Source organism: Aplidium turbinatum, chromosome 10 (assembly GCF_918807975.1).
Source record: "Aplidium turbinatum chromosome 10, kaAplTurb1.1, whole genome shotgun sequence".
Taxonomy (NCBI): Eukaryota; Metazoa; Chordata; class Ascidiacea; order Aplousobranchia; family Polyclinidae; genus Aplidium; species Aplidium turbinatum.
In genome coordinates this window covers 9,284,156-9,345,103 of record NC_137481.1, presented here as the reverse complement: position 1 = coordinate 9,345,103, position 60,948 = coordinate 9,284,156, and the positions used below count along the sequence as shown (strand labels likewise).

Below are 60,948 nucleotides of genomic sequence, written 5' to 3'. Positions count from 1 at the left end.
CACGGCGGTTACCTTAGTGGTTTGATTCTGGATCAAGAGGTTGAAGATTCGATCCCCACAAGAAAAAAAAATTATCGTTATCGGACAGTATCGGCGATAATTTATCGTTTATTGTTATCGCTTAACTTTTTTTTGATTTATCGTTTATCGTTATCGCTATAGGCATTTTTCGTTTATCGTTATCGCTTAACTGAAAAATGAGTTATCGCGCCCAACACTGAGCATAGCTACGGTACATCGTGTTTTGTCGCTTCAACCTTTTATCCTATGTTTAGCTTATAGGCATATTAAAGGAAAATTTCAAACTGGAATTAAGCATTAAAATGAGTAAACTGAACATTCAAGAATACATTTCAAAAACAATTACCCAAAAAAATTTGTTTTCAATGGCGCTGGCAAGGCCCAAAGTCCAGTGTTTCATTTATTTTCATTTTTTTCAAAATGACCAAAACGTGCAAACACAGCTCAAGAATACGTCATAAAGTCCAGCAATAACAAAAGCCACGTTACCAATCTGATGTTTTGAGCAAACTGTCTGCTGTTTTGATGTTAAAATGTGCTGTTTTGATGTAAATACATACATAGCCTACAGTCAAATCGCCCGCAGTAACAATTATTGCGTAATCGGTTGATTGCTAGACTTTATGACGTAGACTTTATGACGTTCTTTACAGTCGCACGCTTCGTTGCTCAGGCCAATCTCGTTTTGAAAGCTCTGACAAAAGCACGCGCACAATGGTGGTCAGACCGCAATGGGGCAAAATTTTATTGAAAATCGTTTTATGGTAGCATGTTAAACACAAAGAACGTGGAAAATCGCCAAGTCAGGTTTTTCCTTTAATACCCCTTTAATTGTTTTTCGTTGTGATGGTCAGACATAAAAACAAATCAAACTGAGCCTGAGAGTAAGTTATAGCCTAAGTTATCATTACTTTTTGTTTGTTTTTGCTTTACCTTTGATGGTAGCAAGTAAAAGTTGCTGTTTTTGTATAAGAGTTTTATTTTATTGTTTTTTTCTCTCTAGTTTTGTAGGAAATAATGATTTTTCAACATTTGCATAAAATCACAGGATTTACTTAGGTATTGCGACAGCGACAGTAAACTATTCTTTTTAAATTTTTATTGAACATCAGCCTATCTGACCGACATACTTTTTGCTGCGTTTTACTGTATGTGTTGTGAAATTTTGTTTTTAACAATAGATAATCATAGTTTTTTTATGATACTATTAGTGTTTTTTATTGTGCTTTTGTTTGTACATATTTTTCAAAACAAAGATATGGAAGTTTTTCTCTTTCTGTGCTAAACTTGGTTAAACCCCTTCGATTCAAACAGGAAGAATATCTGTAATTTCCAAAAGATTATCTGGCAACTTTGGTATCTTACTAATGGGTAAATAATGCTAGCTAGGAACCGGCCAGGCCGCCAGACCATACGAAAAGGAAATTTTAATTTTCAGTTTTAAAAACGTAGGGCCGTAGGCTATACTTTTTTCTTACAGCTCATGCTTCTCGTTCTTCCTTAATAATTGTACAATGGTTTACCTTTTCGAAACCCACACTTTTTTTCCTTACAACTCATGCTTTATTTTCATCCTTGTCGATTCCATGGTCAGGTTCTAGTGGTAACCTCACTAATGGGTCATGATGGATGGCCTAGACACCGTGCACAAGCATTCAGAACTGAAGGCTGCAGTTGATTACAGATGGACATGTACTTGTGTGCTACATTCGTTTAAAATATTTTTCAAATGATTTTGTTCATTTGTTTTTTTTATCATGAAAAGCTTTGGTATAAGAAAAAAAGTTGCAACTTATGAAGGAAAATGTAAACACAATTCAATAGTTTAAATATTAAATGGAATGCAATATTTTTCATTGGTAGGTATTACCGTACTTTATCAACTATCAATATGCTAATATTCAGAATGCAAAATGAAGAACAATTGAACACTAAAACACTACAAGAAATATTTTAGGCAAATGTAAAACCCATGTACACTTTTGTCTGCTAATCTACTTCAGTTCTGAAGGCTTGTGCATGTCTAGTTCTGAAGGCTTGTCTAGACCACCCATTTTCGTAGGCCATGGCCTAGCCTACCATTGCAAAAAAAAGATCTACAATTACCCAGGCCTAATTTTTTACATAAAATACAAATATGATGCCTGCAGCATTTTTGGAGACTGTTGGCCAAATCTCCATCTTAGAAAAATTGCAGTAGCCTATAAATATAGTAGGAAAGGATAACAAACTTTTGGGGGGTTATGGAAAAATCAAACAATACAGGTTCAACTCTCAGGGTGTGCATTGTAACCAGGGCCGGATTTAGCTGATGGGGGGCCCGGGGCACTTTTAGATCGGGGGGCCCCCATGCAAAAACCATTTCTACGTTTACAGTAGCGTCAGTCAAGTACTGCACAGCATTTTGCAGAAACTTTAAAGGCCAAAAGGAAAAAAAATAACACAAAATCACATTTTAACCACATAGGGGGGCCCTTCAAAAGTCGGGTCCCGGGGCAACTGCCCCCTCTAAATCCGGGTCTGATTGTAACAAGGTATTTCAAAGATAGCTCTTCATTCAGCAGCACATAATGAACTGATTAATTAACAGGCAACAACAAGGAATAAGTTTACTCTTTCAATCTCAGTACTTAAGCTTGCATCAGTGATTCAAATCCTTTAAAAAAATGCAAAGCTTCTAAAAATGCTTTCTCAGTCCCATGATAAAGATTTTCACAAACCAAGCCTTACCACAGTTAAAACATTTTTTAGTCTTTGCTAGTCTTTTTGGCAACCAACTACATATCTGTAGATAACATTGTACACTTGTTTGTCTGTATCATAACTTTACCTAGCATTTTTTATAACCTTACTTTTAAGTCAATATATTATGTCAGGTTTTAGACTTAGAGTAATTGGATGACTCACTTGGAAGAAGTACAATTACAATTATCTGAAGTGGAAGTTTTGGAAAGTATTTACCCAAACAAAGATGAGGTTGTCATTGATAATCATGATGATTTTATGTTGATGAAGCAGTTTGTGGAAACTGATGGTGCTTCTTTTCCCCCCACTAAAAAGTTGAATATTTTAATTAACTTAAAAATAAAAAACAATGAAAATAGAGTTTTGAAGATAAAGGCTACTCTACCAATAGATTATCCCTTGGCTTCTTTACCTCAAGTATTTTTAAGGTGAATCTTTTTATTACTTTATTATATACAGTTGAACATAAAACACTCGCCAGGCTTTAATGTGTGTTGCTGGAGAGTGGAGACATTTTCTTTGAAGCTGCATTTGATCTTGGAATGCAAATTACTTGGCATTTAGCAAGGTTTTCAAATAGGTTACCATGCCGATATGACACTGCTTTACAACCTTTGTGTTTGTCCTGTTATGACACTGTACAACCCGTTAAGGCTATGTGACAAAGCACTTACATGATGCTGAAAAGGTTATCTAACTAAGACTTGACAGTTAATGACATTCCAAAATTGGAGCAGCTGAATGAATGATCAATATACCGGTATTCCTTTTGCTGCTTCCAGCTGTTTTTATAATGTGTGTTGTCATAATCGAAAAAAAAAGAAAGATAGTTATTGCCTTTAAATAGATTACTGTATAACGTATTGCATAAAATGATGCTGTGGTGGCGCCAATTTTTAGCAATACCATGTTAAAAGATTATTAGTCTGGGAGCCTACGACAGAAGATTTCACCCCATAAGGTACAAAAGGTTTGACCCCTTGAAGTTACTGGGGTCAACCATGTCACTCACAAAAAGTATGGAAGATTGACCGCACCGGGTGGATCTGGACCCTAGAGCCCCCTAAAAAGCCCAAAAAGGGGGTTAATTTCACCCCATAAGGTACATGGACCAAACTTGGTGAAAACGAAGTTCTATGTCAGGACATCACAAAAATATCAAATCTAACAATATTTTCGAGTGGAAAGGTGATGTAAGACTCCCCCCAAAGTGACCCCCCAGGGGGTTAATTTCACCCCATAAGGTACATGGACCAAAGTTGGTCAAAACGAAGTCTTATGTCAGGACATCACAAAAATATCAAATCTAACAATATTTTCGGGTGGAAAGGTGATGTAAGATGCCTTCAAAGTGACTTCCCTTAATGTGACCCCCTCGGAAGGTTTATTCCACCCCATAAGGTACATGGACCAAACTTGGTCAAAATGAAGTCTTATGTCAGGACATCACAAAAATATCAAATCTAACAATATTTTCGGGTGGAAAGGTGGTGTAAGATGACTTCAAAGTGACTTTCCTTAATGTGACCCCCTCGGAAGGTGTATTTCACCCCATAAAGTACATGGACCAAACTTGGTCAAAACGAAGTCTTATGTCAGGACATCACAAAAATATCAAATCTAACAATATTTTCGGGTGGAAAGGTGATGTAAGATGTCATCAAAGTGACCCCCAGAGGGTTTATTTCACCATAGAGTACATGGACCAAACGTGGTCAAAACGAAGTCTTCTAGGGCACCACAAAATATCAAATCTAACAATACTCTCAGTTGGAAAGGTGATAAAAGACCTACCCAAAAGTGAATCTCCTCCTATAGTTTAATTTACTTCATCCCTTTCTCGAACCAACCTTGGTGTAACGAAAGTGCTATGCCAGGACAGTACGAATGGATTAAATTTAAAAATATTTTTATATAGGTTTTGATGAAATACATTCACAAGCTGTCCCATGATGCATGAAATGGAACTATAGCCTACTTTACAAAAAGTTTTTGTATAAATCATATTAAGTCAATCGAAAAAAGGCAACAGGACATGACAATACATGGCTTTGTAACACCAAAAACAGAAAGTACACAAGAAGCATATAGGCTACAGTAGCCAGAAAATTGATCCAAGATCTTGATACCACCACTAAATGTGGACTTAATCGAACAACTGACTATCCAAATCAAAACGTTTCGAAATGAATCATTTGGAACGTTAATTTAGGCAGTAATGAACATTTTCCAGCTGCTACAATAAATAACCTAATAAACCCAATGCAGTAAATTTTTATTTAATGCCATTTGCTTCATGTCTCCAATCAGTTATCGTAACTGTTCATTCATAAACAGAGATTGTTCGTGTAAATGTAAACGGTCGTTTCTTTATTCTTCATTGTCACTGCTGTCGCTTTCACTTTCTTCATCTTATTCTTCAGATTCATACAATTCTCCTGTTATATACAGAGATAAAGCAAGCTGTCTGCGATGTACCAGCCCCAAGCAATGTGGTTATCCGCACGTCTGACACTGACTGTCTTGTAATTGGCTTAGGTTGCTATGGAACTTTTGATCCTTCATTAAAGATATGGATAGAAGCTGGCTTGCAAAGCAATAACACGCAGCGGTACATCAACATCAACCAGCTGCATAGGCCTACCGCACTTGGAGTGACGATTTGCAAGTGTTTACCTGCATATCATGCCTTTACAGATTCTGATTACACCTCGTCATTTAGCAGGAAAGGGAAAGTGCGGCCGCTGAAATTACTCCAAGGAAACCACGAAGCGCAGGCAGCTTTTAGCCAACTCGGACACGACAAAGAAATTAGTGAAGACACTATCATCGCCATAGAGAACTTTGTGTGTAACATGTACAAAAACAAGAAAATTAATTATGTCAACGAAGTCCGTTTACAAATGTTTTTAGACGGCTACAAACCCAAAAAAGAAAATGAAAGGATATCATGCATACCAGAAGCTACTGTAGATAGTAGTACTCTACCACTTTGTTTACGAGTACTTCTCCAGAAGACAAGGCGCACACATCTCATCACAAGATGGTGGTTATCTTCAACTAGAAGTGAACAAGCAGCAACGTTGCTGCTAGAGTATGGCTGGAAAGAAGAAGGAGGTTCTTATAAAGTGGTGTGGTTTGAAGGTAAAGGTATAAAGCATCTTTAGATGTCTCTGCGTGGAATCTGATCTCATCCAGGAAAGTCAAGAAGAAGGTAAACAGCATTGGATGTCGCTTGGGTTACCCTTTATAAATATAAAACTTTCTCTTGGTCTATCAGTCGTTTACTTTCTTACTGTAAACATTAGCCAATAACTGGCTGTAAAGTTTCGTTTTAGGAACCTATAACCAATAGTTTCTGCAATCTTGAGAAAAATGCCTGGGTGCACTAAATAACAAATAAATGTTGAACTTTTTCCAGTTAATAGTAAGTTGCAATGTTGCATTATTCGAAGAAAAATAGACGTCTGTAAAAGATAATAAAATTACTATTGTATGTTACGCATATCTGTAGTGCATAATAGCAATTGTTTCGTACAGTCTTTATTTCTCTGTATATAACAGGAGAATTGTATGAATCTGAAGAATAAGACGAAGAAAGTAAAAGCGACACCAGTGATTGATTGATTGATTGAATCTTTATCCTCGGACTGGTAAAGCTTCTTGCAGAGCTTAATCCTGGCAGTTTCGCATACTTGTAGAGGCTTTGAATCACTGGTGCAGGCCCGGTCACCGAGATTGACAGAGTGAAGTTTCCGATTGTTGAAGGCTTGTTGTCGGGGAATTATTCCATCCATTAGATGCCGCTGAATGGAGAGCAGCCCTTAACGTGCGTTGCTCAAGCGCACACCCCGAGAGTCGAACCAGCGCCGCTATTGATCTTGAAGCTTCTTCGTTCCAGAAGTGACGCGCTAACCAATTGAGTTACCGTTTACATTTACACAAACAATCTCTGTTTATGAATGAACAGTTACAATAACTGATTGGAGACATGAAGCAAATGGCATTAAACAAAAATTTACTACATTGGGTTTATTGGGTTATTTATTGTAGCAGCTGGAAAATGTTCATTACTGCCTAAATTAACGTTCCAAATGATTCATTTCGAAACGTTTTGATTTGGATAGTCAGTTGTTCGATTAAGTCCACATTTAGTGGTGGTATCAAGATCTTGGATCAATTTTCTGGCTACTGTAGCCTATATGCTTCTTACGTACTTTCTGTTTTTGGTGTTACAAAGCCATGTATTGTCATGTCCTGTTGCCTTTTTTCGATTGACTTAATATGATTTATACAAAAACTTTTTGTAAAGTAGGCTATAGTTCCATTTCATGCATCATGGGACAGCTTGTGAATGTATTTCATCAAAACCTATATAAAAATATTTTTAAATTTAATCCATTCGTACTGTCCTGGCATAGCACTTTCGTTACACCAAGGTTGGTTCGAGAAAGGGATGAAGTAAATTAAACTATAGGAGGAGATTCACTTTTGGGTAGGTCTTTTATCACCTTTCCAACTGAGAGTATTGTTAGATTTGATATTTTGTGGTGCCCTAGAAGACTTCGTTTTGACCACGTTTGGTCCATGTACTCTATGGTGAAATAAACCCTCTGGGGGTCACTTTGATGACATCTTACATCACCTTTCCACCCGAAAATATTGTTAGATTTGATATTTTTGTGATGTCCTGACATAAGACTTCGTTTTGACCAAGTTTGGTCCATGTACTTTACGGGGTGAAATACACCTTCCGAGGGGGTCACATTAAGGAAAGTCACTTTGAAGTCATCTTACACCACCTTTCCACCCGAAAATATTGTTAGATTTGATATTTTTGTGATGTCCTGACATAAGACTTCATTTTGACCAAGTTTGGTCCATGTACCTTATGGGGTGGAATAAACCTTCCGAGGGGGTCACATTAAGGGAAGTCACTTTGAAGGCATCTTACATCACCTTTCCACCCGAAAATATTGTTAGATTTGATATTTTTGTGATGTCCTGACATAAGACTTCATTTTGACCAAGTTTGGTCCATGTACCTTATGGGGTGGAATAAACCTTCCGAGGGGGTCACATTAAGGGAAGTCACTTTGAAGGCATCTTACATCACCTTTCCACCCGAAAATATTGTTAGATTTGATATTTTTGTGATGTCCTGACATAAGACTTCGTTTTGACCAACTTTGGTCCATGTACCTTATGGGGTGAAATTAACCCCCTGGGAGGTCACTTTGGGGGGAGTCTTACATCACCTTTCCACTCGAAAATATTGTTAGATTTGATATTTTTGTGATGTCCTGACATAGAACTTCGTTTTCACCAAGTTTGGTCCATGTACCTTATGGGGTGAAATTAACCCCCTTTTTGGGCTTTTTAGGGGGCTCTAGGGTCCAGATCCACCCGGTGCGGTCAATCTTCCATACTTTTTGTGAGTGACATGGTTGACCCCAGTAACTTCAAGGGCTCAAACCTTTTGTACCTTATGGGGTGAAATCTTCTGTCGTAGGCTCTCGGTCTATATGTCCATGCATTGTAAAGAAATAGGCTACCCTTTTCAGATGTGACTGTATGACCCGAAGTACGCAACAACAATTTAATGAAGATCTACAAACACACATAAATTCAATTGAATTGGGAGAAACTTGTTTATACCAGGTGATGCTTCCCTATCCTGTTTTGTTGCATTTGTTTTAAGTGTTGAGTTTTGTGGATGGTTAGAATAAAACCAACTAAATTAATGATGGCAACCTTTTATACTGAGATTTGAAAGGCAATGATTGGCATATAGTTTAAAAATGCAAGTCCATCACCCAATATCTCAAGATAAGGTGTTGACTTCGGCTACTTTCCTGTTTTTGTCCTATATTTATACTTTATAATTTATATTGCTACTTAGCGTTTTGCATGAAATGATAAAATTATGTTTTTTATTCATGTTGTTCTCAACCTCATCACCGTTACATTTTTTTGGAGTTTGAATTTGTTAAACAGATTCTTCAATGGGCTGCACACCAATCGGAGCAATATATCAATTCTTCAGATCCCTACACTGACATGGAAACTGCCCAGGAACCAACTATGTCACATTCATTCATACGACTTTGGATATACAGCCATCATATTTATAACAAAGAAAAACGGAAATCGATATTGGAGTGGGCTAAAGAGCTTGGATTAACAGGGTTTTGTATGCCTGGTAAACCCGGAATTGTATGTGTAGAAGGAATTCAAGAAAATTGTGAAGAATACTGGCAAAGGTATACCTAATTTTTATACAGTAGTAAAAGATTAATTAAACCTGGCTAATGTTCTAAAGGTAAACTGATTTATTGCTGCATCTTGCGACTTGATCTGTGACATATCATTATTTTAGATTACGGCGACAAACTTGGAAAAGACTTAGTATTGTGCATCGAGAGGAAATTGGCTCAAGCGAAGAAGAATTCAAAAAAAGCAAAAAATTTCCAGACATCGTTGCAGAGAAAGATTTTGGTGTTCATGGCGGAAGAGATTATCATATGGACTTGGGAAAATTCTTCAAATTTTTAAAGGATCATTCTTGTCAGGATATGTTTCAATTGCTGTTTGGTGTAGAAGGAAAAATTTCAGACAAAACTTGATAAAGTACATAAGTTTTACTACAAAAATTTATTTTGAAAAATGATAAGTTACGCTTCCCAAATGTATGTAAATTGCAAACCATGAAGACGGGCACAACCAACGCCGCAACTCCTTCAAACGGTGCAATACATAATAGAGCATAGATAAAGTGTCGATGGTGAATCGTGGAGTGTTTTGCCATCCAATTTTATGTCGCGGTGCAATGTAATATATAGTATGCTTTTTTATCACTAGATTGCTATTAAGTTCAAATAAAACAATTTATAGAAGCGTAAAAACAAAACAGTTTAAAATAACAGCAACAGAGATATGATTTGCGTTATGGACCACGTTTGATGTTGATTAGTTTTTGCTTTTCGTCTTGGCATGTACTCCAAGAGGGAATGATTAACAGAATAGATACAGTACCTAGTATAATGGGGGGGGGGGGGGGGGGGTCAGCTTGCTAAGTACAACAATAACAGCTTTGTAAGTTGATTAGTATTTGAGCAATATTATAAAACAAGTTATTTGAAGGTTCAATCAAACATTCACAAGCTCGCCACTATAGCTCCGCCAGAAGTCATTCGAGTATTTCAAATTTTTTAACAAGCTGCTGCTTATAACTACATACAATATTAGCATAGGTTAACTAATTCATCAGCATTTTCTGATTTGTTACAAATAAGCAGCATTCGCATGACAGTTTAAACTAGTACACAAATCAGTCTATGTTGTCCGAATCTGTGCGTACTGGCTCATTTATGATTTCATCATCGCTATCGGGTATTTCCCCAGTGACGCGACTGCGATGTAAAAGTGCTCGCTTGAAGGCGGCTTCAACGTTTTTGCGCAAGGCAGGGCGTCGACCTTCAGATAACTTGGCTTGGTCGGATGTCGTGTCTAAGCCAAGTGGTTCAAGCTTATTTCGTGGAAGCCATTGCCTGAAAAGATAACGGTTCTCTTTATTAACGAATGGTGATATGCAGACTGAATGCATTGTGATACAAAACGAATTTTTGCTTCGTAAAATTTTATTTTTTGTCATTAATCTGTTTAGGACACGTAAAAAGTATGTCGACATTCATGGTCATCAGATTGAAATAAAGAATTCCAAAAATAATTAACTTGTTCAAATGAGTGTAAGTGATGACCAACGTAATATTGATAAACATAATTGAAACGGACTTTAACAAAAAAATGTTTTGTTCTTCATACTGTAGTAGCCTACATCGTTTCGCGCGTTCATTTTGACGCTTATGCTTGGTGTTTACTTAAACCTTGAAAAAGTAATACATTTAGCCGCAGCTCTCACCAAGTTCGTTTCGTGTCGAAAAACAACACGAGATATATTCTATGATTTCCATTTTCCACTCTTTTGTCTCCAATCTGTAGAACATCCATTGGGGGAACAGGGATGGGAACTCCATTGTGGCAAAACCCGGAACGCGGCATTTTAGGATCTATCAGCTGCAAGATCAAACATAACTTTAAAAAAATATTGTTGATTTAATGATTAATTGAATTACATCTCATGTCGACTGTAACGCCCATTCGATCCTTCCAACTCTACGATTCAACATCTACAGATGTTGAATCAATGTAAAAGTGACGAATTTTGTTGTCTGGGTTGTAGCAGCGTTCAAACTTACCAAAGCAGGGTACGGTGGGTAACCTCGATATTTCGCCCAGACAAGGTCTAAAGGTTTCACGCTTGGCAGCTCATCGTCTTCCAACTCGTCTTCTGTTGTTGACACATAACTTTGTTTTCGGAATAACTCTTTCTGAGTAGCTGTTGAGACGAAAGCAATTGATTAGAATCCGTATATATTTTCCACAGCAAATCACAAATTGACTTCATCCTAGGCCAATGATTTGGTAAACCTGAAACTCTGCCTTGGCGAGTTGTTGAATGGCACATAGAACCATTTTCTGTCTTTGCATATTTTAGTCCAAGCAGACGCGAAATTTCGTTTAAACTATACTGCTTACGTTATGCAGTGTTGATATAGGGTATGTTTTTGTTGCACGAATCGGCCATTATAAACACGCAGAGATGAAAAAGTAATCCACCTGCAATATCACCCAGAATAAGACAAGGTTGATCGTCGTTGGATGTTTCGCTGGTTGCCCCGTCGGACTGGTACGGATTCTTATCCATGTATCCCGCGCTGTAACTGTGCCGGCGCCTTTTCTTCTGACTTCTCTTTTTACGATAATGCCTATTATAAAGAATGTGAATGCATTACACATTGGGCACTAACGTCAATGGTCACGGATCTCATCTGTGTCATATATGAACTGAAAATAAAATGTTCAAGCCTCATCCACATTTCTACAGCATTCAAAGTGTACTGGCGTCTGCCCAAAAACAATTTTTTGCATCTCTTAAAATGCGATCATTATTATTGCTATGTTAACACAGTAGGCATTCACTCCGCTGCTTAAGTTTATCCACCTCTATTTGGGACATTTTGAACACTTCATTTTGTTGTTAAAAGTATAGGCTATGTAGTCCAGGCGTGGACAGCATTGTCCTTTTTTAAATGTTTGGCTTGACTACCAACCTAGTAGCGCTTTCTCTAGAAGACGCCGAGTCCGAATCGCTGCTACTGTGCCTGCCAACAGTGTCATCTCGGTAACTTCGAAAGCTCTCGTGACGTTTAAGTGTTTTCCTTCCCTTAAATATACTATCATCTGAAAAAAACGTGGAAAATAGTTACCAAATAGCAGAAAGCGTATCGGCGGTGACTTGGTCTGACCACATGGTTCAAGAAAGAAAATGGTTGTCAAACTGTAATCACGAAGGAAGGATTTTCGTAAAAGTTAAAATTTGACCAACCATGGCCATCTGGAGATGCGGCCTGATTTGTCACATTTTGATTACAGCTACTGCTAGTGCTAGACTGACATTTTTTGAGATGTTTTTACTTTTTGCAGTTGCCTAATGACAAAAAACTTTTTTGTTGCCTTGGGGAAGCAGTAGCAAATGAGAAAAAGTAAGTTGAAAAACGCAAAATCAGACTGTTATTGAAAATTAACAGTCTGACTAAAATCTACAAAATCAATTTTTCTTTGTTTTTCAACATGTGAGGATGTTAAAACCTATTGCGTCATCTGGAAAAAAGAATAAAGAAAGCGTAAAAATCTAATTTTTAGAAAAATTTATTTAAACGTTCTCCCAAAGTTAGAAAAACCTGGAAATTTCTGCAAAATGTGACAAATTAGGCCGTATCTTTAGGTGGCAATGAACCAACATAGCAATCCAGAGAACTAACAACGCAGCAATCACAAAGCCGTTTAAATCTGACCTTCGGATTCATTGAAGCCGTTTACGAGATCTTCTGATTTCTTGTTATCTTCTGCCAGATCAGACGTCATTCCATTTATATCAATCTCGGATCCGCTTTGTCTGCTTGGGGAACAAGAGGGTTTAATGCTGCAGGTGGTTGGAGTTGAGTTCGAGGAATTTGCCTTAAAATTGTCGTTTATTTCAGGCGGCGTGTCGGTACCGGATAAGTTTGAGTTGGGGGCCAGGTCACGTGGTTTCTTCTTAAACAAGACCGCTGATCGTCGATTGACGCTGCTGCTGTTGCTACATGGGGAGCTTGGCTGGAAAGTTGAGTTCGATTTTTCCGGGGTCTGTATAGGAGAATCAACATGGTGGTCCTCTGTCGGGTCGGGTGCGAAGCTACTGCGGTCCGTGGTTTTTGGTAAACCGTCGTATTTCAGCGGGGAAAGTTTCTCGCCAAGAAATAAGGTATCAATGGGCGTGATATCGTTATCCACGGGGCAACTTTCTGACCGTTCCAAGTGACCTTTCTTTGTTACAGGTTCAGATAAATTTTCAAGAGACGCTCGAGCCGACCAGAGCCGCTTTCTTCCAGCAACGGGCCGCTTCATTGGCACAGGTCGAATCTTGGGTGACACTTTCGAACTTGAGCCAACGTCTGAAACGACAGCTTCACTTTCATTGGCCGCGTTTGATGTGTCAACGTCGTCGGCCGAAAACCTTCTGGCTGAAGCTTCTTTTGAATTTGAAAGTGAATGCTTTCCAGGAGTTGTTTCCTTGTTTTCAGTTTTATGAAGCATTCTCCTGCCAAGTATAAACAAAAACAGTGAATTTGCGCTTATCGTACAACTTTCTATGAAAAACGACACAGAAAATTATTTCACATAATATAAAGAAGCGCAGCACGCAACAGACTGTGGCGCCCGGTGATTTAGACGCTCCAAGCCGAGTGTATTTTATAGAATGCTTGGTAGTGGACGCCAATGAGTTTGCTTCTAAATGGCGGTTAAAAAATCAAATATTCACACCTTTTTAAGGAAGATATTTCTGTTCTAATTTTCCGAGTTTTTCGTGATTTTAAAATAGCCTGATCAAGCCTCCCATACATGACTTCCAGTTGTTCTTGCAAAGGAAGTTTCAGCCTTGTTTTCTCGTTAAAAACTGCAAAACAAACGTTGGTATAAGCGAGCTCTTTTCAAAAAAATTCATTGACGACAAGCTGATTAGTGGTTCTTCTTTGGACAGTCACGCAGCTAGACAGAGCAGAATGCCAGTAATGGTGCGCCCTAATACCAGATAACAACCATGATATAGACATTAGACTATTCTGGAAAGTGTTTTCGTCAACACTGGTACTGTACAATTATACCGAAGCTTTGCCGTGTCAACACGTGTTTGCCGTGTTGATATGCTCTATTTCAAAAGTTATAAAACACGTCATATTAGAATATATGTACAAAAAAGAAATATGTTACTTATTGTTTAGTGCTAACAAATCAGTCACACTACTTTCATCGGCCTTGCCACCATAATATCTGCACATTTTTCACATGTTACACCTTACCTTCAATAGCTTTCTTTTCTGGGGTTTTCACGAGGAGCATTCCAGTTTCGGCATCAAACCCGCAACGCTCCACTTCCCGCTTGGCTTCCCGCAATACAGCGCCACCCTGAGACAAAACTTGAAATGAAATCCGAGTATCCAATCGGATAAATGGCAACCCACGTGACTACCTACGTCACTTTCCGTTTCTTTCTATACTTTCATAGTAGTTCCCTGTTTGCATCATGTTGCCTGGTGGAACAAACCAGGCAACAGCACGGCGTTTGTAACAAGGAATAAAAATGTGAACGTTTTCGGCGTGCATCTAGCCATTCATTTTCAAACCTTTGTATTCAAGTAAGAAACGCTAGGTTATAGAATCAATGGATATATCAATCATTAATTTAAGTTTTTGCGTTTTCTTAAAAAAAGTTATTTTTAATGTTAACAAAATAAATTTAAATTCATAAACCAGTTTTTTTATAAGATGAACCTCAGTCTCAATATGATACTAACAGTCCATTGCAAGCTTTATGCTTTATTACTGTTGTTAAAGTATGTGAGAAATCGTGGAGTCACTCAATCTTTTCATTGTAGACACCATAAGCTTTGCATGTGTCCACTCGACTCATAAAAACAATGTGTAAACCATTAGGCGGCCAATAGTCATGCATACCAGCATATTGCTGAAGTAGAAACAACTCTGATTCCGTATCTGCAAGAACTATGAGAAGATTTTATAACCTAAAGTCTGATCAAACTTACATGGTCCCTCATCTTCATTCCAAGTCTGTAGTAAATTGTATCGCGGGAATTGTAAAACAAACAGTTCTTGACAACGAGGTTGAAATCTTCTTCAAAGTCTTCGAGAGTTCTAAAAAAAGGTTTAAAGTCAAAATAGGTAGTAGAAATATTTAATACTGTTGAATCTGTATTAACATTTTGACGTTGAAGAAGCCCTCCAACAGCATGATAGCCTGCTATACACAGTAGATAGTAGTAGTCCAGTTTTTGACAAGCGAAATCTTCCAGAACGCTAAAGAAATTTCGCGGTTCTTTTGCTATAACAAAATTACCTTTTCAACTCTGCGCACAGCTAACTTATCTCTGCAATACATTAGAATGGCACATCCCCATTAACTACTGTAATTACGAATCACACAGACTAAAATTCTTTCAAAATTGCAACAAGCATGCCACGCAACAAGTAATCAATGTATACGCCAGAACAAAGTTATTCGCAAGACGTACTTGTATTTATGGTTTTCGATTTTTGTTGCCATCGTTGAAAAATCCATTGGTTGCTTCACAATTTTGTAATAGTCCGGTGCGTCTTTCTGCTTGACAGGCTCAGCAAACACTTTTGCGACATCCACTGCTCGCAAGTTGTCAAGGACTTGCCTCAGGAGCAGAATGAACGGAGTGAGTTGCATTTCAGAAACAGTCTGAAAAGGAATTTATGGAAAATCAAAGTGATGACAAACTCTTCCACGCCAGTCTTCGGACTAAACGTTCCACACATGATTTTGTAAAAATATCGACATTTTTAAACATCTTACTGAGTTGCGTTAGTTTTTTTTTCCACTGTCAATTATTGTAACTGGAAAGCCACAGCAGTGCTTGGTTAACATAAGGGAAGCAAAAACTAAGAGCTTAAAGTGATGAAAATGGCAAGATCTAAAAACGTGTTTCTCAGATTCTCTTGTAATGCGGCATTGAAAGTGTAGCATTGCAACTAATCAAATAAAACCCACTTTTAAAGATATTGTGGTTCAAGTAAACTGAAAATACCTGGGAAATACGAACGGCTTCTCGTTTCAATTTTTCACGCTTTCGTAACAGTTCAATCAGAAGCCTCGCTCGCTCCAAGTCATGCCGGAGTCTGTGCCAATATTTCAACTGCTCCATCAGATGCTGCTGCTGTGATTCGGCTTCCTAGAACAAACAAACATCCCTGCTTCGCTCATCTGCATCAGTATAACTTTTGCATGAGCATTTTAAACTTTTCAGAAATACTTAAATAACCCACCGGATCGCGCGGTTTATGAGCATGCACATGTGACTGGAGACGACGTAAGAGAGGAACTCCGTTCCGCGATTGTCGCTTCAAAGTCCAATAACTGAGCAATCGTTGTAGAAAGGAACCCTTCTTTTGGATGCTAAGGTGGCGGCCAATGGACGATATCCTGCATAAAAAAGAATTTCACGTGAGCACCGTGTTTACGTGAGCACGTGAGTTTACGTTAGTACGTGAGTACCGAGCACCGTGTGTAGACACAAAGCAGCGCTATTTTGTAAGAATGTTGACTCACTTGTCTTTGGGAATGTAAGGAATGGCGATGTGAGGCATCTCCTGTCGTTTTTCGGCTAGAATTTTCCGGGTTTTCTTCAATTTGTCACTAGACTTTTTGTCATCCGCTTCAAACACCTGATTGTCAAGAAGATTACAAAAATTTTCATCTTATTCAACCAAATCATGAGAAAATACTTAGATTTTCTCTATTGTATTTTAAACTCAGGTTTCATCACGAAAAATTGGACATATCAAGAATTTTTTTCATTGAAACTCTGTACAAAACCTCAATGTTGGAACACCTTGTGTTTTTACTGTTTAAAGATAGTTTAGGTGTGTTGGAAACAATGTTTACCAAACTTCACAAATATATAATAGTATACTCATGGGTCTTACAAATTGTCCTTTGTTCCTATTTTGGCGTGGAGAAGCGTCCAAAGGAGTATGGGCATCGCAGTAGGCTTCCTTCTTAACGGTTATGGTGACACCATTCCTGCCTGATTCTCGCACTGGCTCCATCTTCATGTACAAGCCGGCTTGTTGGGCACAGGTCACGTGAAAAGCAATGTAGCAATTGGTTCGGTGGCATTGGATACATGCTCCGACGTTTCGTTGCTTGCACACGTAACATGTCAAGCGCCATCGGGCCTGGGGGACATTCTTCAAGCCATCGATTGGTTCCAGAAACACAGTATTGCCAAATCCAACTTCGGGAACCCATAAGGCACAAACCTAAAATTTGATTGAAAAAGGCTTGAAAAATATCATTACAGCCAATAGGGATACTGCTTTAGATACCATCAAAGATTAGGCTACTGAGATAATATTCGTAGACTACTAGAGAAAGAAATCATTTTTAAATAGTGGTTTTGTCATTATTGTCATTGCAAATAAGGGTGAGATGGCGCAGTGGATGTGCTCGCTTAACAATCATACGATGCTGATTTGACTGCCACCGCAGGCTGGTTGTTGAAAAAAGGTCTTCTACAAATTAAGTAAACATAGTTGTTGAAGGAAAAGAGCTAGTCATCTTCTCATCCCCCGATGATTGGCATGAAATACGAAAACAACCTTTACTACCATTTAGGGTGGGTCGCGAAATGCACTTTTTCACCAATTCGAAAACCTCAAATGGATATGTGAAAATAGGCCCGAAAAAATACTCCATGCCAAATCTGAGCTGATTTGGACCAGAAATAGTTTGCGAAAATGCATTTGAAATTTCCAAAAATATTGACTTTTGGGCGAAAATGGCATTTATTATTTTTTTATCCAGAACTTAAAAACAATTATTCTGTGATCCAATATTGGTGAAATGCATCTCCTTATACATTTTAGATACCACTATACCCTTTTCAAGGTCACAATTCACCTCATGATTATGTTAAAAACTACTTTAAAATGTGAAAAAATTGCTAAATTATGCAATATTGCATCATTCACAAAATTATACTGCAAGAGAGAGGTAGTGTTAATGTAGACTGATTACAATGCTGTCAAAATTGAAAATAACCAGAAAAAATGCATGCCCGATTGTTGGTCCTTCTAGAAAGCTACCCTAGGCACAACTTCCAATATCTAAGGATATTTTGAAGAAAGTGAATCTCCTTAGGGAAAGATGCCTGGGGGATGGGGACGAAGAAGCTGTCCTTTCACAAATAATGTCAGATGTGAAATCAATTAACCTCAAAATCTGTACCAATATTCCACTAATTCCAGACAAGACTATGAAAACCAAATTGGTTAGGCTCCTTAAAGAATATGAAGATCTCAAAACAAACCATCTCACCAAGAAAAAACGGACTAACTTTACTTCAAAAGGACACAATTGTGGATGTGATATGAAAGCTCATATCAAATGCAAGTGCACAAAAGAGGATCAAATACCATTGATTGATCTGCATTTTGTGTGGGATCAGCGGTTAAGGGATAGTGGTCGCTCAAGTTCTCAACTTCAAAGTGTCGATCCAACTGGAACTGCAGCACTAAGAGAGCAAGTACGGAAACAAGCAAAGAAAGGATCTAGATCCGCAGCTGCACATTGCAGCACATTTGCCAGTGACATTCAGGGAGACTCTACTAATACTGATGATACCGATGACTCGTCGTCAATTGTTTCCTCTGTTATGTCTTCATTTAGGGATGTTGTTGCTGATATGCCAGAACTGTCAATGTCGAAAACGTATCAAGTTCTCGATTGGCTTCACAAAAGAAGATTTTTGAAAATATTGTAGGCTACGCGAAAGTGAAAGATACGGTGTGTCCATTCGAGCAACAGCAGTGATACGTACCGCTCTCTTAGTTGATATCGGCATCGTTACGGAAGATGATACTTCACAAATAATTGATAAGAGTAAAATCCAAAGAGATAAGGAATATCTTGGAAATGAAAATGTGGATTGCAATTCCATCGCAGTGTGCCCGGCTTTGGTCCAGGATGTGTATTTTGATGGCCGTAAAGATCAAACACTTGTTCCACGACCAGGAAGCAGCGGCAAGCACGTGGCCAAAGAAGAACATTATTCTGTAGTGAAACAGCCTGGTGGCAGGTACCTAACTCACTTCACTCCTCAAAGCGGACAGAGTAAGGACATTCAGCAATTCTTATCGGCTGCCCTAAAAGAAAAAAATTGGCTGACCAGTTTGAAGTTCATCGGATGTGACTCAACAAATGTTAACGTTGGAATGCATGGCGGGGTTATCGCATTATAAGAAAATCATTTGAACCATCGGCTTGTCTGGCTGATATGTATGCTGCACATGAATGAGTTGCCATTCCGGCATCTTTTTATCAAACTTGATGGAGAAACTACCGGTGATAGGTCAATAGGTCATTCAAAGGACCTATTGGGCAGCTTTGCACGTCTGCTGAATACCTACCTATCGATATCAATTTCCAACCAATCGAGAATGCCCCACCTATCCGAGAACTACCTCAAGAGGTTGTCTATGATTTATCGGATGATCAACGATATCTGTATGATGTTTGTGCAGCTATTCGAAATGGATCTGTACCAGCCCGACTAGAGAGCATCAATATCTTCCCCTTAAACCATGCTCGATGGTTGACTTTGGCCTCCAGAGTTTGCCGGTTGTACGTTAGTGAACATGGTCGTGTTGGTAATGTGAAGGCCAACTTTGAGGCACTAGGGAGGACCAAATTCTGTCAAAGCTTAATTCAAAAGCCATTCATCCAATATCTGATTCGAAGAAGGATTTCATTTCATTTGTGCACCAAAGTGGCAGTTATGATGGAGCAACCATTGATGAATGAATTGACTGACTGCAGCCGAACTGTTTTCATAGATGCTTTTGCATAATATGTTTCTATGTACTTCAGCTTGAATGGTACAAAACTTCGAACAATTGAGAAAATGCTTTAAATGTGTGCTGCAATAAAGCATTTTATTAATTACTTTTAGCCTATAAACAGTTAAACACTAGTATACAGTATAATACACTGCAGTATACAATACACGTTATTTCAATTGTATTCGTCATCATGCATACTTGGCGTTTTTTTTCACATTTTCAAACAAGTAGTTTTGAGACATAATCCTAGTTGAATTGGCCTTTAAAGGAGTACAATGACATCTAAATTGTATAATGGCATGCATTTCATCAATATAGTGTGACAGAATTTTTTTTTCAAGTTCTGGAGAAAAAATGGTAAATGGCATTTTTCCCGAAAAATCAGGATTTTTGGAAAATTTCAAATGCATTTTCGCAAGCCATTCCTAGACCAAATGAGCTCAGATTTGGCATGGAGTGTTTTTTTGGGCCTATTTTCAAATAACCATTTGAGGTTTTCGATTTGGTAAAAAAGTCCATTTCGCGACATTTATTGTTGTGAAATCACTCTCGAACAATAGGGAAAACATAACTTACAACATGAGACCACCGGCCATCATCTGTCTGCTTAAAAGCGCCACTTTTGCTTGGACACAGACAGCAATCCACAGGACAAGAAGGAGACTGCAAACAGCGACGACAGAGCCACTGGCCTTCAGGTATGTAAGGAACTCCATAGCACTCCTGGTGGACAGCCAGGTTGCACATGTCGCAAAAGAGTATTACGTTGGAATTTTGGCATTCTCCGTCGTTGCAAACACAACACACAGCATCTTCATCTATCAAAGGCTAAAAATATTGAAGTATAATATTTTAATTGAAAGGTACAACAACTGCAAATTACCAAGTGTAAGTGCGTATTACTGTACTGCAAGAGTCTTCAAAACCATTAGCTGTCTGCTGAATGCTGACACATCAGTATTTTAGTGAGCATTTAGTGCCTAAAATAAACACTATTACTCTATTATGACAAGCATACGGTAATTTAAATAATAATCCTCATGCCACATCATGCATCCATAAAAAAAAACTGAAGACTGAAGAAAATTTTATAAAATACAAAAGATTCCATTTTCTCCAACACACTTACTTGAGTTCCTTGAGAACCAGGTCCGTTTTTTGCTTGTTCAAAGTAAGACTCCTTTTCAAATCGATCCATCAGCAACTCCAGTTGATTGTGGGTTACATGAGTAAGCCCATCTTTAGATCGATGTTCATTCATCAGTTCGAGCCACACCGCATCCTCTTCGTCCATATCATATTCCACCTACAATAGTGTGTTAATAGGACATTGTGAGTGGATATTCGGTTCCTTTTTCATGTGATACAATTAAACTGTCAGCACTTGCGAAAAAATCCACGCTATTTATTTTGACAGACTAATCAACAAAATGCTTTTCAACAATCAACAGGGGAGATTAGCAAAAGGCACAGTAGTATTCTCGCTGCAATCGACTGCCAAGAAGGACTCTACTTTTAAGGTAAGAGCAAGCTGATCAACTTATGTTTTCAAAATGCAGAAAGTAAACTGTCACAATCCTGCCCATGATAGCACATCTTAACTACCGCATAGAAAGGCATTAACAATTCATTTTATGTGCCAATCAAATCGTTTTCAAGGAAATAATACATTTTACAGATGGGAAAAGCAAAAGTAGTCAATTCCAGTAGGCCACTTACTTCTTCCTCTAAATCCTCAAGTGGCTTTTCTATGTAACGATAATATGCTGATGGACGAACAGGTGCATCTGCAGTCTCTTTGTCATAATCCGACAGTAGTCGAAAAGATGGTTTAGGCAGTTTATGTACAGTGGGAATAGCTGTCGATTTATTGCCATTCTCATGTTGTGAAGAGGTTGTATCCTTTGCAGATTTCTTGCTTGTGGAATCATTTCCATTGGGAGTGGAGACAGTTTTCTCAACTTTAAAAGTTTTTTTAGAAGGTTTAGGTTTGGAGTTAATCTCACTTTCTGGCTTTTCAGAAACAGAATTCTTACTGGATAAACTCTCCTCATCTTTTTCAACATCAGAATCTGATATTATATCAAGCTTATCTGTGATGTTCAATCTGAAAATATCAATACAACATATACACCGTATATTATAATATATTGCAAGCTTTCATGTTAAAGTGTTAAATAAACTGTATTGCCCCTTAAAAAATATAAAAAATGGTAATGTGGCCCAAAATACTAAAATACTGTCACTCTGCTTTTGTCCACCAAACAGAAAATTCATGACGATAAATGCAGTAAAGGAAGGAATGAAGTGGAAGGCCATGATGATGAGTTCTGCCATGGCATCGAAACAGTGACAGACTTCTGTTATCTGGGTGATCGGATAAATGGAAGTGGTGGATGTGAAGCAGCGGTGACAACAAGGGCAAGATTGGGCTGGGCAAAGTTCAGGGAATGTGGGGAAATGTTGTATGGCAGAAAATTCTCACTAAGGATGAAAGGGAAAGTATATCGGAGCTGTGTGCGGCCTGCAATGCTATATGGTAGCGAGACATGGATATTGAGAGAGAGTGAACTGGCAATCCTGAGAAGAACGGAAAGGTCAATGGTGAGAGCAATGTGTGGGGTGAAAACGAGAAGGGAAAAAAGGACTGAAGAATTGTTGGATATGCTAGAGATGAGAGAGACCATAGACCAACTGGCAAGGGCAAATGGAGTAAGATGGTATGGACATGTGATAAGGAGGGAGGAAGGAAGTTTTCTTAGAAAGGCACTAGATCTAAAGGTGGATGGGAAGAGGAAACGCGGTCGTCCAAGAAGAACGTGGAAACAACAAGTGAAGGATGAATTTAAAAAAGTCGGACTGAAGGAGGAAGATGCAAGGGACAGGGTGAAATGGAGAAAAGGGATTAAAACAATTGCTGCGCGGAAACAATCGGCCACCCCCACTAGTGGGGAACAAACCGACGATGGATTATGATGATGATAACTTAAAAAATATAATATGTCAAATCACAACATACTGAATATTAGATCAAGTAGAGTATGCAAATGCATGCATTAATAAAATATGTTTATAGAAATGCTCAAATGTAGGTTTTTTATTCTCTTTTAAGTGTTAAGTAGAATTTTCTATATACACAATTACACATGATTTTAAAAAATACCCTTTTCATATACAAACCTGTAAATCTTTCCCTCAGATTCAACCTCCACCATTCTTTGTGCTTCTGCCCAAGTCAAAGTATCACGGGCTGGTGATTTAAATTCAATTGGTGAACCAGGTCTTTGATTAAATCGATTACTTTTTTTCTTTATGGTAAACTTCAACTTTGACTTTCTTGAAATTGGAGTAGGCTTGTTAACAGGATGGGCTGGTGCAGTATGATCAAAATTCAATAAGTGATATTCTATACCACTGTAACTTTTGTAAATTTTTTTGCATTTTGGACATTCCCATGGTGGTTTGGTAGCTCGCAAAGAGCGCAAAAAACATTCAACATTGAAGCTATTATCCATTGCAAATCATAAATGATTAAATAGCTTTTTACTTATATTTTTAGACAAGAATATTGTCTAAATACTTATTACCTAAAAAGTAGTTTTGTGGTAATCTCAATAAATATATGTCCAGTTTGTCCATAGATCTAGACTGGGCAAGTATACATACAAAACATCAACAATGTTTTTGTACTTTCCTTGCAATAAAACTATTCTCAGCCTGAATCATCACCACTATTTTTTTATTTTTCTTTGAAATTCACTTACCAGTTTCGTAAATATATGTGTAATAGTCATTCTTATTTTATGAAAATTATTGTATTGTCTAAGTTTTAACCAGTAGCGTACAGTGACCATTAATTGGACCTATTCACTTTTTTCAGCAAGCTTTCACCACACACTACTAAGTTGGTAGTTTGTTCAGTATGATAGCGATGCAGATCATATTAATAGAAACTGATGTGAAACGATATAAAGAGTCACTGTGCAAATCAAGGATGTGTTCGATACTTTCTAAAAAAGTGAACAACCTAAACAATTGTCACTGAACGCCACTGGTTTTAACATGCACTTCAATGAAGGTACAAGTATATGGGCTAGCCTAAAGTAAATATTATATAATAGCTGATCAATAAGGAAGTACATTCCTACAAATACATGATAGCATTCCTCTCCAAAAGCTTAGTTGGTTAGCGTGTGACTTTAGGAACAAGTACCGGTACCGTAGCGGCGTAGCTTCAAGATCAAGAGTCGCTGGTTCGACTCTTGGGGTATGGGCTGAAGCAACGTATTCGAAGGACTGCTCTCCACAGAGGCACCTAATGGATGGAATAATTCCCTGGCAACAATAATCATAAACTTTACTCTCTCAATCTCAGTGACCGGGCCTCCGTCAATGGTTCAAAGCCTCTACAAGTATTTGAAACTGCCAGGACTAAGCTCTCAAAAAAAACTTTCCCAGTCTAAGGAAAAAGATTCAATTAATCATTATTTATGCTTGTACAATACTAGCAAACACAATTTCCACCACAAGACCACTTGTGAAATGTTTATGGTATTGTGAAAAGACCATTCAAACCACCTGATTTAAACAATTGAACTTTTAATTTCGACTGCAAAATTTTTTTATTGGTTCTTCACTCATTTTTTTGCATATAGGGTACAGTAGGCTCTACTGTACTGAACTTGTCCAATCTTTTTTCGTTTATGTTCAATGCTACCGTAAATTTTCTTTCCAGGGGTGTCCATCTCAAGATGGGACATATGTCGATAACCTTTCTAGGATGATTTGAAGAAAAATAGTTAAAGATTTTGCATCATGACACACCTTCAGTAAAACGCCTATAAAAACACATTCAGCAGGTGAAGCAGGCTGTCAAGGGTTTAAAGAGTAATACCTATGTTTGATTTAATTCGCTCTGCTTGGCTTTTTGCTTGGCATTAAGCACTTTTTGTAGTATTAATAGTTTTTATTGTCCATTCAGCATATTATATACTGTATATTTTTTTATTTCAGCATATTCAGTATTAAGTTTTCTTTCCAAAGTTGTCTATCAGAAGATGCGATATATTACGAATCGTGTTAGGTAGTATGAGATCGCCTAGTGTCGCACATTTTAATGGTACGTTGTTTACGGATTGCTTTGTTAAGCGGATCACACAGAATTTTTCTGCAAATGATTTTATTTTCCTCTTTCTGGATCCAAAACTAAAGTTGCCAGTACCCCCCAAAAGTTCTGTAATTTTATTTCACAAAACGCATTTATATGGCAGACCATCTATGAATGCATTTCGTCGATGTTAAGTTTATTTTAAAAAATATTTTTCAATTTTTTTTAATAGTCATAATTCGCCAAGTTTTACACAATAAATTTAGTTCAGTTTTTCTTTATTTTTGACTATCACAACAAAATAATACATGCCAAATATAGCAGAGGTTTAAAAAAGAAACAAAACGCAAACGTTATTATGGATATTAATTTCTCAGCTCTCAAGTTCAAGCAATAGCATTTTCTCACGCCAGAGCTTCCCAGTCTGCTTCTTCAACCATAACCTCAAATTCTTGTACCAAAATGTGGCAACGCTGTATCGAAAATATTCGGATGTATAAGAAATGTTCGGAATGAGCATTACAGACGGCATTTTGTAAACCAAAAAAAGAAAAAGTTGGTAAAAAGTTGCTTTTGAAAAGAAGAGAAAACAATCAGAAAAAGTCTTTCTTGCTAAAATCTAGCTTTTTTTTGAGAAAATATAACTTGAACTGAAAATATCACCTTGAACAACGAAAACACGATTTTTCAATATAAGTGAAGACAAAATTCAAGCTAAAATTTATTTCAAAATCTAGTCAGTTTATTTATTCAAAAAATATAAAAATGCGACTGAAGATTGGGATATCAGTACCGTACTTCTTTGTGATATGATTTATGTGCATAAAATTCCTGGAGTAAAATATATCTTTACTTAATTTTCCATTGATGTCTTGACGTCCAGAGTGTTTGAAACATTGATTCATTGTGTATGATCAGAATTATTGTCACATCGGTAACGTAACGTTAGAACCAGGGTTGCCAGATCCAAAATAGCTTTGCCTGCCAAATGTTTCATAAAAACCGCCAAAAAACTGCCAAATTTTTCGGGGTTTCAAAATAAACTGCCAAAAAAAAATGCCAAACTGTTAGTGTTAATAGTTACTTGTCCTGTTAATCAGAAAGGTCATACACCATACTATTTGGTGCTACATATGGCTCTGTCTGATGGTATATTGTCTTAATTTAACTTGGTAGACCACTTAGTATGAATAATGAAACACAAACTGCATGTATCAAGCTAAATTAAAACAAACTTTCAAAGATTGTACGCAGCCACATAGTTGGAGCTATCAAGCATCAACCAAGCGCAATCAGAAAAAGGTGATAAAGACCAACTGGCCTTGTAGTGTATGTTTTTACAAGTGGATGTGGAGCTATTCTGGCATCCGATAGGTTTTCACATGCATTCATAATATCAAACAGCTATCTGAAACTTTTGCATCGCAAATATTCTGTTTGAATAAGCTTAACTGAAGGTGATTTACAGTGGCGTAGCTAGGGGGGGGGGCGGACCGCCCCGGGCGGCACTTGCAGACTACAATTTTAGATTTTGATTATAATCTGATAAAAAAACGCATTTCATTTTAACATGCTTTTTCACATGCCATAGGCTATATAATAGACTGCATGTACGGTACTGGTGAGGAACTTCTGGTACCAATTCAGCAGCTCAAGTCAACGAAATTCCTGGTAGGCTGCACAATGACCGTGTGCTCTTCGAGACAGTAGCCTCCCGTATAGGTTTATAGCCTACCTGTATGTCATTGTCAACGTGTTCAGCCCAGCCAGCCATTCATACACAGTACAGCATACCGGTAGGCCAAATACGTTCCGGTTCAAATTTCTACAAGACCTCTGGCCTAAAGACCCTAAGCTATGCTTTTAACTCAAACGGTGCGACTGCGCATCATTAACCATACCCTGTTAACACTTACTATTGGCAAGCCGCAAGAAAATAAATGTCAAAACCGCATGCCTCCACCTGCCCAGTCCAACTCCAACTTTGGTTGGTGACTGGTGTGACTGGCCTCTGGTCTGGAGCTTCCATTTCAATAAATTAAGAATTCAGAGTTTCTAGTCCATAAATTAAAGTTTTTTGATGGACTTTCATTAATAAAAGTTTTTGAAAAAACTGTAGTGGTGAGTTGTACCGGTATCGCAATAATTACAAAAAAATGCCAGACACAAAAATAAAAAATGCCAAAAAAATGCCAAACTGCCAAACGTAATTTTCTCCTGCCAAACGCTTTAAAAAAACGCCAAATTTGTGGAATTTGGCAGGAAAAACGCCAATATGACAACCCTGGTTAGAACTACAATAGTGGACTAACGATCCAGAAGTCACTGCAGTCCAGAAGTGACCGGGGTTGCCAAATAGTTTATTATTTTATTTTACTTTGAAATAATGAGCGAGAGAAAAGTTTTATTTTGTCTGTTTCGCGAGAATAGTACCGTACGGTACAATTGTATACAATACGAATAAACTAGAATCATAGTAATCTAGATACTCCAATAGACAGGAAGCAGCGAAAGACTATATCAATCATCGAGTCAGCTGCTTCCTTGTTCTTAATGTGACAAATGTCAAGCATCCGCAAATTGCGTTGAAACAAGATAGGCTGGTGTTCAGTAAAAATGAAAAAATTCATGTGCTGCTGCGATTCTTAAGTGAAGTCCTGTGGTTTTGTTCAAATATAAACTTTATTTCGGGTGTTTAAAAATAATAAAGAAAAAAGAAAACTTTTCAAATCAATATAACTCTTGTAGCAATTAAGGGCAATGAAATTTTAACCCCTCAAAAATCATAGTGACAATTTTAAGCTTAGATTAATTTGAACAGAAAAATTATGCGTTAGTTTGAAAGCAACAAATTAACTTAACTAAGCTCCAAAATTTTTGCTTTTGTATTAATTGCTACCGCGCCTGGAAGCTTTTTTAACCTCCGGTTTGGCAGTCACTTCTGGACTCTTATTCCTCAGTAGCAGTCCAGAGGTTACTGCTATTGCAAGGGGGCATGCTGTTTTGAAATCATTATTTACAGTAGAATTCGCCCATAGTGACACCCGAAGGGACCGCGGAAAAAGTGTCACCATAACCGAAGTGTCACTATAGCCAAATTCTACTCAACTGTTGCGTATGCAAACGGGACTTTGCAACAGGTGTCACTATAGGCGAAGTGTCACTATAGCCAAAGTCACTATAGGCGAATTCTACTGTACTATACTTCATAGTAAACTGCAAACCTATGACTGATAAATTCATTGGCTATTTGAGAAGTTTAAAAATTTTACAAACATATTTTTGTCAAATGATTTCTTGAAAACTTAAATGAGTTATGTTTTCAGACTTTGTCGATGAGTACCTTGTCTTTGCACACAATGATAGGCAAATTTGCTCGAATTTAGCCTATACCAACGGTGGGCAAACTGCGGCTCGCGAGCCTCATGCGGCTCTTCAACATAAATTTTGTGGCTCTTGTATTGAATATTACAGATAATATACCGTATTATTACAAAAAAATTAAGATTATATATATTTTATAAATATGTTCTATCACGAATTCAATCAAGCAGCGGCGTACCTAAGGTATGGCAGACATGGCTCGAGCTATGAGTGCCACATTGACAGAGGGGTCATTCCATGCCAATTGAGCAAATGGGTTACACCACATGTCATAGATTTTATTGAAATTTGGCATACTTGTAGATGTCAAAGAAATATTAAGAATGCAAAAAAAAATTTTGAAAATTTTTAAATATTAGTAGAGTTATGGTCATTAGAAAAATCACCATTTTTGCCTGTTCCGCTTCAGTGATTTTGTCCAATTTCTTATTATGTTTCTAATTTCTTAACCTGTGATCAAACAAAATGGCTGAAAATTGCTAGACAGACATTTTAAGACCCAAGGAATCCAAAAATGTAAATTAAAACGTTGACAGAGAACTTCTTTATATGATTATAAAGGTTTCAATTTGCTACATGCATAGTTTGGAGGCCAAACTTTGGGGGCCTATAAAAAAAATGGGTATAAAAATTAAGAACTGAAATTCACATATTTTATACTTATATCTAGGGCAACCAAAAGTCAATAAAGTCAAAATTTTTTTGCCTTGTTCAAAGTTTATAAAACGTCCACAAACTAAATTTCAGGCTGACACGAAGAGAGGTTTCAAAGTTATTAAGTAAAAAAAAAGTCAAAATTCATGGTTAGGTCAAAATTTTCTTTTAACGTAGTTTTTCTTCTCTCTATTGATATTTTATTAAATCTACACAGATACTGATTTTTTGTTGCAATTTCTGTTGCTATTCTGACGTAATAATCGATTTGTTGCAATTTCTGAGGTAATAATCTTGTTTCGCCCACTACTGACGATTGAATATTAGCCAGCTACCCGGCTGTTGATGAGTTGGTTGCCAGGGTTAAAGCAGTGACCATTAATAACAGGTCAAGAAGAGCTAGTTTAACTTCCATTGGCCAACCTCCACAGCCAAATGTAACTAGATGGGCCTTTGGTTGAAAGCTGCTTTCTATTATTCAAGAAGTCTACCAAAAGTAAGAAATATTGTGGAAGACTTCCATGATGGTGGATTGGTGGTGTCTTGCTGCGGCGTGCTCAAGATGCTGTAAAAGCTCCCAATTTAGCTACTCACTTTGTAGAAATAGAGGAGCAGTACAGTGCACTGTTTGATATAATTCAGAAGATGGAAAACAGCCGTTACACCATTCAAGAAGCTTACCAGAAAATGAGGTCTCTTAACTTTGGTGTTGATGGCTGCCAAATTGGAAAATATATTCAAGCAAGAATCTTAAGGAGTGGCATCAAGTGCATTGTAAAAATGGGACGAGATGATATTTCACCACATTTTTATAGCCGGCTGAGGAATTCCCAAGCAACTTCTGTATCAGTAGAGAGAAGCTTCCCTATTTTAGGAAAAATTTTGGCGAGAGACAGAAACTTCAAAGGCGATAATGTGAAACATTACTTGATGTTGAACTATAATAGTGCAGAACCCCCTCAGTAATTTCGGGATATTTAGACACTCCATATTTATCTTTTGCAGTTTTTTAAGTGACTTTCATTACCTGTTCGTTAGCTGTGGTGTCGTTGAGTCCTCCACATTTTTCTCATATTTCAATAGAAAAGAAGCTATCCTTACCTAACGGTTTGATTTCTAAATTTCACGTTTGAGTTGCAAACGAAGAAAATTATTGGTCAAAATTAAGTCAAAATTTGTAAATTATAAAGTCAAAATTTCAAGTTTTTAGGTCAAAAAATTGGTTGCCCTACTTATATCAATACTCTTTCATGTCAAATAAAAAATATGAATTAATTTTGATAACTACTATGATAAAAGCTAAATTTTCTGACTTGCAAATTTTGTACTTTTTTACACTCATTGTTCAAGATTTTTGTCTATGACATCACAATTTACATTATTGCTTGTTGATGACACCACAATTTACATATTGTTTGTCATGACAATTGTTATGTAGCTCATGAATGAATTGAATGCTGATAATGCATTTAACTTTAGTGTTCAATTTTAGGTTGTCCTATTAGTACTACATTAGTTTTACTTCTACAATAACACAATTATTCATCACAGCAATGCGACATTGCAAAAAAATGGAGAAATTGTGCCATAAAATTCACTTTGCTAGAAGCAGTGGGTTTGTGGACATAGGTGGACTTGCAGAAACAGATGAACATGTTTATTATGAACATTGACATTTCTCTGCTTCAAGCAGATAGATGGGCTTTGAACACTTGAACAGTGGGAAAAGTATATTTCCTGGTTGCAAGATCTGTCGAGTATGTTAGGAATAATACATTACTAATAGGACAACCTAAAACTGAAATCACAATTAAAAGAGTACGGTAATTAACTCTACAAGTTACCACTAATATTACTATGGTGCATGGCCTACAACACTAAACCTAAGTGCATTATATACTGTACCAGTATTCAATTCATTGATGAGCTACATAACAATTGTCATGACAAACAATATGTAAATTGTGATGTCATCAACAAGCAATAATGTAAATTGTGATGTCATAGACAAAAATGTTGTACAATGAGTGTAAAAAAGTACAAAATTTGCAAGTCAGAAAATTTAGCTTTTTGTTCCAGACAATTGTTCACCTAATCAAACGTCATATAAAAACCGTTCAAGTCTACCGAATATTACGTCATGGAAATTCCTAAAACATGAGCCAAAATTGCACCATCGTCCGTAAGACTTGTGTCAAACCTGTTTAAACCTGTTTCAGTTGAAACCTGTTAAACATGAAATATTGCGTCGCACGAACTGCTGGCGTGCCTTTGAGTTATCACAAATTTTTCTGATTCATTCTCGAAGTTGTTTGTTGGAAGTCGGTCGCACATTTAACTGGTTTATTTAGTGCTTGCTAGCTGGACAAATTCTCCGTCTTTTATCCAAGTAATCTGTATCGTAGTGACAGTTTTTAGAGGTGTAAGGCGTTGCATCTCGATTTCGATAGCCGCGGGCTAATTTTACAGGAATACACTTATTGAATAGACTTGTCAAGGAGTGTTTCTTTTTCGGTCACTACATGCAGACAAACGGATCCGGGAACTTTATGTTACAATTTTCCCACGAAGAGATTATGGTTTACCGCTGTGACCATAAAAAATAAAAGACGAGTTCTTGTTAGCTGGCAGGCCAAGAAGCACTTGAAGCACACAAAAAATAAAAGACGATTTTTGTCAGTTGGTAGGTCAAGAAGAAATTAAAGCAAAAAAAAATAAACGACGTGTTTGTTGTCAGCTAGTGCAGAAGAACTACTTAGAAGTACAAGAAATAATAAAAGAAGATTTGTTGGTTGGTAGTCTACACTCTTACAGAAGCAAAGAAAAGTAAAGACATTTCTTCTCAGTTTGGTACTGAAGAAAAATAACTTTGACATTCATTGGCAAGAAAGAAGATTAAAAGACAATCCATCTGTGCTTGTAGATTCAAGTGGAAGAATCCAAGCAAGTTTTGTGGACTTTAGGACTTCATACCCGTACAGCTACGGTATCGTGCATTTAAATTCTTTTTTGTATTTTTACGGTCTTTGCAGTTAAGTTTTTTATAACTACTGTAGCCTAATAATTTTGTGTGTTTGTGTAACTTAATTTTTTTAATTGTTAATTTAGCCCCAACATTTAATATGTCTACACTCGGTGGCGACAAGGACTCGACCGCCGTAGACTCGACTGAGTTTAAGCCTGATGATGTTCTTTGCGGTCGGGCAGGCCATTCTGGGGAGGGACCCAGTAACGATGAGGCTAAGTCAGTTCGAGAGGCCCGGCATCTTAGAAGGGATATTTTGACTGAAATTGGGGAACTTTCTGTAGCCCTAGGTTCTTTGAGTGATAAGCAGGAACTGTTAATTTTTAGATCTAAGTTATCTACTTTAGAAGAGGAATTACGGCATTTCCATGCTCTTTTGACTAAAATCTTTAACTCTGCAATCTTGGCAGAACTTCGTGATAGGGTAGATCCCGAATTTAACTCGTTAAAAAATAACTTTGAACAAAAAGAAAGTGAGTTTTCAGATATGTTGGATGCTGACATACATCCTGAGGATAGCGCCTCAAATGTAAGCACTAGGATGTCTAGGACTTCGTCTCGGATAGTGGCACAAATTAACCTGCAGCTAAGACGAGAAGAGCTCCAGATACAAGCTGAGGCCGAAGCGAGAGCTGCTGAGGCTGCCGCGAGAGCTGAGGCCATTCGAGCTGAGGCTGCCGCGAGAGCTGAGGCCGAAGCGAGAGCTGCTGAGGCTGCCGCGAGAGCTGAGGCCGAAGCGAGAGCTGCTGAGGCTGCCGCGAGAGCTGAGGCCGAAGCGAGAGCAGCTGAGGCCGCCGCGAGAGCTGCTGAGTTCGCACTCAAAGACGCTCAGTTGAGGGCTGAACAACGTAAAGAGGTAGTTTTAGCTGAATATCGATCAGAGGTGGGCTCTCGGCGTAGCTCTAAGAAGGGCTCTTCTAGGCATTCCAGAAATGAACATCAATCGCAGTTTAATTTACATAACCTTTTCCAAACGCCCGTTCAACCTGTGAGTGGACCAGGGCAATCCACACGTTTTCCAGCTGTTTCAGGAGGTCTCGGGGCCGCGGCTAAGGGTCTTCCGAATGCTGTAGAGCCAAGGTCTGCGAATTACAACCGAACTCCTCCCCCAGAGCGTACAGGTCACGGGGCCGCCATTAGTAGTAATGCTTTGCCCCCTTCACAGTTTTCTGCGCCGCTAGGTTTTGATCGCCCAGCTACACGTAATTTGGGTGGTTGTGAGAGGCGTATCGCGTCTCCTGATTTTAACGTGTGTGAGGATCGTGATCGGGCTGTGCACGTGACTGAGCCCACTCAGCCCCTTAAGGGATATAGCTTGTCTTCTCCCGCTAAATCGAGTTCTCAACAGCAGGATTGCTTTTTTGAATACCAAAATAGTAGGACGTTTTTCGATAAGGCGGCCTTGATTGGTTACGATGGTAATAATATGCCATTTATCTTCTTTAAAAATCGTGTTACGGCCTTAATGGCAGCTTCGCCCTTTAAGGGGACTCGTTTGACTTTGCTACAAGCAGCTTGTGTTAGGACAGCTGCGCAAACGATTGCTAATTTGGTTTCTGACACCCCTGGCTTGTCAGAGGAAGACAGGATAGAAATGTCGTTAGCTCGCTTGTCCCAGCGTTTTGGGGTTCGTGGAGGTCTTTTTGCAGAACCGGAAATTAGAAAGTATCGCTATGGTAGCAAATCGACTTCGACCTCTTCCAGTGATCTGAAAGAGTTTAAAGATGAATTATCGCAGTGTTTGCTTTACGCGTAAGCTTATGGTCAGCGTGACAAATTGGAAGGACGTTTTGTTTTGGATTTGGCTAAGCGACTCCCGTTTGACGCTAAGCAGCGTTATCTTGACTTTTTAGGTGATCAGTATGGTGGCACTGATGAGCCTACTTTTCAGAGTTTGTTTGAATTTGTAGTACGGTAGGAAACGCGTAAGTCGACTGATTTTAGCATTATGCTAATGGGCGATTCTGGTGAGTCGCAGCAATTTAAAAAGTTTGGCAAAGAAAAATTGCCTTCATGTCCGGTTAGGCAGACGTCTGTAAAACCCCATGATGATGTGATGTCAGGGAGTTCGCAGTACTCGACTGTTGTTGGCGCACCGCGCGGTGGTGAAGCCAGACGTAAAAACCTACCGGCATGCATTTGTTGTTCGTCACGTGGTCAAGTTGAATAACATTTTTTGTCTAATTGTAAAGAATTTTTGCGCTTGACACCTAAAGATCGGAGAGATGTCATTGTGAAAGCTGGCAAATGCTTGAATTGTTTGCGCCAGCATATGGTTAGGGATTGCGTTCATGCAAATAACTGTCGTAAGTGTGGGCCTAACAACGATAGGAAACACTATTTTCTTCTGCATGATTTTTATGTGACGTCACATGATTCTCTGGATTCTGTTGGGAAAGATGATGCTCGTGCCAGAGTTCCTGTGCGTAATGTTAAGATTGGAAATGTTAAAGCAGCCTTTAACCGCGTTACTGCTGCTCGTGTTTTGAATCCAATGACTGGCAAATCGAAGTTGGTGTATTGTCAGCATGATCCTGGTTCGCAGTTGACGTTTGTTTCGAGTGATTTGGTGTGTGAACTTGATCTTAAACCGTACGATAAAGCGTCGTTTAAAATGGATACCCTGGCTGGTCAGAAAGCTACTTGTGCTGACCTTGTCAAACTCAACATCCAGTCGTTAGAGACAGATGAACTGTTTTGTGATATAACCTCGGTGGTTAACCCAGCTTGGGCTGACGATGTTAAAACTTTACCGCATAAACAAGATTTAAATGGTTTCCGTCATTTTCATGACGTGAATATGTTTCATTTGAATGATTGTAGTACTGTAGATGTACTGATTGGCAACGACAACGCTTATTTGATGTGTGCAAAAAAAGAGCGTGTTGGTGAAAATCGTAGTGAACCACATGCTTTGCTCACTCCTCTCGGTTGGTTGGCTTGTGGTGGTAAGTCACCCTTAGATGAAAGCGTTGCTAAAGTGTGCAGAGTGCAGACGTCTTCAGAGTCGGATGTCATCTCTGGCTTTCAGCGTAAAATTGAGTCTCGTGATATGGAAATAGCAGACCTGAATAAAGTCATTCAGGATTTGACCTTGCAAAATGAAACCTGTGAATTGTCTCGCAATGATAAGTTGGCTAGAGAACTTGTTGAACCGAATATTGAGTTGAAAGATGGTCGATTTGAGATACCTGTTCCGTTGAAGGAAGATATTGATCTACCTAACAATTTTGTGTTGGCGTCAGATAGAGTTGCTGCTTTAAGGAAGAAGGCTTTAAAACAACCTGAACTTCGTGATTTCCTTACTGACACCATGAAAGATCTTAAATCAAATGGCTATATTGAACGTACTGGTGAAGCAGGAAATGTCAAGGGATTTGAATGGTATTTACCATACTTTGTTACGTCACAACTAAAAAAGCGCATTGTTTACGATGGCAAGTCTGAATTTCGAGGAACTTGTGTTAATGATGTAATGTTTTCGGGTCCTGACTTGTTAAACCCTCTGGTAGATGTCTTGGCTAGATTTCAGCTTGGTAGATTTGGTCTCATGGCTGATGTGACTAAATGCTTCTTTCAAATAAAGTTACCCGAGTTGATAGAATCAGCTGAATTTCACAACGCCCTGAGACAGAGAGAGATAAACTGGGAATTTATACCTTTGAGTGACGACCCTAGGGATTTTACTGTCATCACCCCTGCCTCACTTTTGACCCCATACTTAGACCCATACTGTGCTGTTGGGCAACCACATGATCGTGACCAATTAAGAAGGGATTATCGGTTCAATTTGTCACTTTCTCAGCAGTTTTGGAGTAAATGGATCGATTTTTACTTGCCAGGTCTTCAGGGCCGGAAAAAATGGCTAAAAATGGCCGAGAATTTGGAGCCTGGTCAACTTGTAGTGGTAGGTTCTCTCCAGGACATTGGTAAACGTGGGAAGTATCAACTTGGGAGGGTGCATGAGGTAGTTCCACAAATTAGGAAAGGGAAGCCTGTGGTTCGTAGAGCTAAAGTTGCCGTCTGCAACTATGATGAGAGTACGGGGAAAGTGAAAGTAGACTATGTGTTGAGGGATATTTCGTGCCTCGCCCCCATAAAGAACACCTAAGTGTTAGGGTTTGAGCCTGGTTTTGTCTGCGGTGGCCGACACTTGTCTGAGCCCAGAACAGTCGGTTATTATCGCAACCATTGTATATAGCATCATTTTTGCGTGTACCTACTACCTATGGTACCAATTTCATGTATCGTCGTGTTTATTCTTATTGCTGTTCATTCTTTGCATGCCCTTTGTATTTGCGTATTAACTTAAACGTATTAACTTAAGCTATGTATCATGTGTTTTTATTCATTGGCTCACAATTGTCGTCAATTCTTTTTTAGTTATGTCATGTCAGACTGTCATAACTAGGGGCCGCATGTTCCAGACAATTGTTCACCTAATCAAACGTCATATAAAAACCGTTCAAGTCTACCGAATATTTCGTCATGGAAATTCCTAAAACATGAGCCAAAATTGCACCATCGTCCGTAAGACTTGTGTCAAACCTGTTTAAACCTGTTTCAGTTGAAACCTGTTAAACATGAAATATTGCGTCGCACGAACTGCTGGCGTGCCTTTGAGTTATCACAAATTTTTCTGATTCATTCTCGAAGTTGTTTGTTGGAAGTCGGTCGCACATTTAACTGGTTTATTTAGTGCTTGCTAGCTGGACAAATTCTCCGTCTTTTATCCAAGTAATCTGTATCGTAGTGACAGTTTTTAGAGGTGTAAGGCGTTGCATCTCGATTTCGATAGCCGCGGGCTAATTTTACAGGAATACACTTATTGAATAGACTTGTCAAGGAGTGTTTCTTTTTCGGTCACTACATGCAGACAAACGGATCCGGGAACTTTATGTTACAATTTTCCCACGAAGAGATTATGGTTTACCGCTGTGACCACTTTTATCATAGTAGTTATCAAAATTAATTCAAATTTTATATTTGACATGAAAGAGTATTGGTATAAGTATAAAATATGTGAATTTCAGTTCTTAATTTTTATACCCATTTTTTTTATAGGCCCCTAAAGTTTGGCCTCCAAAAAATGCATGTATCAAATTGAAACCTCTATAATCATATCAAGCATTTCTCTGACGACTTTTTAATCTATATTTTTGGATTCCTTGGGTCTTAAAATGTCTGTCTAGCAATTTTCAGCCATATTGTATGATCGTAGGTTAAGAAATTAGAAATATGACAAGAAATTGGACAAAATCACTGAAGCGGAACAGGCAAAACTGGTGATTTTTCTAACGACCATAACTCCACCAATGTTTAAAATTTTTCAAAAATTTTTTTTGCATTTTTAACATTTCTTTAACATCTACAAGTATGCCAAATTTCAATAAAATCTATGACATGTGGTGTAATTTTTCCAAAAAAATTGCTCATTTGGCATGGAATGACCCAGAGGCGAGAACATCGGTTTGTAAAAATTAAAATTTCTTACTTATACTTTCTTCAAAATCTAATTTGCACCCAAGACAAAGATCAAAGAGGAGTCTTTTACTGTAGCCATTGTTAAACAATAGAATTGTGACGTTGCAAAAGCAACATTGTGCCTCTCCTGGCTCATTTTGCGTTCAGTCAGCAACAATATTGGAAGTTTCATAAAGTCGCTAAGCAGCAAATTAATTGAAGCTTAGAAGTAGCACCAGAATTTATTTATTCATTTTTACAAGAATTTAAAACTTTGTAAATTCAAAACATTGTGCAACCTTGACAAATGAACATTTGGAAGAACTAATTCGCACAGCATTAACAATTTATCGTCCAAATTTTCAGAGATTAGCAAGTCAAGTACAAAACTGATATGGATAAACAATCATTGTTTTTATTGCTGTTATGTTATTTTGTGTCAACTGATTTTGCGGCTCGCCGGTGTTTATAGTTTATCCGCAAGCGGCTCTTTCTTTGAACAACTTTGCCCACCCCTGGCCTATACCTTTAGTTTTACTTGTAATAAAATTTTTTTTAAAAAATATCATTTGCTCCAGTGTTGCCAGTTTTCTTATGAGTTTTAGCAAAACAACCAAAAGGTAGTTGACAAATTTCGTAGTGGCAAAAAGATAACACAAAATTATGTAAAATATAGACAGAGTGTGTTTATCAACTACAACACAAGAAGCTTGCTTTTTGTAGTTTAGCTTGCCATCAAACGCATACAAGTCTGCCTTTAATCAAATTCAAAGCTTGCACAATGTATTACTATTATTGAGGCCGGTATTAAAGATTGCCATGATTCAAACATTTTAAGCGATGCTTTGTTTCGCATAATTTTTTATTCAAACACAACAATAAATTTTGTTTCAAGGTTTTATTAAAACTTTCATCTTATTTTTGTTAAAGCTGCTGCAACCATCAAATCTTGCAATCTTCGTTTAGTCGCTTCTGGTCTGGCAGTAGTACCTGCTCAATGCTCATACATGGTCGGAAAGTTTCAGTTACATGGTCTGAAAGTTTCAACTCCTGGACCTTTGTACCTGTGTAGTGTAGAGCAGGGGTGTGCAACCTTTATTACAGGAGGGCCAGATATAAATATAACTTGTGAAATCGCGGGCCGCACGTTTATTTAACATATGCTTTCTAGCAGGCACAAAAAAAGTAGTTTTTTTGTTATTCTTTTGACATTATTAGGGGTTATCTCCTTGCAGAAATAATAAGTTAAGACTCATAAATTTCTGAAGAAAACTGCTATTCAAATTTATTGTCACACCGACTTTAAACGAATTCAGTGAGAAATTTGCAGCAGGCTTCTTTTTTCGACGACTTTTTCCAAATTTACTTTAATAGAAGCGCTTTCAATTCGAAGTCCATTTTCAAAGTGTTCGTCTGTCAGAACCGCTCGATAAGGAGATTTCATGACGTCCATTTTAGAAAAAAGTTGTTCGCACAAATATGTTGAGCCAAAAAGAGCCATTTTTGAAGCCATGAATTTTTTCAAATGTGGAAAGTCATCTTGGTTTAGACGTTTTTGGTAAAAATCGCCAAGATTCATTGCTAAATACTTTGCTTTCAAATCCGTTTTCTCTTGAAGATCAATCAGTTCAAGTTGGATATCAGCTTGTGCTTTGTCAACATCTGTGTTGAATGGCGAAGAGAATACCAAACAAATGTTCATGAGATTTAAAGTTCTTGAAAGGAGCCAAATTTCATACAATTTTTCAAGTTGGTCTGCGAATTCAGTTTTCTTCTAAAGATGCATTCCATTGTCTCTCAAAGTTGGAAAGTGGAAACGATTTATTGTCTGTATGTGAGCTTTCCAAAGACACAATTCAAAATTGGCACAACTACGCGGGCCACACAATTTTTCTTCGTGAGCCGCATTTGGCTCGCGGGCCACATGTTGCACACCCCTGGTGTAGAGCATGGATCACTGAATTTTATGTGCAGAGAGATCTTGCAGTTGCCAAACATTTTATTTAAATTTGCTTGGCAAAGTATTCTATATTTTAACCCTCGAAACATGTCACAATGGCAATTGTAAGCATTGATTGCGTTATTGTTATTGTGTTAGTTCGAGAACAAGGAGTTCACTAAACTTGGTTCAAAGTTTTGTTTTTTTATAGTTTGCAAGCACGCTGGGCAACTCTGGTAACTTCTGTTCTGGATGACCACAGTGACTTATGACTGACAATTTGCCAGCTCAGTGGTTACATGCCCTGCTCAAGATCACATGACGCTGATTCCACTCTCAGGGTGTGCGTCAGGGTTGAGAAAAACCCGGGTTTTTTTAAAAAAGATGCAAAAAAAGGAAGATTCATGCTTATTTCACCTCAAAACTACTTTTTACAAATGAAGTGCCTTTCACTCACAGTACATGCTTGCATAACTCAATAAAATAATGCACTAGGGCTGTTGTTGCTTGAATGTTGCATCATCCATTAATTTCAAGAATCAAGATCAAGTTGGATGTTGCATCATCCAATGATTTCTATACCAAGTTGATGCTACCGTGGTAGAAAATAGAAATCACATTATTGCATCATTTGCTTTAGATTTGAAGGCAAGGAGCATTTATGCCATCATGTTTAAATATTTTTTATCATTTATATATATATATATTTTATATAGTAATGACTAATGGATGAGCAATTGCGTGGCCAATGGCCATTTAGGCAAATGCTCTGAAACAGCCATGCGTTAGGATCCAGAATCTGTAATTGGTAAATAACCTCCTAAATTGCATTTCACATCATATATACAGACTACAATATAGAGTAGTACTTTCACCAGTTTACCTATAAGGCCTTCTTGCATAAATGAGTTTTAGCGTAGTATAGCCTACACAAAGTGGCATTACTTGATTTTTGTGCACTGTACAATATCCACTGCGTTTTCAATTTATTCTTGGAAATTTACTGCACAATCACATCCTTAAGTCCTAATTTAAAGTTTGTTTTAAGTGCCTTGTAGTGTTTTTGTTCATTTTTTTAATTTTCTATTAAAAACTGGACAAATATGATGCTCTGGGTTTTTTTATGGGTTTTTTTTGGTTTTTTTAAGTGGGTTTTTTTGAAAAAAACCCACCCGGGTTTTTTTGGGTTGGGTAAAATACCGACAACCCTGGTGTGCGTGCACTTGACAGGACTGCGGGCCTCTAACTGTGCTTGCTATAGAGCCGAAGCCCTTGACTAGGAAGCTGACATGCAGTGTTCCACGAATTACTTCCAACTAAAGCAGAGTTACTACCCTGTCCATATTTGTCATTGTTTTGAGGAGCAATGTTTTAAAAAACATTATCTATTGCATTTAATTCTAAAAAATGTAAGTAGTTTGGACACACGTTGTAATTTTTTCAGAGTCGTAGCCACACGCATAAAGCTTGACAGCTCCAGAGCTGGAGCCGGAGCTACTAGTTTTAAGCTTGACAGCTTCGTAGATAAAGCTGGAGCCACTGGTGCTAAACCTGACGATTCTGAAGCCGGAGGCAGACCTCTTTTGGTGTCCGACGTTTTTTTCATAAAACAATTGTTCGTAAAGCAATTCTTCGGGCATGCAATTGACCGTAATACTAATTGTTCGTAAACAAATGTTCATAAAAGTTAAGCTACAGCTTTAAAAAAAAAACTGTTACAATTGTTTACGAACAATCAATTAGGGTAGCCTATATGCTAGAGATGTGCTAATTGTGCTTAAAGACGTGCTGTACCTGTAGAGTGTAGACGAGCAGACAGAGCGTAGAGTCCCTGATTCAGAATGACATTACAGTTTGTGAGCACCGAAAAAGGAAAGCCAAAACTTTTGTATAGTGGCCAGCTTTATTACAAAGATTATAGTGCACTTAACGCACAAGGGCAAGAAACTACTTATTGGAAATGTGAGCATTTTAATAAGAAATGTCATGCACGAGTAACAATTGCTATGGCAGCCATTGTACAATCCAGAGGTGAGCACAATCATGCTGGTCATGTCGAAGCAGCAAAGGTTATGGAAAATATTTGTTGTGCAGCAAAAGACAGTCGTGATGCCCCAAGTTACCTCGTCTCAGCAAAAACTATTGGACTCAGTCAAGCCACCGCAGCAAAACTGCCAAGTGTGCAGAGCATGAAAAGGGCAGTCACCCAAGTGCGGCAATCCCACCCGGCAATCCCACATTCTCTCTGTGACATTGTGCTTCCAGTAGAGTACAAGCAAACGTTTGCTGGTGTAACATTCTTGGCCTATGATTCTGGGCCTGGAGATAATCGTATGGTCCTCTTTGCCACTGAAAGAAATCTGCAGCTCCTTGCCCGTTCAAAGCACTGGTATGCTGACGGCACCTTCAAGACAATGCCTTCACTGTTTGAACAGCTTTACACAATACACGGACTGAAGGAAAACATTTTAGTGCCTCTGGTGTATGCCCTGCTGGGGGACAAAAGGAGAGGGACATACATTCATCTGCTGCAAAAGATCAAGGAGTTGTTACCTGCTGTTGCTGTTCCAGAGACAATCATGACTGACTTTGAGATGGCCATGGTTAATGCAGTAAGCAGAGAGTACCCACTTTCAACTCACCGTGGCTGTTTCTTCCATTTGTGCCAGTGCATTTGGAGAAAGACGCAATCAAGTGGCCTGAAGGAGCAGTACGAGACAAGTGCAGAGTTTGTTCTGAGGCTACGCAATGCGCATGTTGTCGTTTCTGGCCTTTGTGCCTATTGATGAAGTCAGCCGGGCCTTTGACATTCTCATTGATGGGAATGTATTACCAGATGTTGCTCAGCCAGTAATTGACTACTTTGAAGACTTGGGTTGGGCGCCCAGGGTTGGGTTGGGCGACCAGGGTTGGGCAACCAGGGTTGGGCGTCCAGATCGTTGTCAATGGCGCCGTCCTCCAATGTTTGCAATTCAAATGTGGAACTGCTATGATGGCATCCTCAGTGGCCTTCCCAAAACTAATAATAGCATTGAAGGATGGCACAGAGGGTTCATGTTCCAGGTATCTGCAAATCATCCAGATATTTGGAAGTTCATATCTGCAATCAAGCGAGAGCAAAACCTAAATGAGGTTCGCATTGAACAGTATGTCAGTGGCCAGGCAGGACCCCCTCCAAAAAAAAAGTACAAGGACAGTGCAGAAAGACTAACTAGAGTCGTCCAAACTTGGCGTCAAGACTTTCAAGATGATGAAATTTGTGATTACTTGCGTGGAATTGCACACAATACTTCATACTAAACTTAGCTCGTGGACAATTTGTACGAAGTTACTCAAAGTAGTATTGGTAGTGTAAGCAAAGAATTGCTAAACACAGACAATTGTTGTATTCCAATAAATAACAAAAAATGCGCTTTTTCATTGTGCTTATTTCTTTGTGTCGTCGTAACTTGGTTATTCACGAAAATTTGCATTATTACGCACCTTCATCGGAAATTGCAAGACAAACCTTGCTGTTGCGAAAAATTGTTCACGAACAATTCACCTATCACCTGTTTACAAACAATTCACCTATACGAAGAATTGATGTACACGAAGAATTGCTTTACGAAGAATTGATTTTACGAACAATTGTTTACGAACAATTGCTTTACGAACAACTGTTTACGAACAATTCACCCCTAACCCCTCTTTTATAGCGGCTCCAAAGCCCTGGCGCTTGAGCAACGTATTTCTGGCCTGCTCTCCATTTAGCGGCACCAAATGAATGGTAATTCCTCAGCAACAACACTTCAACAATTGGAAAACATCACTCTGCCAATCTTTGTAACTGGTCCTATGCCATTGTGTCAAGAGCCTTTATATTATGTGATAACCTATCAAGGATAAATTTGCAGGATAAATTTAAATCAATATAGCCTACCTTTTTATCATGGAAAATGTAAAGATAAATTTTTCAAGCTCAGACTTTGTTTTGGGCAAACAAGGTGAAGAAGATGTAGAGAAAGAAAATGTAAATGTTGTTATTGTACCTGAGAGCATATTACAAGCTATTAAGAACTCATCTAATCTTGACATCAGTAACACAACAAATTCTTGTTCTGGTGGACACCAAAGCGATCAACAAAAAGTTAGTACAGAAATTACTGAAAACTATTCAAATGTAACCAGTAGTGCAAATCCTGTGATGTGGATTGCTCTACCCATTAACAATGAAACTGTTCCTCAAACTATTACATCAGATAATGCAAATGTGATTTCCGATCAACCAGAAGTACACAATTCTTCTGGAGTAATATCAAGTGTTGAAACTGATAGTTGTAAAGAAACTCAAGAAAGTCCAACTGCCAAACCTGGCTCTTTAACGCAAATTCTTTTGACCCCAAATTCAAATGTGCCGGTAATGCAATCATCTATATCAGAAGATTCATCTGGAACTGACGTTTTCACTGAAAGTTCTCCAAAGCTGTATATGCAAAGCACCTCAGGTGGTGTGTATCTGACAATGTGTGTACAAAGTGTAGAAAATGACGGTGAAAAAAGTGTTTATACATTGGCACCAGCTCCAGCTGTGGATAATAACATGCAGCAGTTACAATCACCTTCTACGACCTCAGTGTTGTCGTATGATTTACCGTCATCTAGTTGTATTATAAACACTACAATAGCAAAATCTGGAATTAATATACCTTCATCTCCTCCCATTATTTCTCATCAACAAACAGTAACTCAAGCTCCCACAGCAAACAAAGGAACATATGCTTGCGGATCTAAACCCCTTCATCCATGTGATGTTGATGGTTGCAATGAAGTTTTCAAGTCAGCTTTGCAATGTCGTAAACATAAAACTGTCATGCATGAAAAAGAAAAGCCATATAAATGCAAGTATGCAAACTGCATGTGGTCTTTCAAAACACCTTACAAGCTTAAAAGGCACCTGGAATCTCATTATCAGAGAAAACCGTATGTATGTCCTTTTCCAGGTTGTGGTGTGACATTTTCAAATGACTACAATCAAAGAGCACACCTCAAGCTGCATACAGCTTTGCGTGCATGCGAAATCTGTGGTGAAATTACTGCAAACAAGCGCAAATTGTCCTCACACATGCGAACTGTGCATAATAATGGGCCAGAGTTTTCATGTAACGTTTGTGATAAAAATTGCCACACAAAAGCAGCTTTGGTTGTTCATAAACGGACTCACAATCCTCAGATGATGTATGATTGTCCGTTGTGTGAAAAAAAGTTTGTCAGACGGTCTTATCTCAAGCTGCATATATTCACACACACTGGAGAAAGACCATATCAATGTGATCAGTGTGAATGGGGTTTTGCTTCAATATCAAGACTAAATAGACATATGAAGACACATAAGGAGAAAAAGTATGTGATTCAAAAAATAACTACAGTACCGTATATGATTTTTACTATAGCCCATCTAAATTTTATATAAACATCTATGTAGTCTATTTATCTTGTACATGTACTGTATTTGGTATATTGACATAATAGAAACTATGAACCTTTCTATGTATAAACATTAGGGTGCATGAAGCCCCCCTCATGAAAAAATTTTCTCATGGCAGTATATTAAAGTTGTACTACCCTTAGAAAAAATCAATTGTGTAAAATATTACCAAATTTGGATGAACTCTACCGGGTCCACACCGAGCTTGAAAAAACGAGAAGTAGGGTCATTTCACATGAAAACAGGCAATATAAAGATATCTCAAATATGATACCTCTCAGATTTGGTGAAAAGTTGTCATACTATGCCTTAGACTACCAAACGAAAGAATCCCAAGTTTTAGATCAATTTCTCAAAGGGTTTGTCCATGGCGGTCATTTAAATTTCGAGAACCACCCTCGCTTTTGACTTGGGGGTGCGTATAGCAAATTTTGCTATTTTCAGGGCGGCCCCGTAACTTCTATTGCAAACGTAATGGAAAACTAACATTGGAAAACTAATAAATCTATGTTAGCTCATTATAAACTATAGGCTGCTATACAGTTCAACAATAAAAAACAACATTTCTGGATGCATGGGTAGGCCTATTAGGTGGGTCACTAAAATCCTAATATTTTGCCCCGTAAAGGTGTTTTTTTTCAATATTTGAATGCTTCTGACATCCAAACCAATCAGAATTTTTGTTTAAAACGTGATTATTTGTAATACTTGGAAACTTTGTTACCCAAGCGTCAACCACTGTGAATGGTTTAATCCGCCCGGAAAGCTCAGTTGGTTAGCGCGTAACTTCGTGAACGAAGAAGCTTCATGATCAAGCGGTGCTGGTTCGACTTTCGAGGTGTGCGCTTGAGCAACGCATTTCAGGACTGCTCTCCATTCAGCGGCACCTAGTGGATGGAATTATTTCTCGGCAACAACACTTTAATAATCGGAAACTTCACTTTGTCAATCTCGGTAACCGGCTCTGCGTCAAAAGCCTCTACAAGTATGCGAAACTACCAGGAAACTACCAGGAATAACCTATCAGGGCTTTGTCAGTTCGAGGATAAAGATTCAAAACCAACCACCAACCTAGCCTTGGGCTACTTTGTTTTTATACCTCACAAGAAAGCCCATCATTTGAATTGCTTACATTAGCAGAATATGCAATAAAGTTTGTTTTCCAGCTGGTTTCAAATCAAGCAGGATTAGGTCTATTGATGGATCAACGAACTTTTTAATATTGTTGAACGAGCGATGTGGTTTTCAAGAAATAATGTTCGGGAGGTTTCTATTAGGCTAAGGATCTTCAAAGAAATGCATGTCTTGCTCATCATGTAGATGAGTTCCTTGTAATGTTGGGTGACAAGGATGAAAGTGTCCATGGTCGTTTAGCAGAGCAGTGAATAAAACACTTTAGTCTTGTGTTACTCTACAACAGGCAGTTGGACGACCATATGACTATAAAATGCCCACATGGTTATTTAGAGCTCTAAAAAGGGCCATTTCTGCCTGGTAGGGTTTTCAGATCCTCAAAAGATCTCTGGTAATGGCACCACAACCCTCAAACTTGATTTGACAGAAAAAAAGTTTCCAAGTATTACAAATAATCATGTTTTTAACAAATATTCTGATTGGTTTGGATGTCAGAAGCATTCAAAAATTGAAAAAAACACCTTTACGGGGCAAAATATTAGGATTTTAGTGACCCACCTAATAGGCCTACCCATGCATCCAGAAATGTTGTTTTTTATTGTTGAACTGTATAGATGTAAGTAAGCCTGTAGTTTATAATGAGCTAGCATAGCATTATTAGTTTTCCAATGTTAGTTTTCCATTACGTTTGCAATAGAAGTTATGGGGCCCTGAAAATAGCAAAATTTGGTATACACTACCCCCAAGTCAAAAACGAGGGTGGTTCTCGAAATTTAAATGACCGCCATGGACAAACCCTTTGAGATATTGATCTAAAACTTGGGATTCTTTCGTTTGGTAGTCTAAGGCATAGTATGACAACTTTTCACCAAATCTGAGAGATCGTATTTGAGATATCTTCATATTGCCTGTTTTCATGTGAAATGACCCTATTTCTCGTTTTTTCAAGTTCGATGTGGACCCAGTAGAGTTCATCCAAATTTGGTAATATTTTACACAATTGATTTTTTCTAAGGGTAGTACAACTTTAATATACTGCCATGAGAAAATTTTTTCATGAGGGGCGCTTCATGCACCCTAATAAACATTTCAAAAATACATTTCCAGCCTAATGTAATAACTTCTCCTTTAGCTATTGTTCATGTTTAACTGTTCAAAACTTTATATTTAATGTTTTATTTATGTCCATTTGTCCATGGTGTTATTCCAATGGATTAATTATCATCTTATTGTGATTGCAGTTGTAACTTGCAAGATGGAAGTTGGTTACTTGTTTCAATAGTTGACAAACTGAAATCGTGGTTACAAAAGGTTCAATTTAAGTATTAACATTTTGAAACATTTTATTTTTTAAGGTTTAAGTGCTCACATAAAGGATGTGACAAAGAGTTCCACAGGCTACATCACTTGTTTCAGCATTTGAAAGTGAAGCATCCGGGGGAAGAAGATGTCAATGATGCGGATTTACAAGCTTACCTTAATGAAGCCATTGGTGAAAATTAATGTTTTTTGTTATTGGATGCCACATTATTTTCCTTTCAAATGATCAAAAATGAGCTGGCCCATTGATTTCTAAAATCAGCTTGGTTACTTATAAAACCATCATTTTGAGCATGAAATTATCCACTTCCAATAATATATCTAAAAATTAATTTTGCTAAGAGCAAATGTGTTTTAGGTGGAGATCAACCATATTTTACATGCGATGCATGTAGCTTGGATTTTTTGTCATCACATGGATTAGAAAGACACAAGCTCACCTGCAAACAAAACATTGCCAATAATGCAGGTTTGACTCTTTGATGACTACTATTGTCTATCATTATGCTGCTTTTCTTTCCAAATTTCCCACCAATTGGATTACAACACTTTTTTCACTTATCTGTACTTAGTCAGTGACGTCTGCGCTAGTCATGTCACTCGTCTTCAACCACAGCTAGTATATACCGTAGTCTAAAATGCCTTTGGAGCATTATGGAGTAAAGATTATGTTATGCTAGCTTTTTAGGTGGTTGAAGACGAGACTAAGTATTCGGGGATTTAAGGAAGCTTATCCTCAATTCCTCATCGCCTTCGTCGTCGTGTGAGCCTCTGGGGCCCAGGAGCCTTTTACCACCCCAGATTCATGATGTTCCCATCCTCACTGCTTTAATCATGCCACATCGTGTCTCACCACGACATAGCCACAATGTCACATGGTATCAAGAGGTATCTCGAGCATTCAAAAAGGTGTTTTTGAAATACAGAAAACCTGTCGTAGAACAAGGTTTGGAAATTAATATGTTGTCATATGCAGCTTCTAAGAATCATGTTGGGAATCAAAAGACTTCAACAACAAGTCAAGTTTGTGAAAATGCAACTGTTGAAACTACCTATCAGGTGCCGTTATTAAAAAGGGTAGCTAGCTTTTTAAATCGAAAGAATTATTGTGATTTCATTTTAAACCGGAAGACATTAGCAGCTTTTCTTTAGCAATGCGATTTACTATTTTCAGTGCGTTGTATAAAAAACACTAATTTTTAAAGCTGTCGTGTACAACAGTTTTTATTATGTTTTTTTTTTTTGACCACTTGCAGAAAAATGTCAATGAAAACAATCATGTGAAAGACATGGCTTTGAAAAACATTTTAACTGATGAAGAAACCAACGGTACCAAACTGGATTGTTCCAGTTCTGCGACAACATCAGTGGTTCAGATAACCAATTCTAACAATGTTATCATGCTCAACGATACCTGGACAACCACTTATCCCGCCGAGAGTTTACCCGAAACGGTGTCCGATACCCATTATCTCACCTGCCAACCCCATGAATCCGGGTCACAAATCGCTCTTGTACCTTTCATGGAGGACATTGGCGTTCTCAATGATGCTACAACTGAACAGTTTCTGCAGTTGAATGACGACATTCCTGCCTGTGGAGATACAGTTTCAAGTACGGTACAACAATAGGGTGTGCTTTGTAAAGTGTAATGCTGTGTTTGATAATATTTTTAAAATGTGAAAACATCGGGTCCGTTGGGTAGTTTACTTTGCAGCAGAAATAATATGGTTTTGTTACCGCATCACTTTGTAATTGACGTTGCATTGTGATAATTTCATTGTTATTGCAGTGATTTATCAAGATAAGATTGCAATTACTTCAGCTGACATTTTATAACAGTAAACACGGGTATGAAAAATAAAAGCTTGACAAGTCGCGAAGCCTTCTCTAGTAATGCACACCAGTTTAATCGGATCTATATCTTTTAGTTGATGCAACCGGATCGGAGCAGGTCGATGGTTCCGATGTCCTTCAGAGATACGTTGTCGGTCCCAACAAACTGAGCAAAAAATTGCAGGTCAACAAAGATCTGGAGTTGAGGCAAAGTTCTTATTCTCAGAAAGTAAGTTATGATTTGACCAGATGCTTTTCAACAGGTAGAGAGGTTTTCAAAATCGGTTTACAAACGCTGTGATAGGTGGGTCTTCTCACCAGCACTGTTGATTAATTTGGTGCGATGCCTTTCATTACCCATCAATGACTTAAAACTTCAAACCAGGCCAATTAGTGAAAATTGATGTCATTTTCGGAATCATGCCCACTTTTTCTATTTTTCTCTGATAAATTTTTGTGGTTTTGATGCAAGCTGAGAATTTTTGAAGTGTACTCATCGATTGCATTCAGTGTTATCTGTGACCTCAACAATAGTCAAAATAAAGGATATCCATTCATTGCGTACAGATAAGCGTTTATCGGCAGTGTAGCGGGGTGATGAGAACGTCTACGCGACTTTCGAAATGATGTGGGTTCGATACCGCTCCAGACAGGGATATCTAAAGAAGGGGATACGAAGGCTTTTAATACGTCTGACAATAGAAGGGCTTCTGTTTATCGTAAATAATCTCTGTTTACGGTAAAATGACAATTGGCACCGGTAGTAGTTTAAGAACTCTTGTTATGATAATCTGCATTGCGCTATTAGCATCAGCCCTGGATACTCACTACATGCTCATGGTTACTTGTTAATTCAACTACCCATATACTTGCTTTACATCTAGCCTACAAAAACGGCTTTGTTAAGAAAAACGGCTTTTTGGTAACTTTTCAACTGTCTTTCCAAACAAGCATTCTTTAAATATGCTCTGTGTAACATTTTCTAACTGTCTTTTGCAGGTGACTGTACCAGTTGCACTACAAAACTTTCTGCAATTGTGAAAAGAACCGCATGTTTAACTAGCTATAAACTACCGCCCTGGTAGTGTCATAAGATTAAGGCAATCGCTGTCCAGAGCACGCGGCTGTGTCTCGGAAAAGACACTTAATCGCATGCCAAAATAATAGGAGCAGCTAACTCGAAGACTAATATGTCCCTTCGCTGCTTCCTGTTATATCGCATCTGTAATCGCAGTTTGCCGTATGTTGTCGCAATGGGCGCAAAATAAAACATGATTATTCTTATTAAAACATGATTCTAATTATTAGAAACTATGCTTTAATTGAGCTTTAATAGAGAGTTGTATCACAAATATACAGAGCCAAATAGCATAACCGAGTTTAGCAGGTTTATTTTAGACATAAAAAACTACCTTGACAAGTGTTTACTGGACGTTGAACGTTTCGATGTTTCAATACATAATATTGTTGTCTAGCCACTATTGATATTTTTAATGAGGAATGAGGATACTACAATGTGCCGAAAGGTGTGTGTTCAAAATATATATTATGAAGCTGGTAATTTTACTTCGTTTTGTATGTTTGAGCTGCAATTCTTCATCTACATATTGAAATACCAACTATACTTATTTTAGTAAAAAAGTATTTTTTAAATTGAAATGTGTTAAGATAAGCAGTATGTGCCCTACTATAACTATTGTGCGAAGTACACTGCAACATATTATGTAGAAAGGAGGTTTCTTCCGGGAAGTCAATACCAGGCTGAGTACTCGCTAGAACGGCCAGCATTTGTGATTCGCTAACAATGACCGCGTAGCTTCCACGCTAGCCATTTAGAGTTTAGACCATCCAATCAACTATACGTTTCTCGGCAGCCGATTGTAGCAAGATAGGTTATAACATGAATAAGTGGTGCGATACTGATGAACCCAACCTGATGGGCGAAACACGATGCTATCGCTGTCATTTCTTGCTACAATCGGCTGCCGAGAAACTTACAACTCATTGTAATCCTTTTTTCTGATTTAGAAACCTGATCATGAGGAAGAAATTGAGACCACGACTTTATTTGATGCCGACGTTCCGCTTGTCGCCATCGACGATGGAAGAAATCCCCGTTCAAGCACACACTTTTCCGGGACCACCATCAATATCAATGACATTCATTGACAATCTGTTTCTTGCTATCGAGTTTATTTTGAAGAAATGCTTTATTTAAGCTGTTACCGATTTTTACTTGATTGTTCCTTCGATTATGAACTGCACGCTATCAGTCCTTTTATTTAACTGTTCAATTTGTGCTATCCACTATACGTGGTTCCAAACGCTTTTTCCCATAGTCTATCCAAGCAGCAAATTGAGTGCGATAGCCGTTGTTGACTGTGAAACTTTATCACACGTTTCTTGCTTGTGTGTTTGCGCGTTTCTTTAAGTACTTACGCTTACTCACTGTTAACGAAGTGTTTCCATGACCACACGTTCAACGCGTGGCTTTTTGAGGGTATGTTGATCAATGGTCATGGAATTTTGTTTTGTGTCTACGTTGATGTCATACCTGCTTCAAAAGCACTAATTGTTCTGGTTTCTGTATACCGGGCGATTACAAAATGTTGAAATTTTGTGGTAATTTTGTTTGGGCAAAATCTTAATTGTAGGCCATTAACATTGCCTTCACTTAAATTTTATTATCATTCCTTACAAGCGGAATCAAATATATGTTTGGTGCCGCAGTGCTCACTGCCATAACATCTCTTGCAGTTAGGTGTTAAAAAACAATTTAGCATTGTTATTCCAATGCAAATTTAATCCCCCGCCAAACCTTTCGTCTACTAAAAGGACGATCATCAGGCAACAAGTACTGTAGGCTATTGTAAAGCGCTTACAAGGCGTACACTGTACAGCCTACCATTCGATATCGGATGTGCATGTCACAGCCATTCTGGCTGTCCATTTTTGCAGTGGTTCATACTTTTAAAATATTTCCGAAAATTTTTCTTTTCTGTATGCTTGGCAAACCTAGACTACAACCAAACAAACTCTCGAATTACCCCCAGAAATCTTGATTTTACCGGTTTTTTTTTCGTCCACTGACAGAGAAAAAGAAACAGTTTTGGGGGCTGGTTCTGTTTGAATTCAATCTTGGTTGTTGGATTCTATCAACAATAAGCTTAGCGTCAGAATTCAAGCCCTCTTTAGTCAAGTCTCGTTTCGTGTTCAAGCCGTATGCTTTTCACTGTATTTTGAGCCGTTAAAATGTCAGTTGTATTTGTAGTCGTGCTGTTGCTTTTTAAATTGTGCAGGCTGCTTTAAGTTATAACCGTTGAATTGAAGAGCTTTCACTTGGCTTACAGGCTTTATGGTCCAAATTAAAGAATGATGCTTCCTACTCCACAGGTCATGACCCATATATAAACCTACCTAGGTTGTGATAGCAATGTTATTTTTAATGCGTTTTTCTGTTATAATTTAGTTTAAAAAGTGTTCACATTTAAATTTTTTGTATCGCAAGGAATTTACTGACTGACTTGAATTCTAACTCTGGATATATTATTTTAGAGAAATGTAATTATTGTCCAAAAATAATGACAGAACAAAGAACATAGCTAATCGTCTGTTTATACTGCATTTTTATGTGTTGTGACATTATTGTAGCCTACCAATAAAATTTTCCAATACTGATTTATTCTTTGATGACTTACCTTATCTTCACAAGTTATTCTTTGAAACATTTTTTTAATATCAAAGCAACTTTAAATTTACAAACATACCTGGATGTTAGGTTGGCGCTTTAAAAGAATTAACAAGGGTAATTAACAGCCCAAAAGAGAATGAACGAAAACCTTCACACTGCACAACCTAGAGCTACGGGCTGTTAACAAAATGAAATTCTAAGCATTATAAAAAATTAAGTTCTAAACGAATTTTGTGTCGACACGACGCGAAATCTTTCAAAATTATGTAACCTACTGGACTGCTGGACACTCAAGCCTAAAATTACTTTTTAAAAACAAACTAACGTAAAACTTTTCTAAAAAAAACTTCAATTTGAAATAAAACGAAGAGAAAAAATAACTGCAACGATTTGCTTATGCTATTTTTGCCTCTTTCAGTTTTACTACTCAGCAGTGGCTGGTCCAGCAGGAAGCCTTAGGGAGGCGATTTCAACAAAACACAATGTTTGTCGTATCCAGGCTTACACTCGGTGGTTGAAGATTTAGATTAAGTGGACGGAAGGCAAGGAAGCCAATCTTCGTGCCGACCTTCAGGCTTGCCTAAGTGTCTTGCCACAGACAAAGCCGCATGCTCTTGAGCAGGGGTGTGCAACCTTTATTACAGGAGGGCCAGATATAAATATCTGGTTGAAACCGCGGGCCGCATGTTTATTTAACATAGGCCTATGCTTTCTAATAGTTGCAGGCACAAAAAGTATTTTTTTTGTTATTCATGTTATTCTTATGGCATTATTGGGGGTTATTCTTATGGCATTTCTGAAGAAAACTGCTATTCAAATTTATTGTCACACCGTCTTTAAACGAGTTCAGTGAGAAAATTGCAGCTGGCTTCTTTTCAATTTACTTTAATGGAAGTGCTCGCAATTCGAAGTCCATTTTCCAAGTGTTCGTCAGGCAGAACCAATCAATGTTGAGATTTTGCGAAGGCCATTTTAGAAAAAAAATTGTTCGCACAAATACGTTGAGCCGTTTTTGAAGTCATGAACTTTTTCAGATGCGGAAAGTCATCTTGGTTGAGATGTTTTCGGTAAAAATCGCCAAGAGTCATTTCTAAATAGCCTACTTTGCTTTCAAACCCATTTTCTCTTAAAGATCAATCAGTTCAAGTTGGATAACAACTGGTGCTTTGTTAGTGTCGTCTGTGTTAAATGGCGAAGAGAATAATTATATCAAACAAATGTTCATCAGATTTGAAGTCCTTGAAACGAGACAAAAAATCATAGCCTATATAATAATTTTTCAAGTTGGTCTGCAAATTCAGTTTTCTTTTCAAGATGCATCCATTGTCTTTCAATGTTGGAAAGTGGAAAAGATTTCCTGTCTGTATGTAGGCTTTCTAAAGTCGTAATTTGTTCATAAAGCTTTTAATGTGACTATTCATTTTATTCGCATAACCTACTGATTTTTTCGCTGCAATCTTGTATTGAGATCAATCAGGTGCGCTTTTAAGTTTTAAAATTCACGACTTCTTTCCGCAGTTCGTAATATCGTCGCAACATGCAGCCCTTGCCTAATCAACGCACCTCGGAAAAGTAGCCTACAGTAGATCTTTAGCCTATGTGCCTTATTGAGATCATCCAGAAACTTTTGAAACTGACGATGGTTGAGCCCTCGTGCTGGAATGAAATTTACTGCCTTAATAACCCGTATCAAGACGTAGTTGAACTACAAGGATTTTGTGCACAGGTTTTGCTGGTGAATGATAAAATGAAAAATTGCTATGTCATCATCGATTTTTCTTTCCCCTCAAGGCAGACTTCAAGAGACTTTTAAATCCAATGCCAGTTCCGGACATGGATCGAGCACCTTCAGTTGCGATTCCGCATAAGCTGGACAAGTCCAGTTCGAACTTGTTAAAAGCATCAATTACTTCAGTAAAAATGTCAGCCCCAGTTGTCGTGTAGGGTTTTTACGTGTCTGAAGCCCCCGTGTCTGAATCCCGAACGAGCCCCCAGTGTAGGGTTTTTACGTGTCTGAAGCCCCTAGTGTAGGGATTTGTCTATCTTTGTCCCCAGTGTAAGGTTCGGCTTAACTAAAGTTGTCAGCGTAGGGTTTGGCTGTCCAATTTTCGTAATTTGTTAAATAAAAGAAAAATAAAAAGGATAATTTTAAAGAATATTGAGAGACTCTAAGTCTCTAATTAAAAAAGGATAATTTAGGCTTCTGGCTGTCTAGTCTAGGGGTATGACTTCCTACAAAAAAGCAAACGAATTAAAAAGAATTGGACATTTTTTATTAAATCAAAGTTAAAATTCGGGAAATTGAAAAATATCTAACTAATTTAATTTATTTCAACCGGTGTCAGAATAGCGACATTTTCCAGTTGTGCATTTTAGTTCTCTCGTTGTTCAGTCTGTTCGCTTTGCAAGTCTGTCTCTAAATGTTTTCATTTTTCAATTCCCCGCTTCTCTCATAATATGGTGCCTTTTTATCAATAATAGCCTATCGTGAGAATTATTAAGCGAACCCAGTTACAGTCGTGTCCTTCATTGACTGTATAGTGACAGAAGCTCTTCCGTTTCGTTCAAGTTTTTGTCCACTCATTCTACAAATATGGCCAACTGTGTTGTGTCCTTCTGGTCCGTACTTTCATCGATCGCAAAACTCCATGGAACAAAGTTCTTTACCTTATCCCTGAGAGTGTCACAAATATCACAAGCAAGATCATCGATACGCCTCGCTATCATCCACCGTGACAGACTTATTTTCTCGAACTCACTCTTCATTTTAGGGCACATTTCTTTTGCGACATCGATAAGACACTGCTTCACAAAATTACAGTCAGAATACGGTTTCATAGTTTGAGCTATTCCCTGCGCAATTATGTGCCTCTGATCTACTGACGTTCCAAATAATTACATATAATCGGATTAGCGCCTAGCGTTGGCCGGTGGGAGATTTCTAAAATGGTTAATAGAACCTTAGAAGGTGCGAAATGTACAATAATCCACTCTACAATGAATTGTTTGCACGTACTAGACTAAATTAAATTATAAACACGTTGCGCGGGCCTCACAATTTTTCTTCGCGGGCCGCATTTGGCCCGTGGGCCGCACGTTGCACACGCCTGCTCTTGAGCGGTGTCGAACCGGCGCCCTTTCGATTGCCACACAATTTTCGATTAAAACACAATGATGTGGGTCTACGTTAGTCCAACCTTGCAAATACTGTAAAGTTATTTTTCTGCGTTGTAAGGGGGAAATCGCCCCTCCCCTGAATCCGACACTGCCAACATGTAGGTAACAACCTTTTATGAGTAGCCACATTTAAGTTGGGTATTGAAATAGCCTACATTCCCGCCGGAAGGGGATGAATGCTTTTTACAGAATCACATCGCGACACAATACCACAAATACAACTATATTATTGCAATTGTTTGTCATATCTTTATCCTGCATTGCGGAAAGCAGACTTGAGCGCTATGCATCGGTGTACGCCTTCCGATGTACACCTGAGCCACGCTGCAGCCGACGGCAATGTCTGTTTCCGGTTGTCTACTCTACTTAGCTATGACTTAAATTTGGTACTACCCATTAGGCCTACTCGAAATCGATCACTGGGTAGAGGCAATTATCGTAAAGTTTCTTGCCCAGAGAAACAACAGTAAGTGCGGGTGGCTGGAGCCCAACGCGCTAACCACTCGGCCACTACTGCCGATTGGCTACATAACATAGCCTACCTATGCTATATGTGATATGATTTTGTTCTTTACCGTTGTTCCCGACAATTTTCACTAAATCAAACGTCATATAAAAACCGTTATGGTCTACTTAACCTAGCTGGCATCTTACGTCATGGAAATTGCTAGAAAATGTCCAAATATTGCACCATCGGTCGTAAGACCTGATGAAATATTGCATCAGCCGCTTTGAACACGGGTTTGAATTGCGTGACAATGTCTTTCATTATTGCGTCACAGTTACTGTGTACGTGCATTTGAGATATCGCAAATTATTCTAGTCATTCGTAAAATTGTTTGTTGGAAGTCAGTCGCAAGTTTAACTGTTTGCTTGGTGCTTGCTAGCTGGACAAATTTTCCGTCTTTTATCCAAGTAATCTGTTCTGTAGTGACAGTTTTAGAGGCGTACGGTGTTGCGTTCCATTTTCGATAGCCGCGGGCTAATTTTTACAGGAATACACTTTTGAATAGACGTTTCAAAAGAGTGTTTATTGTTCGGTCATTACATGTAGACGAACGGATTTGGGAATCTTATGTTACAACCGTGTCTAACTCCTTAAATTTGAACTATGCCTAGGCTATATTAGGTCATATTCACAGACATGAAGATTTGAAAAAATTAGCACTAGCCTACTGGGGATGATGCGGGGAAAAAGAAGCAGAGGTCGACAAAGACTAACTTATTTAAACAGCTTGAATCAATGGGTCACAAACACAAGTCAAAACGAACGATTTTATACGAATAGAAAATGACAGAGAAGTTCGGAAGACCATAATCACCAACGTCTGTAGCAGATCAGGCACATAATAATCATAGTACCCTTGGTTCCAATTTAACCCAAATTTTGGGGGTCTGCTGTAGCGACCCAGTATTAAGCTTATGTAAAATAAGTTTTCCTTTCTTTAACTAGCGAACTAGTTTAACTTATACAGTATGAATTTCCTTAAAATTCTGTAAATTTCCATGCAACCAAAGATCCCGAGACAAATACGAAAAAGGAAGTAGAGCATAAAAGGGTTCGCATTCTGCCTTTAGAGGAAAGACTAAATAGGCTACATAGAAAAAGAACGTTAAATAGATCTCGTATTTTGTGTGCTAAACTATTAATTAATTTCGTCATGCAGTAGGCCTAATTCTTTAATTCATTTCGTTATACCTACAAAATAATATAAAAACCTTCACAAAATAATATAAAAATTCTGTTAATTTAAAAAAATTAAATTTGAGCAACAGCTATGTGGAAAGAGTTGATTGGAGTTAGATTGCCCAAAGTAATTAGAATATTCAAATATTATCAGCAGGCTTTTTATCTTGATCATACTGTCTGGTTAGCTTGCTTTGTCGTTTTTGTGTAATAATTATGGACAAAGTTTTGTCTGCAATAAAATTGTAGGCCTAATCATAATTAGTCTGATATTTTGTGTGATGACTGTTAAAAATTTGAATTCTATGGACTTTGAGTCTGATTGCAAATAAATAATAATAATAATATTAAATAATTTGATGAGATTTGTTGACTATTAATATTTGTTTTTGGTGGCTGATTGTAAAATTTTTTTTTCTTCTAATGTTACTGTCTTTTCTCTACACATAAAAAAACGATCAAAGTTATCCAAACTGTGGGCTATCCTATATTAATCTTTCGTATCCATTCATTAACGCTTTTTCCAAACCACCATGGCGTACGCCAAAATCTTGCATTAACTATTTTGCAAAACGCTTGCGGCAATTCTGTTGTTTTGTGTTCTTGTTTACGATTTTTTTTTTGTTGCGAAAGTTGGTGAGTTTTTGTCATGTGCGCTTGCTATTGTCGAGTTTGATGTTTTACCCTCGATTTATTGTAATGCTTGCTTTGCAATCGTATGTAAACTCGTATTTTATTTTGTACATTTGTGGGGTGTGGTAGTATTGTACCACATGAGATTATTGAGCCTAGGTATAAGAATATAATGGTGCCAATATTTTGAAATGTTTAATTTTTAGTTTTAAAAGTGTTGTGTGCTTTTTTAAATATACCGTACTTGTCAACATTGATTCTAGTTTACAAATTGTGTGAAATTAAAGTATTTTAACATGCGCTAACCCAGTAATTCTCAGTAATGTTTAGTGGTCCAAAGAGATTTTTCGTGGTTTACAGAATAGACATCAATAGCATTGAAAACGCATAGTTTTGGCGGTGGAAAACCGTCAACAAATAATTTTCTGAAATCTTTTTGTGGCCGTAAAAGAAAAAGCAATCAAAACATCAATTTCAAACTAAAACTTATCACCAGGCCTCTGGAGAAATCGAATATTCATTTGATAAATTCGGTCAACTACAAGGTATGTGTCTTGACAAAAAAGCACATGATTATTAAGCTTAAAAATACACAAAAAGCGATCAAAACAAAGTTAAATTTGTCAAAATTATCTAGGGTCAAACCAGACCTCTTGCTACAATTGTTTCTTTTCCACACCTAAACTTTTCGCTGCTTATTTTATCTTGCGAATTTTGATTCTTTCAAATGTCTGTTGCCTCCCCCGAATTCTTTTCTACACTTGCCACCGGTCCCCACTCAGTTTGAAGTTGTTTAACTTGGCCAAGTAGTTTGGTTGAGTGTAGTCTACAAGTTAGAAGATATTGCTCAAGTGGCAAAGAACTGACACTGGAGTTCACTGACCTTTGCGCAATACAGTTACTACAGATGGCCTTCTTGGCGTGTCAGCAAAACAAAGTGGTCCATATATATATATATTTTTTTAAATGGTCCATGAGACAAAAAAGGTTCAGAACCACTGTGCTAACCTATCAGTAATCTTCATAAAACCCTTGTATGCATTAGGGTGAATAATAGTCATGTTAAGTAATTTACACCTCATCACATAACCTCGCAAATTTTCAATAAACTGACGTTTCAGTGAAGCAATAAATCAACCTGTTTGTTGTTGCTTTCACTTTCATCAGATAAACATTGGAACTAGTGCTAGAAACGATAATTGTTCTAATAAAAACCTAAATTTTCAGTATTCAATGTGATCATTCATGTATCGATGTGATCATTCATCTTCAGTGTAAATTATTATGCAAAGTAATTTTGTAGTTGATAAAGTACAGTAGAACTTGCATAACTCGTCTTCGGAAAACTCGTCAATTTTCCCAAGTCGTCAATGATTGCCAGGTCCTGGCAGAAAGCCTATCTTTTGTACACAATCAAGTTCGGTTAAGTGGTCATCGCATAATTCGTCAATTCGATTATGTCGTCACTGTTGTTCTTCCCCTGGGACGTAAAATTCGTCTAAGTTGTCATCCACCCAAATGCTGACGTGGCATTTACAGACCCTTTCGAGAAGAAATTACTGCGCTAAGACGTGTGCACGCAGACACTCTATCGGGCCAGACGCACATGCGTGGAGTATGTTGGTCTGGTCGATTGCGGGTGTGTGCGCACGTGCTCTGTTGCCGATAAGAGAAGCGCTGTTCAGCACGTGCGTGGTTCATTTGCTACAATAGGCTACTGTTTCGTGTAAACAAAAGTTGCAGCAACGCAACAACAGCAACTCCAACACTATATGTTATGCCAAGAAGACAGTGGTGAATTCGCAAGCTCACTATCAAAAATGCATGACTACTTGGTTGACAAGACACTTGCAAGCAAAACGCAGTCAAAAATATCTGTGTTCTTCAGTTAAGCTGTTAAGTGCGTTATTACTGTAGGCTACTGCACTGTATTGTGTACCATAATTAAATTCTTTTCTCGCTTTCCTCTTCGTCTCACTTTACCACTATCGCATTTAATTACGTCGTGGAGCACCATGAAATTAATGCGACGCGAAACAATGGCAAAATTTAGCTGTTTGCATTGGTCGTTAGTTTGCGGAAGTCGTCACTTTTTCTGTTCCCCCTGAGGTGACGAGTTATCCAAGTTCTACTGTACTTTTGAAAAATGGGATTTCTGGGCTTGGAAAACTTAGAAACCACCATATTGATTTATGACTTTTGCGTATTGTAAACCTGGGATATTTATAACAAAGGGTTGGAAACTTTAATGAATTGAATACATGACCACCTAATTTAAGCACTTAATTTTGTGAATGAAGAAGTTATTAGGTCAAGCATTGCTGGTTTAACTCTTTGAGCATGCGTTTGAGTAACCCTTACTGCGTTTTTAAAGATAGTTCCCATTCAGTATCGCATGGTTAATGTAATTTACAAACAGACAGTAATTTACAGACAGAAAGCAGAAACTTCACTGTATTCATCCTGGTGATTAGGCATAGGCTACTGTGTTAGTCCTTCCGAGTTTAAAAGTACGCAAAGCAGCCAAGGTTAATACCGAATATAGAATAACCGGTTGCGAAGCCTAACCGGTTTTAAAATGCATATGAAATGGAATAATTGAAACCACTTTAACGATCG

The 60,948-nt window shown here is 37.9% G+C and overlaps 3 protein-coding genes across 3 annotated transcripts; 2 read left to right on the top strand and 1 right to left on the bottom strand.

The window, feature by feature from the left end:
* The first annotated feature begins 2,600 nt into the window (after positions 1-2,600).
* LOC145779132 (RWD domain-containing protein 2B-like) lies at positions 2,601-9,774 on the top strand. The gene is made up of 4 exons (XM_082590706.1): positions 2,601-3,194; positions 8,331-8,427; positions 8,764-9,029; positions 9,146-9,774. Exons 1-4 carry the CDS (start codon positions 2,920-2,922, stop codon positions 9,390-9,392), a joined length of 885 nt encoding a protein of 294 aa, XP_082446832.1. The 5' UTR covers positions 2,601-2,919; the 3' UTR covers positions 9,393-9,774.
* Positions 9,775-9,790: 16 nt separating this feature from the next.
* Positions 9,791-23,327, bottom strand: LOC145779131 (peregrin-like). The gene is made up of 18 exons (XM_082590705.1): positions 22,993-23,327; positions 21,532-21,919; positions 20,942-21,118; positions 20,389-20,640; positions 16,897-17,232; positions 16,520-16,635; positions 16,237-16,393; positions 15,999-16,142; positions 15,459-15,652; positions 14,973-15,081; positions 14,229-14,334; positions 13,693-13,825; positions 12,684-13,468; positions 11,940-12,069; positions 11,446-11,594; positions 11,025-11,164; positions 10,688-10,842; positions 9,791-10,316 (listed from the first exon to the last, which is right to left on the bottom strand). The coding sequence occupies exons 1-18, from the start codon at positions 23,325-23,327 to the stop codon at positions 10,097-10,099; spliced, it is 4,026 nt and encodes a 1,341-aa protein (XP_082446831.1). The 3' UTR covers positions 9,791-10,096.
* Positions 23,328-43,292: 19,965 nt separating this feature from the next.
* LOC145778220 (uncharacterized) lies at positions 43,293-52,805 on the top strand. Its single transcript, XM_082589677.1, has 7 exons — positions 43,293-44,766; positions 47,341-47,477; positions 47,664-47,774; positions 48,282-48,364; positions 48,562-48,919; positions 49,237-49,370; positions 51,170-52,805. The coding sequence occupies exons 1-7, from the start codon at positions 43,316-43,318 to the stop codon at positions 51,308-51,310; spliced, it is 2,415 nt and encodes an 804-aa protein (XP_082445803.1). The 5' UTR covers positions 43,293-43,315; the 3' UTR covers positions 51,311-52,805.
* Positions 52,806-60,948: the final 8,143 nt, after the last annotated feature.

Bases quoted from the DNA above. Each gene is read 5' to 3' on its own strand.
- LOC145779132 (XM_082590706.1), top strand. From the start codon at position 2,920: ATGACTCACTTGGAAGAAGTACAATTACAATTATCTGAAGTGGAAGTT. The intron at 3,195-8,330 runs GTGAATCTTTTT...TACCCTTTTCAG, and splicing joins TTACCTCAAGTATTTTTAAG to ATGTGACTGTATGACCCGAA. The intron at 8,428-8,763 runs GTGATGCTTCCC...TTTGTTAAACAG, and splicing joins GAGAAACTTGTTTATACCAG to ATTCTTCAATGGGCTGCACA.
- LOC145779131 (XM_082590705.1), bottom strand. From the start codon at position 23,327: ATGGATAATAGCTTCAATGTTGAATGTTTTTTGCGCTCTTTGCGAGCT. The intron at 16,636-16,896 runs GTAAGACCCATG...CTTGACAATCAG, and splicing joins ATAGGAACAAAGGACAATTT to GTGTTTGAAGCGGATGACAA. The intron at 13,469-13,692 runs GTGTGAATATTT...TATACTTGGCAG, and splicing joins GAAATATCTTCCTTAAAAAG to GAGAATGCTTCATAAAACTG.
- LOC145778220 (XM_082589677.1), top strand. From the start codon at position 43,316: ATGGAAAATGTAAAGATAAATTTTTCAAGCTCAGACTTTGTTTTGGGC. The intron at 44,767-47,340 runs GTATGTGATTCA...TTATTTTTTAAG, and splicing joins AAGACACATAAGGAGAAAAA to GTTTAAGTGCTCACATAAAG. The intron at 47,775-48,281 runs GTTTGACTCTTT...TGTCATATGCAG, and splicing joins AAACATTGCCAATAATGCAG to CTTCTAAGAATCATGTTGGG.